Raw genomic sequence first — 72,089 nt, 5'->3', positions numbered from 1 at the left:
CATTAGGAAAACCTCTTATTCTCGACGTCTTTTATGCCAACGTCTTTTTTGATGTCGGGAAAAGCTCGATTTCTTGTAGTGCTATCTACTATCCCAGAAGTGGGTAGGAGTGAATTCCATGTTGCACCCTATGTCCCTAGCTATCCACACGGTCTTACCCCTGAAATGGGAGACTTATTGGGCCAGCTCAACACCTATGTTGATCTAAGATACTACCGAATGAACATACGTTCATAGTTAGCTCAGGATTAAGATCAAGTTACCTAGGTCATCATATATGAAATAGTCAGTTTACAGTTTACGGTGTTATAACTAAAAATGACTATTTCGTGGTTCCAGTCTTATGCAAACCCTACTCTCATGTCTTTATATGAACGATTCAGGATTACATCATTTGTACTTACTATGGAGTAGGCTGCATGCATAGTGTTTATCCAGAATAAGGCACCCAACCTTATTCATACACTTTAGACCATTTGGGCTATTAACTTGAACTTAATCCATGTTTATGTCTCTATATAAAGTTCAAGCATATAAGAAAAACTCAGTAAAATAGCCTCAAGACCTTAAATTTATTGCTTTTAAGATTATAGCATTGAATAATAAATTTTATTGAATCAGATAACAAAGGACGAGTTTTAGGATACAAATTCCAACATCAGCTTCGTAATCCAGAATAATGAAGTCTGTGGGGGAACAATAACTTATCCACCTTTTCTAAAACATTTTCAATCTCACCCTTTAGTTTAGCAATGGATCTGTCAGCAAATTGGAGCTTCGTATGAGTTGGATGGATCTCCCCTATCTCTAATTTCTTGAAGATAGAAAGAGGCATCAAGTTGATGCTTGTCCAAGGGTAGCATACAGCACAACCCAAATCCATTCCGCCTATCGAGCAAGAGACCGTGAAGCTACCAGGGTTTGTCATCTTCTGTGGCACCCCATTCTTGAAAACGTCACTTGTTGCCTGCATTAGAGCTATAGTTTCAAAATCATTAATTCTCCTCTTCTTTGCCAAGATGTCTTTAAGGAACTTGACATAGGAAGACCTTTGCTCTAATGCATCAACAAACAGGATGTTTTGTTGTGTAACTACTACAAAACGTCCAAAAAAAATTAAAAATTTATTGATCGTCGCCCTTTTTCTTCAAGCAACTAGGAAATGGAGAAGGTGAAAAAGGATTGGAGCTCGTCGCCCAATTAGACACTTCACTGCGCTGTTCTTTTTGCCTTGTGCTCTCCACTTCCTTCTTTGGTATATTTTTATTTTGCAAGGAAGAAGTATTGTAGTTAAAGAGAAATGTAAAGGATTAAAATCATTACTTGAGCTACCAATCTTGATAGTAGAAGGAACGTGGAATTTCTACGTTCGAATTTTGGTTCACGGATGGTCAAATTCCTTCCAAGTGCTTCGCCTTTATACTTTCCTTGGCCATCTCATCACTACCGAGCATTTTGCTCTCGATCCCCCAACTGAAATGTGGGTGGTCTCTCCAGCTTGCTTTATACGTATTTGAGTAAGGGTCATTTTTAACATAAGTGATAGTTTCAGTATTCAATGGGCACACGTCAGTGTTGTGGAGGGATCCGCACCCCACGCATCTCATTTCATTCACCTGTTGCATCACCTAAACATAGCTCCCTGCGGCATTAACTTGCGATAATGGCATTGATTTAAGGAGTTTGTTTATTTTAGTGAGTTGGCCTTGTAACACCACCATCACATTTCTATCTATTCCATATTCTATTCTTCCTCTGTTTCATCAGTTATCATTTCGTGATCAAAACCGTATTCTCTCCATTCCAGGCTATTGCTGGCCATAGCGTCCAACGTTTTCTTGATCTTGTTGTATGACAATCTCAACATCCCACCAGTAAACCTAACAACATCAGCAAATTGTTATGTATCCTTGCTCAGCCCAAAGTAGAATTGGTCCATCAAAACGCATTTCAGGATGCAGTGATGCAGACATCTCTTGATCATCCTCTTAGACCTTCTCCACGTGTTGATAAATTCTTGCTATCTTGCTGCTCGAGGGTCATCAAGTCCTACCTTCTTCGCGTGTTTTCAATGGGTGGAAAAAACTTTTTCATAAACTTTTCAATTAAAATATCCCAAGTTGTAACTTCCCCATCCTTCAGGGAGTTTGCCCTTTGCTTTTCTTCGTCCAGTAATGTTAGCAAAAGTAATGCGAAACGTATCTCATCTCGCGATATTCCCGACATGTTGAACTAATCGTAGATAAAATAGAAATTTTTAATATGCTTATTAGGGTCTAGCATGGTTGTCCCCTAAATTGTCCACCATTTTGGATCATTTAGAGCATTACTCGTTTAATTTTGAACCTTGCGTTTTCGCCAAACGCCAGATACGCAATACCCGAATTGAAATCGTAAAGGTTCACAAGGAATACGATCTGATAGAGCAATCCAGATCATGAAAAATAGGTGGGATAACCCAATGACATTATGATTGGCAGGGTTGTTATTGTTATTCTGATTATCCATGTTTGCACGGTTTTGCCCCTGCTTTTGTGTGCGGTTCCTCTGAAAGGTTTGCTCATTCTTAAGGTCAAGTTGAAATTCAAGTTGTTCACCTTGACTCATAAACGTGTTCACGAGATTTTTGGCTAAAGACCACGATTCAGATAAAATTGAACTTCTGCACAATTTAGTGCACAATTGAGTTACATAGATAAAATTGAACTTCTGCACAATTTAGTGCACAATGGTAGGTGCTACCGCCACACACATCATCATCTCAGTGATGTATACAAATGATGAGTTTGGTGATAAAATTATATCACTGCAATCTTCTCGCCACTCGCTTAGCTAAAAATTGGTTCTCACTTGTCAGGCAATTACAATCTCTATCATTGTTCTTCTCTCAAATGTACATTGTTAAGATATCAACGTTTAACTCAGCATAACTCATAGTACATCCATTCTGACTCTCTAAGTATTAAAAACATATTGCATTGTTAGCTAGCTAATCAAACAGATTGAGCATGCAAAGAATATGAAACACGGGATAATGGAAGAATAAATGCATTACTTTGATAAAAATAACTTTAGGCCTCTTGGTCATGGTGTACATCTTACAAAAAAATCCAATAAAAATAGAAATTGGAATAAAAGAAAAGATGTTACGCCACAGAGTCTGATTTCTCATACTTTTTGGCTTTGATTTTTTCCTATTGATGAGAAGAAAGATGAAGGGATAACTCTCTCTCTCTCTTCTTCTAAGGTCTCACCTAAAACTCAAGGAAAAGGAGGAGACGGACGATGTAAGAACCTGCTATCCATCCAACTTTGTTCTGAAGTGACATGCCCTATTTAAAGATGAGAGTTGATGTTGACAGTGCACCATGTGCCATTAATGCCTCAGAAAAGTTGCAATGGCGCTGCACAGACGTCTTTTATCCTTTTCTGACATTCGAGCCAACCAAATTTGTTTGCTAGGGCTTCGTATCGCCTAGCTTGTACTGCTTCTCGCATAAACACGATACGCCGAGCTTTACTCCTTTTTTGCCTAAAATTTTGTGACTAGGGCACTAAAACATAGTAAACCATGGATAAGGTTCTTTTGTATCATGTATTTCATAGATTAATCAAATTGCCTACTTTTTCCTCCGTTTTCTTCTACTTTCAAGACATAAGACTTCACTATTTTACCTAAAAAGTTAAAATAACTTGTATTTCTACAAGTTATCAGTGGCTCGTCGAAAGGAAGAAAAGTTGAGTTCCACTAAAAAGAAGTCGCTTCTCTGTCAACGTTACAAAAGAGAAATCAAGGCTTAAATAAAGACGAAAAAAAAACAAAAAACAAAAGGGCATGGAAGTCTAATGTAACGCCCCGAAAATTCGAGGTAAAATTTTCTCGTTTTATGTAAATTATTCGGAAATCTAAAATGTTGGTGTAAGTTGATATAATAATAATATAATATTAATTATATTATTATTATTAGTATTTATTTTTTTTTATTATAATATTAATAGTATAATTATTATTATTATTTAATATTATAGTAATATTATTATTTTAAAACAATGACATTATTATTACATAATATTAATTTATTATTTATTTAATATTAATATTATTATATATTATTATTAATACTTTATATAATTATTATTATTATTTTATAATATAATTATTAAAAGTATATATATATATATATATATAATAAAACCTTTTTTAAAAAAAAAACCCTAAAGAGACGCGCGCCCCCCCCCCTTTTTTTTTCGTTTTCGGTCTCTTCTCCACCGCAACGCCGCCGCCCATCCATTTTCTCTTCTTCCTCCATCCTTCGCCCGACGCCGCCGCCCCCTTTCATTTTCTCCTTCTCCTTCGTTTCTCCTTCGTCTGTTTCCTTCTCCTTTCCGTCTTGCGCCGCCCGTGTTTCTCCATCCGCATCTCACCGACGGGAAGCCACAGCGACAGCCGTCCCGACCGTTCTTCTTCCGGGTTCCGCGTGCACGGCCAGCCATCGGCCGTCTCTGCCTCGGTGGTGCGGCGTCGGCTGTCGCCATACCAGCATCGACGTAAGGGCAAGCCATTCGGCCTTCGTACCGCCGTCGTTCGCCGGAAGAAAAGACCATCAAAACCGTGGATGCCGTTTTCGTCCAACCCGACCCGGTTCAAAGCTGACCCGACCCGAAACCGCTTCCAGTCCGAGCCGAGTGAGCCGAGCCGCGAGCCGAACTAAGCCGAGCCAAGCCGAGCCGAGCCGAGCCGAGAACCAAGCCGAGCCGAGCCGAGCCGAGCCGAGCCGAGTCCAAGCCGAGCCGAGCCGAGCCACCTAAGCCTTCCTTCCTCCACTTCGGGTCACGGTGAGTCTTCGGTAAGGATTGTTTTGATGAATTCCCTAATGTTACTACATCCAATTCGAGTTTGATTATTGGAATAAGATATGGGCCTACTTTTCTCCCTTGAAGGTAGTAAGGAGTTGACGCTTAAGTTCTCGGGTCCCGCGGCAGGCTTGTTTGGAGGTAGTCCTCCTTTCCTTAGGTAAGTCAACGGGTGTCGTTTCGGACCTTTTAAAGCGACTTCTACTAGAGTCATCAACTAAAACCCTTGTGTTATCGTTCAGGTTGATCCGTTGAGCGTGGATTCGATCGAGGGGCATAACCGAGTATCAGGTAAGGGTTTTCCTACTACTGGACCTGGGGTCGAGGCCGGAAACGTAGTAATCCACAGGGGATTACACGTTAGTGATTATACTGGATAAGTGTATCTATGTTGACTGTTAAGCACTGTTATTATGTTTCTGTCTGATGTAACTGAACCGAAATCGCTAATTGTAGATTGAAATTTTAGATTGATGGATGTTGATCATGGGATTAGACGGGGAAGGACAGTGAGTTCAGTTGGTTATTTAGCTGTTTGAGACTTGGGGGCTTTTCCATAATGGTATACGAATAGTTGACGCGTATAGCAACTGAGGGTGTAATGGTTTAAGCTTATACTACCTGGCCAGTAAAGCCCTTAGGGGAAATGTAAATGATTGATGATTGTGGTATGACTGTGGTAGACGATTGAGTATAGACCGAGGGGTAACGGTTAGCTTCATCTATGGGGTAGTGTGCCTTACTTATATGTGCATCCTTCGGGAGCACTAGACTGATGTGTGCATCCTTCGGGAGCACTAGACTGATATGTGCGTCCTTCGGGAGCACTAGACTGATGTGTGCATCCTTCGGGAGCACTAGACTGATATGTGCATCCTTCGGGAGCACTAGACTGATATGTGCGTCCTTCGGGAGCACTAGACTGATGTGTGCATCCTTCGGGAGCACTAGACTGAGATGTGCATCCTTCGGGAGCACTAGACTGATATGTGCGTCCTACGGGACCACTAGACTGTTATGTAGGGTACCCCCGAATAGGAAGTTAACTGTTGTCCCCTAACGGGCCCAGTAGTGGGTCCCTTACTGGGTATGTTTATACTCACCCTTTTCTCTTTTAAACTTTTCAGGTAAGGGCACAGCGAGGGGCAGACCGACGAGAGGCAGGAAGGACGCGTGAAGGCCATATGGACGCGTCTGGTTTTCTTATCGCTTCCGCTATGTATTTTGTCAGAATATTTGACTTGTGTTTTTGGAACTGATGACTTGAGTTTTTGTTTGAGACTTTTTATGATTTAATTTTTAATAGGGCCCGAAACTGTCTTTTTGTAATGTTTCTAATGCTTTTAATGAATCGTAACTGGTCCGTTTCAAATTTTATGTGAATGGTCGAGTTTTGGTATTTGGTAGTGACCTCAGCTTAGTCCGGAAAGTTGGGTCGTTACAGTTGGTATCAGAGCCTAAGTTTTAGGTTCTGTAGACTGACTTATAATGTGAGTCTGTGTTCTGTGTCCTTATGGCTGAAACGATCCTTGCCGCTCGTCAGGTACGCTCCCATGAAAGTATATGTATAACTCTACATGCATTACCTTACCTAAGTTAAACTGCAAATTCAATTACCATTATGACTAAAGGGATCGTTGGTGGTTGTTAGGGAAATGCAGCCAAGGAGAGGTGCACGTAGGGGTGGCCGAGGAGGCCGAGGAAGGGGAGCAGGACGCGTTCAACCTGAGGTGCAGCCTGTAGCCCAAGCCCCTGACCCGGCTGCGCCAGTTACTCATGCGGACCTAGCCGCCATGGAGCAGAGGTTTAGAGATTTGATTATGCAAATGCGGGAGCAGCAGAAGCCTGCCTCGCCAACTCCGGCGCCAGCTCCAGCGCCAGCTCCAGCACCAGCTCCTGCTCCGGCTCTGGCCCCAGTACCAGTTGCGCCCCAGTTTGTGCCGATCAGTTGTCAGCAGAGGCTAAGCAACTGAGGGATTTCAGGAAGTATAATCCCACGACGTTCGATGGGTCTTTGGAGGACCCCACCAGGGCTCAGATGTGGTTATCGTCCTTGGAGACCATATTCCGTTACATGAAATGCCCTGAGGATCAGAAAGTTCAGTGTGCTGTTTTTATGTTGACTGACAGAGGTACTGCATGGTGGGAGACTACAGAGAGGATGCTAGGTGGTGATGTGAGTCAGATCACGTGGCAGCAGTTTAAGGAGAGTTTCTATGCGAAATTCTTCTCTGCTAGTCTGAGAGACGCCAAGCGGCAGGAGTTCCTGAACTTAGAACAGGGTGACATGACAGTGGAGCAGTACGATGCGGAGTTTGACATGTTGTCCCGCTTCGCTCCCGAGATGATAGCGACCGAGGCGGCCAGAGCTGATAAGTTTGTTAGAGGCCTCCGACTGGACATTCAGGGTTTGGTCCGAGCTTTCCGACCCGCTACTCATGCCGATGCACTGCGCCTGGCAGTGGATCTCAGTTTACAGGAGAGGGCTAACTCGTCTAAGACCGCTGGTAGAGGTTTGACATCGGGACAGAAGAGGAAGGCTGAGCAGCAGCCTGTTCCAGTGCCACAGCGGAATTTCAGATCAGGTGGTGAGTTTCGCCGCTTCCAGCAGAAACCTTTTGAGGCAGGGGAGGCTGCCAGAGGGAAGCCGTTGTGTACCACTTGTGGGAAGCACTATCTGGGCCGTTGCTTATTCGGGACCAGGACTTGCTTTAAGTGCAGGCAAGAGGGTCATACAGCTGATAGATGCCCGTTGAGACTCACGGGGAACGCGCAGAATCAGGGAGCAGGCGCTCCACATCAGGGTAGAGTCTTTGCTACCAACAAGACTGAGGCTGAGAAGGCAGGCACGGTAGTGACAGGTACGCTCCCAGTGTTGGGGCATTATGCCTTAGTTTTGTTTGACTCGGGTTCGTCACATTCTTTTATCTCGTCCACATTTGTGTTGCATGCCCGCTTAGAGGTAGAGCCCTTACACCATGTTCTATCAGTATCTACTTCTTCCGGGGAGTGTATGTTATCGAAGGAAAAGGTGAAAACATGCCAGATTGAGATAGCAGGCCATGTGATTGAGGTAACGCTGTTAGTCCTGGATATGCTCGACTTTGATGTAATCTTGGGTATGGATTGGTTAGCCGCTAACCACGCCAGCATAGATTGTTCCCGTAAGGAGGTAACGTTTAACCCTCCCTCGAGGGCCAGTTTTAAATTTAAGGGAGAAGGGTCAAGGTCGTTGCCTCAGGTAATCTCAGCCATCAGGGCTAGTAAACTGCTCAGTCAGGGTACTTGGGGTATCTTAGCGAGCGTGGTGGATACTAGAGAGGCCGATGTATCCCTGTCATCAGAACCAGTAGTGAGGGACTATCCGGATGTCTTTCCTGAGGAACTTCCAGGGTTACCTCCGCACAGGGAGGTTGAGTTTGCCATAGAGTTGGAGCCGGGCACGGTTCCTATATCCAGGGCCCCTTACAGAATGGCCCCCGCAGAGCTGAAAGAACTGAAGGTGCAGTTGCAAGAATTGCTTGATAAGGGATTCATTCGACCGAGCGTGTCACCTTGGGGTGCGCCAGTTTTATTTGTTAAGAAGAAGGACGGATCGATGCGTCTATGCATTGACTATAGGGAGTTGAACAAGGTAACCGTAAAGAACAGATATCCCTTGCCCAGGATTGACGATCTATTCGACCAGTTACAGGGAGCCACAGTGTTCTCTAAGATTGATCTTCGGTCGGGATATCATCAGCTGAGGATTAAGGATGAGGATGTACCGAAGACAGCATTTCGTTCCAGATACGGACACTACGAGTTTATTGTGATGTCTTTTGGTTTGACGAATGCTCCAGCAGTGTTTATGGACTTGATGAACAGAGTGTTTAGGAAGTTCCTAGATACTTTTGTGATCGTGTTTATCGACGACATCTTGATATACTCCAAGACGGAGGCCGAACACGAGAAGCACTTACGTATGGTTTTGCAAACACTTCGGGATAATAAGTTGTATGCAAAGTTCTCGAAATGTGAGTTTTGGCTGAAGCAGGTGTCCTTTCTGGGTCACGTGGTTTCTAAGGCTGGGGTCTCTGTGGATCCAGCTAAGATAGAGGCAGTCACCGGTTGGACCCGACCTTCCACTGTCAGTGAGGTTCGTAGCTTTCTGGGTTTAGCAGGTTATTATCGACGGTTTGTTGAGAACTTTTCTCGTATAGCTACTCCTCTCACTCAGTTGACCAGGAAGGGAGCTCCTTTTATTTGGAGCAAGGCATGTGAGGACAGTTTCCAGAACCTTAAACAGAAGCTAGTTACCGCACCGGTTCTTACCGTACCTGATGGTTCTGGCAGTTTTGTGATTTATAGTGATGCTTCCAAGAGGGGTTTGGGTTGTGTTTTGATGCAGCAGGGTAAGGTGGTTGCTTATGCGTCTCGTCAGTTGAAGAGTCATGAGCAGAACTACCCTACACATGATCTAGAGTTGGCAGCAGTGGTTTTTGCTTTGAAAATATGGAGGCATTACTTATATGGTGAAAAGATACAGATCTTCACGGACCATAAGAGCCTGAAATACTTCTTTACTCAGAAAGAATTGAATATGAGACAGCGGAGATGGCTTGAGTTAGTGAAGGATTACGATTGTGAGATACTGTATCATCCAGGCAAGGCAAATGTGGTAGCTGATGCTCTTAGTAGGAAGGTATCACATTCAGCAGCACTTATTACCCGACAGGCCCCTTTGCATCGGGATCTCGAGCGGGTTGAGATTGCAGTGTCAGTGGGGGCAGTTACTATGCAGTTAGCCCAGTTGACAGTACAGCCGACTTTGAGGCAAAGGATCATTGATGCTCAGAGTAACGATCCTTATCTGGTTGAGAAACGTGGCCTAGCAGAAGCAGGGCAAGCGGTTGAGTTCTCATTATCCTCTGATGGTGGACTTTTGTTCGAGAGACGCCTCTGTGTGCCGTCGGATAGTGCGGTTAAGAAAGAATTATTATTTGAGGCTCACAGTTCCCCATTTTCCATGCACCCAGGTAGTACGAAGATGTATCAGGACCTGAAGCGGGTTTATTGGTGGCGTAACATGAAGAGGGAAGTAGCAGAATTTGTTAGTAGATGCTTGGTGTGTCAGCAGGTTAAGGCACCAAGGCAGAAACCAGCGGGTTTATTACAACCTTTGAGTATACCGGAATGGAAGTGGGAGAACGTGTCCATGGATTTCATTACAGGACTGTCGAGGACTCTGAGGGGTTTTACAGTGATTTGGGTTGTGGTGGACAGGCTTACCAAGTCAGCACACTTTGTTCCGGGCAAATCCACCAATACTGCTAGTAAGTGGGCACAGTTGTACATGTCCGAGATAGTGAGGTTGCATGGGGTGCCAGTGTCGATTGTTTCTGATAGAGATGCCCGTTTCACTTCTAAATTCTGGAAGGGTTTGCAGACTGCTATGGGCACGAGGTTGGACTTTAGTACGGCTTTCCATCCACAGACTGACGGTCAGACTGAGCGTCTGAACCAGGTTTAAGAGGATATGTTGCGAGCGTGTGCATTGGATTTTCCAGGTAGCTGGGACTCCCACTTACATTTGATGGAATTTGCCTATAATAACAGCTATCAGGCTACCATCGGCATGGCACCATTTGAGGCCTTGTACGGCAAATGTTGTAGATCCCCAGTTTGCTAGGGTGAGGTGGGTGAGCAAAGATTGATGGGTCCTGAGTTAGTTCAGTCTACTAACGAAGCGATACAGAAGATTAGATCACGCATGCATACCGCTCAGAGTAGGCAGAAGAGTTATGCAGATGTGAGGCGGAAGGACCTTGAGTTTGAGGTAGGGGATAAGGTGTTCTTAAAGGTAGCACCTATGAGAGGTGTCGTGCGTTTTGAAAGGAGGGGAAAGCTGAGTCCCCGTTTTGTTGGGCCGTTTGAGATTCTGGAGCGGATTGGCCCCGTAGCCTATCGCTTGGCGTTACCACCATCACTCTCGACAGTTCATGATGTGTTCCATGTCTCCATGTTGAGGAAGTACGTACCAGATCCATCCCATGTAGTGGACTACGAGCCACTGGAGATTGATGAAAACTTGAGCTATGTTGAACAACCCGTTGAGGTGCTTGCTAGAGAGGTGAAGACGTTGAGGAATAAAGAAATTCCCCTGGTTAAAGTCTTATGGCGGAATCACCGGGTAGAAGAGGCTACCTGGGAGCGTGAAGATGACATGAGGTCCCGTTATCCCGAACTGTTCGAGGAATAAAACTTTCGAGGACGAAAGTTCCCTAAGGAGGGAAGAATGTAACGCCCCGAAAATTCGAGGTAAAATTTTCTCGTTTTATGTAAATTATTCGGAAATCTAAAATGTTGGTGTAAGTTGATATAATAATAATATAATATTAATTATATTATTATTATTAATATTTATTTTTTTTATTATAATATTAATATTATAATTATTATTATTATTTAATATTATAGTAATATTATTATTTTAAAACAATGACATTATTATTACAAAATATTAATTTATTATTTATTTAATATTAATATTATTATATATTATTATTAATACTTTATATAATTATTATTATTATTTTATAATATAATTATTAAAAGTATATATATATATATATATATATATATAATAAAACCTTTTTTAAAAAAAAAACCCTAAAGAGACGCGCGCCCCCCCCCCCTTTTTTTTTCGTTTTCGGTCTCTTCTCCACCGCAACGCCGCCGCCCATCCATTTTCTCTTCTTCCTCCATCCTTCGCCCGACGCCGCCGCCCCCTTTCATTTTCTCCTTCTCCTTCGTTTCTCCTTCGTCTGTTTCCTTCTCCTTTCCGTCTTGCGCCGCCCGTGTTTCTCCATCCGCATCTCACCGACGGGAAGCCACAGCGACAGCCGTCCCGACCGTTCTTCTTCCGGGTTCCGCGTGCACGGCCAGCCATCGGCCGTCTCTGCCTCGGTGGTGCGGCGTCGGCTGTCGCCATACCAGCATCGACGTAAGGGCAAGCCATTCGGCCTTCATACCGCCGTCGTTCGCCGGAAGAAAAGACCATCAAAACCGTGGCTGCCGTTTTCGTCCAACCCGACCCGGTTCAAAGCTGACCCGACCCGAAACCGCTTCCAGTCCGAGCCGAGTGAGCCGAGCCGCGAGCCGAACTAAGCCGAGCCAAGCCGAGCCGAGCCGAGCCGAGAACCAAGCCGAGCCGAGCCGAGAACCAAGCCGAGCCGAGCCGAGCCGAGCTGAGCCGAGTCCAAGCCGAGCCGAGCCGAGCCACCTAAGCCTTCCTTCCTCCACTTCGGGTCACGGTGAGTCTTCGGTAAGGATTGTTTTGATGAATTCCCTAATGTTACTACATCCAATTCGAGTTTGAATATTGGAATAAGATGTGGGCCTACTTTTCTCCCTTGAAGGTAGTAAGGAGTTGACGCTTAAGTTCTCGGGTCCCGCGGCAGGCTTGTTTGGAGGTAGTCCTCCTTTCCTTGGGTAAGTCAACGGGTGTCGTTTCGGACCTTTTAAAGCGACTTCTACTAGAGTCATCAACTAAAACCCTTGTGTTATCGTTCAGGTTGATCCGTTGAGCGTGGATTCGATCGAGGGGCATAATCGAGTATCAGGTAAGGGTTTTCCTACTACTGGACCTCGGGTCGAGGCCGGAAACGTAGTAATCCACAGGGGATTACACGTTAGTGATTATACTGGATAAGTGTATCTATGTTGACTGTTAAGCACTGTTATTATGTTTCTGTCTGATGTAACTGAACCGAAATCGCTAATTGTAGATTGAAATTTTAGATTGATGGATGTTGATCATGGGATTAGACGGGGAAGGACAGTGAGTTCAGTTGGTTATTTAGCTGTTTGAGACTTGGGGGCTTTTCCATAATGGTATACGAATAGTTGACGCGTATAGCAACTGAGGGTGTAATGGTTTAAGCTTATACTACCTGGCCAGTAAAGCCCTTAGGGGAAATGTAAATGATTGATGATTGTGGTATGACTGTGGTAGACGATTGAGTATAGACCGAGGGGTAACGGTTAGCTTCATCTATGGGGTAGTGTGCCTTACTTATATGTGCATCCTTCGGGAGCACTAGACTGATGTGTGCATCCTTCGGGAGCACTAGACTGATATGTGCGTCCTTCGGGAGCACTAGACTGATGTGTGCATCCTTCGGGAGCACTAGACTGATATGTGCATCCTTCGGGAGCACTAGACTGATATGTGCGTGTTCGGGAGCACTAGACTGATGTGTGCATCCTTCGGGAGTACTAGACTGAGATGTGCATCCTTCGGGAGCACTAGACTGATATGTGCGTCCTACGGGACCACTAGACTGTTATGTAGGGTACCCCCGAATAGGAAGTTAACTGTTGTCCCCTAACGGGCCCAGTAGTGGGTCCCTTACTGGGTATGTTTATACTCACCCTTTTCTCTTTTAAACTTTTCAGGTAAGGGCACAGCGAGGGGCAGACCGACGAGAGGCAGGAAGGACGCGTGAAGGCCATATGGACGCGTCTGGTTTTCTTATCGCTTCCGCTATGTATTTTGTCAGAATATTTGACTTGTGTTTTTGGAACTGATGACTTGAGTTTTTGTTTGAGACTTTTTATGATTTAATTTTTAATAGGGCCCGAAACTGTCTTTTTGTAATGTTTCTAATGCTTTTAATGAATCGTAACTGGTCCATTTCAAATTTTATGTGAATGGTCGAGTTTTGGTATTTGGTAGTGACCTCAGCTTAGTCCGGAAAGTTGGGTCGTTACATCTAAACTTGTCAAGGAAAAAGACAAGGACTTTCCCCAACCTCGATGATCATTAACTTTGTCAGAATTGCTCCTAAGAAACTTCATCGATGATCATCCAGTAGAAGTATAATAGGTAAGTGTATGTCATGCTATTAGCATAGTGGAAGTCGACATAAATCATATATCTCTTGAAGAAATCGATCATTAAAAAAAATCAAACAAAAAGTTTTTGTCTTTGCTCGTATCAAGCCTTCAACCACTCGATCTTAAGTCTTTCAAAGGATGAGTATGGCCACGAAACAAGAAGAAAATCAATGTCTAAGTCTACCTCCACTTGAACTTTAGCCTTCAAAAGGCTAAGTGTTTGCACATCAAAGAAATATCGACTCTCAACATCTATTTTGAATCGTCTTAAGATGACAACCAATCAACATAAAAAAAAATGAAAACTTTGAAAGCAAAACCACTTCAAGAAGAAAAAACGACAATCAGTACAAGAAAATAAAAGTCTCTCGACGCACAAAGGGTCTCCTAACACACCCTTCATAATCGTCTTATACCACTGAAGTCTGGGTGAAAAAGCGTCGGGAACTCCTTTTTCGACGCATAAATCTGCATCAGGATCGGAGTCGGGGAAAATGAGTCAGGAGAGGATCTCCTAACACACAAAATATAGCGTCGAGAGATCCTCTATTTTTTTTCAAAACTGGGAATGAGATATAAACAAACGAATGGAAAAATTAGCAAAGCTAAGGCAAAATTAGATGTAAGATTTAAGATTTTAGAGCAAAATTTAACTTAAACAAATAAATAACAAGAAGAGATAGGGGCAGTGGTGGCACCGAAAGGGAGGACTAAGAACATAAAGAACAACAACAAAAAAACAATCAACAATAAAAACAAAATTTACATAATCAACAACAAAATAAACGTAGTTTAAACATTATTTATACAAATGCACAAAATAATCACAAGTTTAATTATATTTCTAATACCTAAACGAAAATAAAGAATAAAAAAAAAAAAGAGATTGGCTTACCGTCGGTGAGCGGCAACGGGCGAATGTGAAGACCGAATAATGAAAATTGACGACGAAGACCGGATGGTGGATGGCGACTGAAATCTCTTTCGAAAGTTTGAAATCTCTCTCTCTCTTTCTCATTTTTTGGCTTCCTTTCACATCTGTCAAACAGATCTGAAAAATGGGTTTTAAAGGGGAACTCTCGACGCCGTTATGCATGGCATCGAGAGAAGTTAAATATATTTAAAAAATATTATGAACTTCTCCCAACGCCGTTATATACAGCGTCGGGAGAAGTTCAAAATATTTTAAAAAATTATAACCTCCTCCGACTGATAGTTTTCGACACATCCATGGGGTGTTGGGATAAGTTATTATTCCCGACGCTTTTCACCCAGACGTTGAAAATGTTGTCCTCTTTCCCCGCGACTCTATCATAGCATCGGAAAAAGTTCCTTTATCCGACGTGTAAAAAGTGGCGTCGGAATAAGGCGTATGTCGCGACGTTGTTTCTTCTGACGCCTTTTTGTGCGTCAGGAAAACCTTGATTCCTAGTAGTCAATAAGATTCAAAGTCGTGTTTCGTCAGATACATATTGAAGAGGGAGTTATTTGTTGACATAAATATTGAAGGTTCTATGATGGTAAAATCAAAACTTATTATATTAACAAATCAAACAAAAGAAGGAAGGTGAACAAATCGTTTGGGTAAATATGCAAAGCTCCTAGTGATGCTCCTAGTTCATGTGAGCTTAATTAAAAGATGAATGCCTACGAAAAAAACTTGTAAAAACAATAAACTTCCCATGCAAAGAACCTGTCATTTTACAGCAGGAACATCCACCAAAACGTGTTTATCTCCCTCATTACTTAACCAAATTATCTCAAACTCATTTTCATAAACTCATAAGAAATTTCTTAAGTAACTATCCTAATCAGCTGGCTCTGTTTTACCCGAAAACCTGTACAGATTTTAATTCCTTATTATTCCAGTCATTTTGAGCAATATTTAGCTCTTATATCCATCGTAAAAAATGTAGAGAATACCCTTAACTTACTAACCCCAACATTATAGTTCCTAATTCGTCTTTTACAGCTCAAACCGCTTCAAACATCAGAAACTGCTCCCGATTCGTGAATTACCCAGTCCATTGTCTTCTACCGACCTTTCATCTCTTTTCTTCCTATGTAGCTCAAGAATCCTTCATAAATATCGTTACAAATTAAAATAACTTTCTAACTTTACCAATCTCATCTTCTAACTCCACTTCTACAGCTTAGAATCATCAAAACATCAGACTGTTACTGAAGAATCAGAAATCTACTTTTGTTTGTTGCTATCTTCCACTCTTCTTTCAGCCTTTTGAGCATCAATATTCACAACAGCCCAAATTTATATTCTTCAAACTCTCCCCTCCATTTTTCCTGAAGACAGCAAATTGAAATTTTTTTATGAAACTCGTCCACCGATTGCCTCAAAATAAATGCTCATTTCCTTCTCCCATTTTCGTCTTTTGGTTCCACCTCCTCCCCCCCTTTATTTTGGTGGCCACCAAAAATTTCCACTCAAAACCTATTTAATTTACTTGTAAACTTCAAGTTAATCTTAACATAAATAAAACATAAACCAATTTACCTTGCTTGACAAATTTAAGTAGAACTTAACTTATTTAACTAAACATTTTACTACCATCTTACTTGAGCAAAATTCATAGATGGCCATGGTTGTTCAATAAAAAATTTCCAAAAATGTTCCTTTGCCAACCGACAAATATGTTTAGAAAAACTTCCCCTCAAACAGGTCTCACCTTGGAGTTCATCGTTTAATCTCAACTATGTTTATATATTTTTGAAATACAACGACAAGGCTCGGTTATATTTGAAAATTAGCTTCTTATACACTTAGGTAATAAAAAAAAAAAAACAAAGATCTAGGGTTTACAGCAGTAGAGGCTGGAGTCAGCGTCGGCAATGGTTGATGCGGCTAGAGGGGCGAGAGTGATTGACTTTGGAAGGATTGGAAAAATTGAGGGGAAGGAGAAGGAAAGGAAATTTGGAGAAAAAGAGGAAAAAGAAAAATATAGGGGAGGGGGTGAGGTGTGTGTAAAGGAAAACATAAAGTGAAAAGGAAAGGAATAAGGGGATGAATGAACAACCAGAATGGGGATCATGTAAAGGAAAGAATTATAATAATTGTCTTTCTTTGAAGTAAAAAATAAGTGGAAGGATTACGACGGATTATTTATAATCCATGTTTGAGGGAACTAATAAGTGAGAGGATTACTGGATATTATTTATAAACTTTGTTTGAGTAAGGAATATATACGAAGGAATATGACAATTTTTTTATTATTTTCTTTTTATTTAAATCAATACAAATGTTTTTTTAACTTTCTATTGTAAATTCAATATACAAATATTTGTATTTTATTTACCAAAATTAAATTTTTTTATCGAAAAACATGTTTCATTAGCATTCGTAAATACGATATCAATGTTAAACATTTTGTAAGTAAATTTTTTGTGCCAAAAATTCAATTAATGTGTTAAATATGAAAGAATTACATGTATTTTTTTTAAATTGATGTTGTAAGTATAATATCGGGAAGTTATATATCGTTATTATTATTTATTTTTTAATTCGTACAAATGTATATTTTTTAAATTCGTATTGTAAATCAAATACAGAAATAGTCATATTTTATTGACCAACATTTGAAATTTTTATTGGAAACATGTTTCATTAGCTCTTGTAAATATGATGTTAATTATGAACGTTTTCTAGGCAAGCTTTGTGTGCCAAAAAATTAATTGATGCGCTACATGCGAAAGAAATTTCATATATTTTCTTTAAATTGATGTTGTAAGTGCAATATCAATAAATTGTGTATCGTTATCAATTGATTTTAAAAAAATTATTATTAATTTTTTTTAATTCGTACAAATGTAGTTTTTTAAATTCGTATTGTAAATCCAATATACAAATATTCTTATTTTATTTACCGAAATTTGGATTTTTTATTCAAAAACATGTTTCATTAGCTTTTTTAAATACGATGTTAATATTGAACGTTTTGTATGCAAGCTTTCCATGCCAAAAAACTAATTAATGCATTACGTGCGAAAGAAATTACATGTATTTTCTTTAAATTGATATTGTAAGTACAATATCAAAAAATTACTTATCGTTAACAATCGATTTAAAAATACGACGACTAATGTAATAGCATTGAAACGATATGAGATATGGGAAACAAATGTTTTTCTTTTCGAATGTAATTAAACGACAAACATCAGTTATATCGTACAGCTCTATTTTGAAATAGAGTATTAAAATAATAAAAATATTAATAATAACAATTATAATAATAATAAATTTCTTAATTTAAAATAACAATAATAAATTTCTTTGTTTAAAATAATAATAATAATAATAATAATAATAATTTTCTTAATTGAAAAAAAAATAATAATAATAATAATAATTTTCTTAATTGAAAATAATAATAATAATAATAATAATAATAATAATAATAATAATAATAAATTTCTTAATTTAAAATGATGATGATATTACGAGAAGGAATAAAAGAGGATTGAAAAGAAGAAAGAGAAGGAATAACAACAAATAAGAGAGGATTAACTATATTATTTTCCCTCTCCTTATTCCTTGTCTGAAACATGGAAAGCACAATATAGTCATTTCCTTTCCTTTTCCTTTACTTCTCTCAAACGGTGCCTTGACGTTTAAATTAAAAGATGACAAGAAAACAAATTTAAACTTCTAAATTGGAAAAAATCGAAAATTTTTGCTATACACTACCTTTTCCATTATTCTTGACGGTTTTACACATTTTTCCATAAAAGAGTGAGCTAAGTACATCTAAATTGCAAGTGCTAAGTAAGGTTGCTCTCCTAGTAGTCCAATCAAGGTTAGTATAGCATTGACAAGCACTAAGAAGTAAGAACTATTTCTAAGGTATGTTTATCGATTCTCACTAGTAGAAAAAGGGTCTACAATGACAGTTAAATGCTGGCATTAAAGGTTTTCGTGATAGTTTTTTGGAGTCATTGATGCGGCAGTCATGGAAAGTATTTTATGACAGTTGTACAAAACTGTCACGAAATGTGGTTTCCATAACATATAATAAATGTCACGAATGAAACATTTTATGACAGATTATAACTGTCATTATTTAGTTTCGATGATAGTTAATAACTATCATAGTTTACATTTTATGACAGAGTGTAACTGTCATTATTCATTTTCGATGACAGTAATAACTATCATTGTTTATATTTTATGACAGCTCATAACTGTCATAGTTTACATTTTATGACGGAGGATAACTGTCATTGTTAAGATTCTATGACTGATATTAAATGTCATTATTTATCATTTATGACACTTTTTAACTGTCATCATTTTACTTACCATGACTTTAATTGAATATCAATAAAACTTTTTCGATGACAGTTTTATTTTTCAATTTAAATGTCATATTTCTGTTTTTAGTCACTATTTTCAACAGCCCTCTTTCTTATTGAATCCTGTATTTCTTGTCGCTCTGTCATTACACATACCATTACAGACCAATACAATCACATAAAGAAAAATGGTGAACGCTTTTATAGGCCTAACACACTTTGTAATATTGCTTTAATTGTTGGTACAAATGTGTTTTGGTACGAACAAACTATTTAAATAACTACATTTAAACAAAAAACTTTCCTACCAAACCTACAAAAAAGCCTATACGTCAATGAATTGGCGTAAATATGGCTTCATTGCTCCAATGGATTGTGGCAAAACCTAATAAGATAAGAAAAGGAAAAAAAATGATTCAACAAGACAACACATTGACCCACATAAACACATCACATTCACTTCTTGATGAACAACACACTTCAACAATATAGATACACACTTCAAGAATAATAACTTCTAAGCTTAGCTAAATTCATCCCATAAACTAAGTTAAATTACATACACACTTCAACAACACTTCATGATCAACAAAACACTTTAACAACACTTCGTAATCAACAACACACTTCAACAACACTTTTTTATCAACAACACACTTCAACAACACTTCATGATGAACAACACACTTTAACAACACTTTTTTATCAACAACACACTTGATCAACACTTCATGATCAACAACACACTTCAACAACATAGAGCACATACTTAGCTAAATTACATACACACTTCAACAACACATCAGCGCAAACACTGAATTCAACCCACAAACTTACCTAAATTACATACACACTTCAAGAACACATAATCGCAAACACCAAATTCAGTCCATATACTTAACAAAACTCAAAGCTAAAACTCCTACAAGCATATCAATGGCTAAAAGTAAGAAAATGGATCGAACGATGCACTAGCACAAAGTACAAATGAAGAGAAAACCAACCTTTTGAATGAAAATGGATTATGAAGTGCTGGGATTTGAAGTAGAAGGTTAAGAACAACTTTTAGCGTCTGACAAGTAAAACAGAGTGTCTCATCTTAGCAAAAAATGTATTCAAGTTACAGATACTAAATCAATGGAGATAATTTGATGAACTTCAAAAACTGCATTTAAGTAATTTCTAAGATTACCTTACCTCTTTGATATTGAACATGCCAATTGTATTTTCCTCTAGCACTGTATTTTCGATGGTAGCTTAAACACAAAAATATGTGACAAAATATGTGACAAAGTATATGAAAAAATATGTGACAAAATGTGTGACAAAATATCTTATCCTAAGCACAATGTACATGCTTCCCTACAAACTCAGCCCATTCAGAACTTATACAATCAATGTCATCCTGTGTGTAAGCACGGGGTGAATTTTTCATCTGTAGACAATAAAGTGGTTCTAATGAGTTTCATTTACAAAAGAGTATATATGCACGCTAGTTTTATAACTGTTATGCTTACTATCTGTACGATAGAAGTACTCCTTGATATTATGATGTCACGCATGAACCGCATCACGTAATAACCACATTCTACTACTCCTGATTGCTTAGGACACTGGAGATACACATACAAATGACTTGACCTATGTTAGAAATATGAATTAATTTACAACCCATAGCAACATAGATATTCACGACCCTCCAATTTGGTTTTTTCTTGTTCATTACGTTGAACGACCTACAAAACAATATTGGAGTTTGAACTACTTAAACTATTGTCTCATTAAGAAAAAAGAAAGAAAAGTTAAAAGTAAGTATGACATACCTTTCAACTACTTCGATTACATCTAGGTCAATACGGTTTTTCAAATGGTCTATCCAAAAGGCAGCACCCTTCATAAGGTTTATTACAACCAATGTCCAATTATTCCTAAATATATGTGTGAAACAATAATACTACATCTTAGACTACTATAAGCACAATTTGTATCAATAACTTTAGGTTATGGACATACTCGAAATTGTAAGGAATAAGTAAAAGTTGATCGTAATCTGTTCCAAGTAATCGTGCAGTCAACAATTAGGCTCGTTCTTCATTAGAACTCCAACAACTAATCGACCTAGCGTCAAGGAACTTGTATAGATTCAAAGTTCTTGATGATTCCATTCGTGTGTATAGATACCTGCGAGTGCATTACAAAGACATTGAAATAAGATAAATATCAAACAAACTTATAAAGAGTAACATTGTAATAACATATCTTACATTATGTACGCATCAAGGCAAGTGGTACCTATTGGTCGCATAGATGTGAAATCCTTCAACGACTCTATCATTATGCAACATTTTCTTCGGACCCCAAATACGTCATATGGTATGGTGATTTGAATTGCTGACCCCATATGTTCAACCATTCATAGTAAGAATCGTAGTGCAACTGAAGCATTTTGAATTGGTGTCGGTGTGAATGTGGTCATATCCTTACTAAATTTCCCATAGTCCATCAACAAAAAATATTGCAATTAGGGTTAATACAAAATGCAACATGTATATCCTTCAATGGAAATTTCATTACCTTTATATTGTCAGTATTGAAAAGATCACGTGGCCACAATATGTGTGAACCAACTTCCTGGGACATTTTGTACATCCCTTGCTCTGATGGAATGGGAATTACACAATCCCCATCCACCACGACATCTACTGCGACTTTAACATTGTCACCTTCTACATCTGAATCGATTATAGTCCCCCATGCAACGACATGATCTTTCGTTTCAAAAGCCAACTTGCACGAGGTTCCAACCTATTTAGAAGACTTTGTCAAATATGTATACCTCACAAAAGTTTAATTACTAAATGAAGTTAAACTTTGGATTCACTAACCTTCATTTTCTCTAACGTCACACCTTCCACCTCCTCATCGTCCTTCACTATGTTGACCTTTACGAATCCAAGTCAATTGTAAGGACAGTATACACATAGAACATGTAACCTTATGGAACCTTTATGTCTTCATTCAATTCAACAACATCCTCTATATCTTTTTGTGATTCTAAATCATTTGATAGATCTTCCAAATCGTTCACATTTTCAGCCCCTTCCATGGATGATTTTTCTTTAGAACCCGTACCTGGTTCTTCTTTTAAGTCGCCTACGCAATCATCCTTCTCTTTCATTTTCAACAATTCCTCCTCCAACTCTTTTATTCTTTTCGCCATTCGATCACGTTCTTTAGAAGTGACCTTCTAATCCTCTTTTTCATTTGTTTTTTGTTGTGTTACAGAATGAAAGTACTTTTTCTTTGTGATATACTTCCCCACACCGCGGAGTATTCCAAGACGATCCTTACCACCCAAAGCCCTTGTTAGAATATCCTCTTCACCGAAAGCATTGGTTGTATTTTGGGTGGCTACAAGTTCATCTTACAAAAGTGCGAAGAATGGAAATTAGTACTTGCTTATACAAAAAAAAAGTAGAAAAAAATGCAAGTACTTACTATAAGATTCAGCACTTCCTTCGTCTTTTCATCCGGAATTTGTCCCTTACGATCCATTCTAGCTTGTTTCCAAACTATGAATCGATCAATTTGATTCGATGATGATGCTTCCTATTTATAGTTAAAACACTAAGCGAATGTTAAAGAATGTGGCAAAAGAGTAACTATAACACAATAAGATATTTAGAATTACATATAATCCTACAACAGCTTAAAGAAAATCAGCTTACCAACTCCTCCATAAGATTTGCATACCCCTTTCCTAGAGGTTCTGTGGTTGTACTTATGTTTCTTTCGCTTCTCCTTCCCATTTTCACCCTTTTTCTTTACATTTCATTATACCAATTTAATCAATTAGCATATGAAGCTTATAAAATTGCAATTCAAATTTAAAGAAGGATCGGAAGCGTTATACTTACTTTGAAGTCTTCCTTCAACCGAGATGCAACAAACTCAGTCCAATGTTGTTGATCTATGAAGGAGTACTCATTTGGCGAAAATTTTAGTTATTCAACATCATCCAAAAATGGCAAGACATATGTTGTCGTCAATCTGTACTTGAATTGACGAAAGCATACGCCAACGTTCTGGATGATAGTCTTCTTTGATCGAGGGTCTACCACAAATCAAGCCTACATAATATTCACATAACATGTTACATAGCAAAGTAAATGGATAGTGTACCAAACTTCAAATGTTCATGAAAATTGTTACCTCTATTAGAACAAATATTTTGTCCTTTATTTCATTTGGCACCATAGACCAATCAAAGTATGTAATGGGAACATGGAATCGCATAATCGTTCCTATGAAACTCTTCAGTTTCGTTGCATTTTGACCAATTGCTTGGCCCAACTCGTTATACTGAATCACTAGTTTTTGACCCTCGCTTCTAGCACGAGTTATTTCCTTCATTTCAGTTGGACCAGGTTTTCTTTTTTGTGTACTACTTTCTCCTTTTTCCTTTTGTGTAGCAACATCCTGTGAATTAACCATATCTACGATACTGATGTATTAGTAAAAGAAGAAACGGTTAGTAACAACCATAATTACAGTACTAATGGAATAGTACGAAAAATAATTAGATTCGAAATAGAACACATAGTACTTTAGCAAATTGTTCTTTCAAATGCTAATACCATGATTAACTCATACTAACAATAATAGAACACATAGTACTATAAATATGGAAAATAAAAGACTTAATAATGTTCAAAGTTGTCAAAAAAAGTCTTTGAACATGAAATAAGTTTGCTTCATAACAGTAGGGTTCGTATCTCGAACTGACTTTGTCCTGCAAATACACAACGACGATCATTATCATTAAACATAACCAAAAAGGACATCCAAAGAGACTTTAATTACTTTACATACCTATGAAAGTCAAGTGGTAACCCTTGTGCCTTCACAGTCAAGTCTAGTGTATGCATCCCCACTTTCAACAATGTCACTTGTTGAATTCCATTTTGAGACTGGGGGTAGTGCGAAAACATATCTCCAAGGTCATCATTAGCACATTTGTATGGAAAGTCTTTTTGTGGTGGCATTACAACAACCGACCATCTTGGATCAACAGGATCTGAGATAAAAGATTTGTTTTCCGTGTGTGGCAATAATGAAGGAATCTGAAGAATGTCCAATTCGACTAAGGTCAACCAACGTGAAATGAAGATCGTCTGTTCAAACACCAATCTTATTTTCGACCCATTTGCATTTGAAAATAACAGTATTGAACGTATTGTAACTAACTTCCCAAATGTCTTCAATGATCCCATAGAAAGACATGTCACCAATCAATGGATTTTTGTCCTTCGCACTAGACACCTGCATTGTCGTTGCCACTAACATAATCCCACTATTTTGAACAGTTCGACGGTCATCACGGGACTTAGTGTGGTAAGAACATCTGTTAACCATATACCCTTCATACGTCATTACACCATAATTGGGGCTATGTGCAAGCCATCGTATTGTGTTTGAGACTACCTTTCCTTCATGTAATTCACATAACACCTACATTTTGGGACTGGTAAGCAATAATAATAAGACAACATGGATGATTTGAAGTATTCATTCACCTTATCTCGTATCCATGCACTGAATGATTGCTTATGTTCAACTTGTAGCCACTGTTCATTTTTTGCTCTTCTTGGGTTTTCAATTTTGAGATGGTTCATGTGTTCTCTACAAAATAGGTAATAAATATAAATTATGGGTTGTGAAGGGTAATTTAATGGTGTTAGTGTATGATGATAAGAAAGCATACTTTATATATGGATGTACTTCTTCAGTGTTCTGTAAAATATGAAGATGTGGTTGCTTCAATTGTTGCATATCAGGGCGGATATAAGTTTCCACTGACAGCGGCCTATTGGTTTGTTTGTCTTTCCTTAAATTTAGTGATCCAAGACCAATTGGATCTAATTCAGAAAGGAAGTCCGAACAGAATTGAACAGCCTCTTCACATACTTGTGCTTCTGCAATGCATCCTTCAGGTCGATTTCTATTACGAACAAAACTTTTCAACACTTTCATGTATCTTTCAAATGGGTACATCCACCGCAAATATACAAGACCACAAAGTTTTACTTCTCTCACAAGATGAACAACGAGATGAACCATAATTGTGAAAAAAGAGAGTGGAAAAAACTTCTTAAGATTACATAAAGTCATAATTATATCTTCTTGCAATGCATCAAGCTCTGATACGGAGAAACTTTTAGCACAAATCGCATTGAAGAAAAAACACAGTCTACTTATAGTGTATCTCACATTCTTCGGTAGGATTGAACGTATTGCAATTGGAAGCAATTGTTGCATTAAAACGTGACAGACATGCGATTTAAGGCCATTGAGTTTTAAGTCATTCAAAGAGACAAGACTTCTAATATTTGATGAATATCCTTCTGGAACTTTCATTTCAGATAAAGTTTTACAAAACTGATGTCTCTTCTCTTGACAATGTATAACAAGCTGCAGGTATGTAAGTTCTATTACCTATAACCATTGGTGCTAATTCTGGTCTTATATTCATCTCATTAGATCAAGTCTACTATTCATCCCATCTTTACTTTTGCCTGGTATATCAAGCAATGTTCCTACTATATTCATGCATACATTCTTCTCAATATGCATTACGTCCAAACAATATCGTACATGCAAGTTCTTCCAATATGGTAGTTCGAAGAAGTTTGATCTTCTTTTCCAATAGTCATTGCCACCTTCGTTATTATTCTTGCCACAACTCTTGCTTACCATCAAAATTCTTTTTCTGTAATCTATAAGGATGATGTCTTGGCAAATATTTCCTGTGTCCCATGTATACATTTTTTTTCCATGTTGTAGTCTGATTGAAGTAGTCCCTTCTCCACATATTAGACAAGCCTTAAAACCTTTGACACTAGGAAAATCATTGATAGTCCACAATAAGACGGCTCACAAAGCGAAATATTCTTCTTTATACACATCAAAACACCAAACTCCTTCTTCCCATAAAATTTTGAGATCATCAATTAAAGGTGTTAAATAGGTGTTGATATCATATCCCGGTTGCTTCAGACCTGATATAACATTGTCAACATCAAATGTTTTCTTCTCATAGAAAACCATGGTGGAAGATTGTATATTGTAGTAATAACTGGCCAACAACTATAGTTCGACGATAAATCTCCAAATGAGTTAATTCCATTAGTCGACAAAACTAAACGAAGATTTCTTGGTTCTGACCCAAATGTTGACCACATGTGATCTATCAACCTCCATGATGGAGTGTCAGCTGGATGTCTCATAATACCATCGACTTTTCTTTCCATCGCATGCCAACACAATTTCTTAGCATTCTCTAAGTTCTTAAACATTCTTATAAGTCTTGGAACTATTGGAAAATACCACATCTTCTTGACAGCCCCTCCACTGTTTTCCTTTGTTGAGTTTTTATTGATCTTCCACCTTGACAAACCACACTTAGGACACTTTGTTGAGTTTGCATACTCTTTTTTGCAAACAACAATCATTAGGGCATGCATCAACTTTGTTGACTTCAATCAAGATCGACCACGATTTATTGTTTTGTATCATGGGTAATTAATTAATTTACTGATCTATTTATGTGTGTAATTTTTGTAAGATGGAAAAGCTGAAACTTTTAAAGAACGAGTAGAATTTGATGATGAGAAGTTGACAACCACTCTAACCGGATTGGAAGGACATGTTTTTGAGTACTACAAAACCTTAAAGGCAACATTTCAAGTTGTTCCAAAAGGACTGGAGCGTAGTTTGGCAGTTTTGACTTTGGAGTACGAAAAGCTTAATGATGATTCTCCTTATCCTTACAAGTACCTTGATATCATGATCAACATTACCAAGGACGTTGCATCCTATGTTTAATTACGCTTTGACTCGAGCTTCATTGTCTTTATTATATTGTTATGTGATCGAGTCTGTAGTAACAAAGTTGTGTTTTGCTTTTGTAATATCATCTTTGAAGCTTGATGTGTATATCTTTGTTGTTGCATGTATTATAATTTTCATATGATGTGTGTATTGTGCGCAAAGTGAATAAGAGATATCTCAATGTAATATGGATGAGTTCCGTTGTGTTTGTTAATATATTAAATATTAAATATGTTTAAAGTTTTCCAGAGAATGATAATAACAACCATAGCAATTATATTTACTAATTAACTAATTATTTATAAATTACAAAAAGCGTTTACAAGTAACTAATTATTCTATAACTGAATATTGAACTAAAAGAAAAAAATGTTGCATCATTTTGGGTTAGGACGTTTAGTTGTTTTGTTGTGATGAGTTTTTGTATCTTGCCATGTATTTTTTACATCAGGTTATAACATCTCATTTTCCCTTTAGTAGTATATTACCTTAAAAAAAATGAGATCATCATATGATATGATGTAATGAATAAATACTTGAAGCTTCAACTAAGATATGAATGTATATCGATAATATATTTAACACCCATCAAAATTCTAAGTTTGTAAACAATTTACATGTAACTCCCACCAACCTTCTAAGTGCATCTAAGAATATATGTAATAGCAATCAGCATTCAAATAACAATTATACATTTGAACTATGAGAGAATTTTGGACGACCTTTGATTATTTTATTTGATTTCAAAATTATATAAGAACTAAGGATAAAACATTTTAAGTGTGCCACTACATTCTTGGGTTTGGCAAGATTTGGGATGTAGGAATCTCACGTTGATTATTTTGTAGGAACCTCGGTAGCTCCAACCTTATAAAAAGGAGTCCACGTCCAAGCCTAAACTCTCGTTTGTGTTTTCTAATTTAAGCGTGCAAAATGGTGTGTGTGATTATATCATTTTCATATTGTAGTATATTTCTAGTGGATTTTCTTCGGTTTGGGAGTTTTCGATATAAATTGTTGTGTTTTTACCTTTTATTGATTTTTTTTAACTTCTTTGTCATTTTTCTACTTTTTTATAAGATATAATTATTGGGAGGTTTTGTCGCAACACACTATCTTTTTTTCGTGTGAATGTGTAAATGTATGTAAGAATCAGGAATGAAACTATTCACATGTGTAGATATTATTTACAGATTTTAACTTTGTAAATAACAAAGAAAGAATAAAAATTAAACGTTAATCATTACATTGTCCTATTCTCATATCATACATTTTTTATAAACAAAAATATTTACAAAATATAATAAAATTTTAGGATAGGATTAGATAATTGACAAAATTCAATATAATGTTCACTTTGAACAAATAGCAAAAAATATTTATAATTATAAAATTGGCAAAATGGAAAAATAAAAGAACAAAAGAGAAATGAAATTGTAAAAAATGTTGTTACCTCAAAAAAAAACTCCAATGCAAAATACAAAAAGTCAATAGAATACTCTATAATTAAAACACTCTTTCCTTTGTAGTCAATGCGCTCCCAAAACATCAAATCAACTATCGTCTTCCAAACACCTAACCATACTCACAAACCTAACATAAAATTCTTAATTTCTCTTCCTAAATCCATAATTTCATCTCTTTCTTCCATCACCACCCATAGCCCTTCCTCATCTCCCTGATCTATCTAATCAGAAGTCGGACTCCTCATGACTACGACGCTCCTCAGCAAGTCGGTCTAACTGATCCTCACGACGAAGCCGCTAACTCGATAAGCCGCCGTCAAATTCTTCTACCTGCGCTCGCTCCGCTGGTAGGGTATGTGTTTGTTCTTCCTTCCCAATATACTTTTGCTTTCTAATTGGGTTGGAATACATGACTCATGAGTGACTCAAATTCAAATTCTTCACTAAGGATGTGTTCTTTTCCAAACGATCATACAATAAACATTGCGGAAGATGAGGATGAAGAAAACAATGCTCGTGCACAAATTTGAAAATTGTTCCTCCTAACAAATCAAAATTTCTCTTCAAAATTTGTTTCATTTTCCAATCTCAGCCTAGTTTTTCTCTCAACGTCACCATTTTCTATTCACTTTCCAAATAATCAAATAGTATGTCGCAGAAACCATCTTCAACATCTTCTCTTTTACATCTTCTATATATCGGCTCTGCTCTTTTTCAACCAAAAGAATTATTTCCCTCATTCTTACTATGATATTGAAAAGACTCATCTTTCCTCATAGTTTTTGTTTTTCAACTTACGCAAGAGCCTTTGGGAATATTTAGGTTTAAATCTTAAATTTGTTTAAAATCTTTAAGAGTGTAATGTATTTTGACATTTTTAATTGAGTAGATAATTCAGATAAATATAAAATTAATATTAGATTATTTTGTCGAATGAAGATATGAACCAGAAAAAAAAAAAAAAAGGATTTAAAAATTTGCCATACGGGATAATTTTGACATTTAGTTTAAAATCAGAAAAGACATCTAAAATGTAGGAAAAATCGGTTATAATATTTAAATTTGGGAAGGGAAAATATAGTGGGAGTGTATCTAAACATATTGTTTAGGGTATTATGGGATTAATCATCACAACTAAATAAATGCTAACAATTAATGACTCTTTATGCATTATTATTAGCTGGACACGTACAAAGCAAAATTGATCAGGCTGAACGAAGAAGGGAAGACGAAGGGCATGACCAAAGGAGAAAAATCACGACAAGAGGAAAAGATACGTCCACCCAACACAAATGATGAAAAATCACCTCGAGTATGCTTTCATTTAATATTTATCTTATCCAATCATGAAACTATTCCGATCCTTGAAACTTTCAATTTTAACATGTCTAATTATGTAGTTTTATGAAGTTTAGTTTTGACGTTTAATTTAGTTAAATTAGATGTTTATGAAATTGGTTCTATTTTTTAATTTTAGACAATTACAAATCTAAATCTTTGTTACGTCCCGCTCCAAAAGTTACTTTGTGACCAAGTGAAGACGTAACCGTCTATACATTCCACGCAAACCTCCCCATGAAATAACATGCAGAACGCCTAGTAAGCAGTATGAACAAACGTCAAACTTAATGCGAAATGAGAACTCAATTGGAATAACAAAGACTTCTTTGATAATTGATTAAAAGTACACTTGACAAATACAAGAGTTCATTCAACCAAAAATATACAAGTCTTAAAACAATAGCTTGACTCTACTTGCCTAATTAAGTCTACATTCATGCAAGACGCGATGACAGTCCAATATTAGGATGATGCGATTTGAGTATAGCACAATAGGCGTTTAAGATGGAAAGTCAACCTCTGGTTGTCCTTCGCTACCTGGGAAAAAAATAAAACCAAACTTTTGTAATATTAGACAAAAACGTCTAATAGGGGGGGGGGGGGTTACACCAACATCTATAATAAGTGAATATTTGTCATAACGCAATGCAAGAATAAATTGTTGAGTTCAAGTAAAATCATCTCAATACTTTAGGCAATTTATACAATCCAAATATATCATTCACAATCATTCATAAATCATATGGAAAATAGTTGTTTTCAATCATTCATAATAAGTTCTTTATCGCCTTACCATGTCTCGTGCATAATGCATAATGTAGGTTGTATCGTAGAATCATTTCCTAGGTTACTAGGTTGCAGCAATGTGGAGTGGCCTCAACACAACAACCATTCACCATCAATTCTATTATGCATAATGCATCTTCCAATGCCAGATCACACGACAAGCAAAAGGGCATCTCGTACTAGGTCACACAAGAAGTGTGGGGCATCCTATTCCATATCACACATCAAGAATAAGACATCCTACACCATAACATTCAACAAGTGTGAGACATCTCATCACATAGGATACCAAAGATCACCTTATAAAGTCTCGCCCTGCACGCGTCCTTGAACTCAATCGCTATGCATAACGAAACACAACTTGAGCAGTTTTGACGCCTCAAGTAATCAAAATGCCAAAATACTCACTTAAATCCTTGAACTTATCTTAAATACACAAAACACACTTCACATACAAGAATTTAAAAATGAACTTAAATGCCTTCAATAACTTCCAAACATTAAATACCCTGGCTGCTCGCCTTGCTTTCTTAACCTAGTCTCAACGCCCGATATCCTGGGGAGGAAAGCTTAACACGTAAGTCAAATACTTAGTGAGTGATAGTTTTGAAAATCTTTTGGGGAATACATTTAACCAACAAATTCATTTTCTTAACATAAACAGTCTTTAATGCCTCATTTCATAAAATTACACAAAATACAAATTAGTCTCTACACATTCCTTTCAGCCAAGAACGTGAATCATTCCTAGTATAGATTACTGTGATGACTGCATCATCATTAGCATCTCCTGAGATTTGACTAATTCATTTCTTATTGCTCAGGCCGCTAACACAATCGCATTGGTTACTCTCTTATTGCCATGTGGTTTGGACATCTCATACCTTGGACTCATTATGTGCACATAACAACTAGCTCATTGATAGGAATAAGACTAATGGTCTACTCTCAATCATAGCACATAATCAATAACATGAACTTTAACTTGGAAACATAACATTAAAGATTTCTTCATAAATCATGCTTTTCATAAACATAAACGTGTACTACATGATGCATGAAACATGAGATTTAGAAAGGAAAGCTTTAGAAATCTAGAATCTCTTTAGAAAAAGTGACTCACAATATTAGGTTCCTCTTTTTCTCAAAACACCTTGCAAACCAAAAGTTTCTCTTTGCTGAATAGCTTCTCGGTATCACACCTTTGGTTTTCTTAACAAAATCTCATAATAACACTCATTTTCTTCCATCTTTATCTCTTATTTATACTAATCTTGAAATAGATTAGTCACTTCTTGAGCTCTTAGTAACTCACCAGCTCTTGCTTCCCTAAATTCTAAGTAATTGATGTCATGACATTAAAGAAAGAATTGAAAGATGGAAGAAAATGAGTGTTATTATGAGAATAGGTCATTTGAGGATCGACACCAAATGAACTTGTCAGTGTTGAATGCCTTTGTCAAGTAATCTGCTAGGTTTTCTTTTATATGAATTTTATGCATATCTATTATTCCTTCCTCTACTTTCTCACGAACGAAGTAGTACTGCACTTGAATATGTTTGGTCTTGGCATGGAAAGCTGGATTTCTTGCGAGATACAAGCCACTCTGATTGCCACAAAACAAAGAGATGTTCTTACGTTCATGCCCGAGCTCTTCCAATAGCATTTTTAACCATACTGCTTCTTTACTAGCTTGTGTAGCAGCAACGTATTCTCCTTCTGTTGTTGACATAGCCACAACTGACTGTAGTTTGGAAAACCAGCTTACAACACCGCTAGCAAGAGTAAACACATATCCGGTGGTAGATTTGTTTTTATCAAGATCACCTGTATAATCGGAGTCAACATATCCTCTGATAGTAAAGTATGTTCCTCCATAACACAATGCAACATCCATGGATTCTTTGATGTGTCTAAGGATCCTTTTAACAATATTCTAATGCTCTCGACGAGGATTCGTCATATACCGACTAACTACTCCCACTGCATGTGCAATGTCTTGTTTGGTACATATCATGGCGAACATTAAACTTCCCACTGTTGATGCATACAGTACTCGAGACATCTTCATCCTCTCTACTTCACTGTTAGGGCTCATATTAGAGGATATCTTAAAATTAACAAGAAGAGGGGTAGAAATTGGTTTACAATCTTGCATGTTGAAGTGTCGCAAAACTTTCTTCAAGTAATTTTTCTGAGATAGCCAAATCTTCCTATTATTTCTGTCTCGGTAAATTTACATCCCCATAATCTTGTTTGTTGGTCCCAAGTCCTTCATTTCAAATTCCCTAGCCAAATGAGCCTTCAATTCTTCAATACGATCTTTGTTAGGGCCTGCTACCAACATGTCGTCTACATACAACAGTAAGACAATGAAGTCCTTTTCTCCAGACCTCTTAAGATATGCACAAGGGTCTTCCCTAAATTCCATCTTACACTTCCTCTTCGTTGAAACTTCTCATGTAGGAATGATTACCTCTGTCCAAAGGTGAGAATTATCTAATACCAAAATCCCATATGTCAATGTCACATCCTTATCCTGAATTCAATTGGATGATAAGGTTAAATCAATTGCCTACTTTCTTACATTATAATGATGTCACTACTTGCCGATTAAGGAAGTTCAAATCACATAACAACTCATCGTAGTCTTTCTCATGATGTAGCTTAGCACGCAAAACCCAAGTTATCTTGCAATCTCTCCAACCACTAACTTTCCTTGCCTATAGAAGTCTCATCACATAGTGTAGAACACGATCAACGCCTCACAATCTTTTTATGAAGCGTTTAAGAAACATGTAGACATTTAAACTTTTGCTTCTTGAATATTATAATATATCTTTCTATAAGTCACTCTCATAAACATACTACTTGATTATAAATGTAAGTGTTACAAAATACTTGTTAAAATATTTTCAGTGTTTGTGCACAGGTATTCTATATAATTTATCTTAAACAATGATGAAATATTTTAATAGTCTTAAATATAGAACCTTTTTTGAAATACTCATTTCCATATGAAAATACACTATATTCAAAGGATTCAAGATTGTCGAGAATGTCAAATGGTTACGATGGAATATGGGTGGTTGTGGATAGATTCACTAAGATGACACACTTAAGCCCTATTGAACAAACCTTCCCACTAGACAGATTGGCCCAGTTGTATTTTGATAAAAATTATAAGATAATATGAAACCCAAGTGTCCATAATCTCAGACTGGTATTCGTGGTTCACTTCCACATTTTTTCCAAAATTCCACCCTCATAAGATGGTTAGTCAAAAAGAACCATTCAAACATTAGAAGACATGGTGAGGTTCTACATCATACAATCCAACGGAAGTTGGGAAGAGCATTTACCTTTGATTGAATTTGCGTATAACAACAGTTACCATTCTAGCATTGAAATGACCCCATTTGAAGCCTTATACGAAAGGTGCTGCAGAACGCCTGTTTGATAGGAGGAAGTCAACAAATGAAAATTGTATGGACCAGAATTAGTCTAGGTGACAATTATGAACATATAGGTAATTAAGGAAAATTTGAAAATTGCTCGCGATCGACAAAAGAGTTATGCAGACAACCATTGCAAGTCACTAGAATTTGATGTGGGAGATAAGGTTTCCTTACAACTATCTCTATGGAAGGGAGTAATCAGATTTGAGAGGAAAGGGAAGCTAAGCCCTCGATATATAGAACTATGAAATTTTGGAGAACGTCGGTTTTGTGGCGTATAAATTGAGACCCACAGAATTGTCTATAATACATCATGTCTTCCATGTCTCCATGTTAAGGAAGTATGTTAGGCCCTTATCGTGTACTGCCAATGCATCGAATACCTTGCGGTAAGGATACTCGAACGAAATTCTGATGGAAGTTTACTTTTAATGAAAGAATTAGGCGATGAAAGGCCTCTATGTGAAGAGAATTACGCGGCAAAACAACTGGAGAAGTTGAGTTGCTGCGCACCTAAAAATAGTGATGTAACCCTAAAGTCAGTAGATTGGTGATTGACACGTACAAAACAAATAGTACACAACTTTCTTTTTCATAAAATTTGAGCTTAATTACACCAAATGTTTTTAAAATTTCTGTCATTATTTTAAAAAAAAAAACCATTCTTCTTGAAAATACTCTTTTATACTCCTCTATTTTCAACTAATTAATTTAGAGATAAAAGTCCATATTTAACTAATAATGGCTACCATTCTATTTTGCATGGTATTTAGGAAAAAACAATAATGATAATTCTGAGAACCAAACTGAAAGAGCTATAAGGAATAATAAACTAATATTTTTACAAACTATAGCAATGCGACAAAATATTTATAATGTATAGAAAAATTTTGAAAATGAAAAAATCTCATAAGCCTATAATGAGAAATACAAAAAAATATCTCAGTCAGCACCCAATTATTCTGCCACATGCACATGTGTACTTCTTCTACTAAACAATCATATCATATGTGACCGTGTAGGAAAATGATACCCTAATCGTATAGTTCCTTTTAATGATGGGAAAAATATTTCGTGTCATTTTTCTTCTAACAATCATGATACACGATCATGTAAGACATGATGAACGATCATGTAGGAAATGATAAGCAATCGTGTTGTTCTCTTTAACAACGGAAAAATGCTTCATATATTTCTTTTTCTGAATGATTTTGATATGCGATCACATGTAGGAAATGATACATGATCGTGAATTTCTTTTTAATGATGGAAAAAATGTTTCGCTTAATTCTTTTTCTAAACGATCATGATACATGATTGTGTAGGAAATGATACATGATCATGTAGGCAATTATGCAAGATCCTGTAGACAATTATACATGATCGTGTAACTCTCTTGAACGATCAGAAAAATGCTTTGTATAAATGATCGTGTAGGAAATGATGATACACGACCGTATAGGAAATGATACACGACCATATAGAAAATGATACATGACCATATAGGCAATTATGCAAGATCGTGTAGGCAATTATTTAAATAGAAAGAGAAAGCGTTGAAGAAATATTTGGAAGAGAAGATGAATAAATCGTAACAATGAAAAAAAAAGTGATGAATGGTCTGCAATATCAAGGAAAAATCTAAAATTTATGAGAATTTTCTATCGGCTTCATGAGCTTTCTGATTTTGTTACACGGATTGTATATATCTTGATGTTTTTGTTATATTTACGAAAATTAATCATAATAAAATGAATTGTGGTTACCAACCTGAGAATCAATTTGCACTTCTACAATTAAAATTGAAGGATTAGTTTTCATTCGGTCTATAGTTATTCTAAAAGAAACAATGTTTCATATTGAAAATGCATTGAAACCCTAAAACTTAAATAAACGTTAGGTCCAGTTTATTATAAATATAACCAATACAATGGAATTTGCAAACATATCAACAGTTAAACCCAACGTTTGAAGTCTAACGATAAAAACTTTTATCTCTAATATGAATATATTCTGTTGAAAATTCGAACTGTGATCGAATAGAGTAAGATTGCAACTAAAGGAGATTGAGAACAATAATAATGAAAAAGAAGAAGGGAGAGGATAGAACACAAGGATTTTACGTGGAAAAACCCTAAACAAGTTAGGGTAAAAACCACGGGAAAGGATAGAAGAATTCACTATATAAAATAGGAGTTACAAAAACTTTCTTCCTTATTGAGGGATACAAAGCTCTTTAAGAAGAAACTCTCTCTATTTTTATATTTCATTCAACTTGTTGGAGATTTTTGGGATGGATTGAAAACGATGGGTTTTTACCTATTTATAGCAAAAGATACTTGACCATCAAGCAAATCCAATGGCTCTAATTTGTCCATGATATATGTGTATGATCTAATGGCTCCAAATATTCTAGAGAGATGTGAAAGATCCAATGGTTATAAATTACTCTTCGAGAAAGTGTAAGATCCAATGGTCCAAAATTTGTCTTCAAGAAACTTCTTGAATCTTAAAGATAATTCAAGATAACTATTCAACAATCTCCCACTTGGAGATTTGATTGATGATAAATCACATCTCGACACCATTCTTTCTTCCTTGCCATCTTCATGTTGCTTATGTTTCAGCTAGGTCATTTGAGGATCGACACCAAATGAACTTGTCAGTGTTGAATGCCTTTGTCAAGTAATCTGCTAGGTTTTCTTTTGTATGAATTTTATGCATATCTATTATTCCTTCCTCTACTTTCTCACGAACGAAGTAGTACTGCACTTGAATATGTTTGGTCTTGGCATGGAAAGCTGGATTTCTTGCGAGATACAAGCCACTCTGATTGCCACAAAACAAAGAGATGTTCTTACGTTCATGCCCGAGCTCTTCCAATAGCATTTTTAACCATACTGCTTCTTTACTAGCTTGTGTAGCAGCAACGTATTCTCCTTCTGTTGTTGACATAGCCACAACTGACTGTAGTTTGGAAAACCAGCTTACAACACCGCTAGCAAGAGTAAACACATATCCGGTGGTAGATTTGTTTTTATCAAGATCACCTGTATAATCGGAGTCAACATATCCTCTGATAGTAAAGTATGTTCCTCCATAACACAATGCAACATCCATGGATTCTTTGATGTGTCTAAGGATCCTTTTAACAATATTCTAATGCTCTCGACGAGGATTCGTCATATACCGACTAACTACTCCCACTGCATGTGCAATGTCTTGTTTGGTACATATCATGGCGAACATTAAACTTCCCACTGTTGATGCATACAGTACTCGAGACATCTTCATCCTCTCTACTTCACTGTTAGGGCTCATATTAGAGGATATCTTAAAATTAACAAGAAGAGGGGTAGAAATTGGTTTACAATCTTGCATGTTGAAGTGTCACAAAACTTTCTTCAAGTAATTTTTCTGAGATAGCCAAATCTTCCTATTATTTCTGTCTCGGTAAATTTACATCCCCATAATCTTGTTTGTTGGTCCCAAGTCCTTCATTTCAAATTCCCTAGCCAAATGAGCCTTCAATTCTTCAATACGATCTTTGTTAGGGCCTGCTACCAACATGTCGTCTACATACAACAGTAAGACAATGAAGTCCTTTTCTCCAGACCTCTTAAGATATGCACAAGGGTCTGCATTTAGCATGTTGTATCCAAGACTCACAATGAAGTAATAAAATCTCTTGTACCAACACCTCGGCGCCTGTTTGAGACCGTATAGAGACTTGTTTAACCTGCAAACCAAGTTCTTTTTTCCTTGGAGCATATATATTTCTTCTTCAAGATCTCCATGGAGAAACGCAGTTTTTACATCTAACTGCTCCAAGTGTAAGTCAAATGTAGCACACATTGCTAAAACTATTCTAACAGTAGTAAGTCGAACTACTGGAGAAAATATCTCATTAAAGTCAATACTTTCTTTCTGAGCATATCCCTTTACCACCAATCTTGCACGGTATTGCTCTACTTGGTCATCATTATTACGCTTTATCTTATAAACCCACTTGTTTCCAATGGGCTTTCTCCCTTGTGGTAGTGTTACGAGTTCCCAAGTCTTGTTCTTATGAAGAGCTTCTATTTCTTCTTGCATTGTTGTCATCCACTAACCAGCATCTGAACTGGTCATTGCCTCTTAGAGTTAATGGCTCTCCATCCTCGATTAGAAGACAATATGCAACATTGCTCTCATAATATACTTAAATTGCCAACCTTGGGGTCTTGTTGTTCGACCAGATCGACGAATTTCTAGTACTTGTTGCTCAACTTGTTCTTGGATCTCGTGCATTGGCTCAACTTCAAAAGAGTCATCTACAGATTCTTTCTCCATATGTACTATTGCAGTCTCTGAGCTTTCATCTACGGTGCTATCATCTGCTACTTGTTTCTTATCTTCCATAAAGATTACATCCCTGCTGATGATAACCTTATGGGCCGTGGGATCCCACAGGCAGTACCCCTTCACCCCATCAGCATATCCCAAGAATAGTCATCTTCTGGATTTTGGATCCAACTTTGTAGTTTCTTGCGTATTGTACATTACATATACTGGACTTCCAAATATATGGAGGTTTGAATAATCAGCTGGCTTGCCAGTCCTTATCTGCATTGGTGTCTTTAACTCAATTGCAGTTGATGGAGAACGATTCACTATATAACAAGCGGTATTAACAGCTTCAGTCCAGAAAGATTTCTTTAAGCCTACAGCTCACAACATTGCTCTTGTTCTTTCTAGCAAAGTTCTGTTCATCCGCTCTGCCACTCCATTTTGTTGAGGAGTGTAAGCAGTAGTGAATTGTCTTTTAATACCTTCCTGATTATAAAATTTCGCAAACTCATTGCTTATATATTCTCCTCCATTATCTGTTCGTAAGCACTTGATCTTTTTACTAGATTGAAGTTCCACTTGCGCTTTGAATACTTTGAAGATGGAACATACATCTGCCTTCCTCTTAATATGATACACCCAACACCTTCTGGAGTAATCATCCATAAAGGACACAAAGTACCTTGCTCCTCCTAGAGATGTACCCGGTGATTGTCATACATCAAAATGAACCAGTTCTAGAATCACTTTACTTCTAGAACTTGATGTATTGAACTTCAATCTATGCTGCTTACTTGTAACACAATGCTCACAAAAGGGTAGAGACACCTTAGTGAGCCCTGGGAGTAGATTTTGCTCTACAAGAACTTTTAATCCTTGTTCAGACATGTGGCCTAATTTGCAATGCCACATCATCGAGAGATTTTCACCTGAACTACTTGAAGCAACAGATGCTTCTCCTTCCTGCAAAGTTTCTCCCTCTAACATGTACAAGTTTGCATCCATCTTTCTTCCTTTTATAAGTACTAGCGCACCTTGGATTACCTTCATAAGTCTTTTCTTAACTACAACTTTTCAATCAAGATCATCAAGTTGACCTAGTGAGAGCAAGTTCTTTTTCAGGCCTTCTACATGTCGCACTTATTGAATCGTGCAAACAGTATTATCATGGAGCTTCAACTTGATAGTTCCAATGCCGACAATCTTCAAGGCATGATCATTACAACTGAACACAGATCCTCCATAGATAGGTTCGTAATTATGGAACCATTCTCGACGAGAGGTCATGTGATAAGTGGCTCCTAAGTCGAAGAACCATCCATCAACCATTCTTTTTTTGCCTTCCATAGTTGTCACTGCTTCACAAGATAAGGCACCACCTTCGTTTATGGTGCTTGCTACATTTCCTTGAGGATTGGAATCTTTCTTGTTTAGATTCTAACAATCCTTCTTCAGATGTCCCTTCTTTCCACAATTGTAGCACTTCATGTTCTTCTTACTTCTTGACTTTGACCTTCCTTGATTTTTACTCCCACTTGAGTTGCATTTTGATGATCTGCCTCTTGTCACTACTAAGGCTTCTGCTTGTTGTGAGCTTACCAACTTATCTTCTTTGTTCTTGCGTCGGTTTTCCTCTTCTAGGGCAGCAGAAGTAACGTCATCAAAGCTTAGATAGTCAGTTAGAATATTATTTGTTAGATTGATGACAAGTTGATCATACGAATCAGGAAGACTTTGAAGTAGAAGTTCTGCACGTTCATTTGGCTCTATTTTATAAGCCAATTATAATGTTAGTTGAGAAAATAAAGTATTCAATATATTCATGTGCTCTGTCATTGATGTGGATTCAGACATCCGAAGAGTGTACAACTTCCTCTTAAGGAAAATTTTGTTGTGAAGTGATTTAGCCTTATACAGTTTAGTGAGATGGTCCCAAATCTCCTTTGCAGTTTTCTTCTCCTCGATGCTTGACAACACATTATCAGCTAATGCTAGATGAATGTTTGCCATAGCATTTCCATCCATCTCGTTCCACTTGCTGACATCTATAATCTCCGCTGGCCTCTTATCGACGACTTCAAGGCAATTATCTTTTCTCAAGACAGCCTTCATCTTCAACTTCCATAACGAGAAATTAGTTTCGTTGAACTTCTCAATCTCAAAATGTACAGCCATTACTTCTATCACGAACTATAAATAATCCTCAATCGTGTTGTTTAATAAAGGTGAAAAATATCTTACTTATTTTCTGATGTGGAGGATCCACCTATTAGTGGCAACCACAGAGCATACGGTAAGTAGATATTAACACCTAAAATTAAACTAGGCTCTGATACCACTTGTTGGAAATTCGAACTGTGATCGAATAGAGTAAGATTGCAACTAAAGGAGATTGAGAACAATAATAATGAAGAGGGAGATGATAGAACACAAGGATTTTACGTGGAAAACCCTTAAACAAGTTAGGGTAAAAACCACGGCCAAAGATAGAAGAATTCACTATATAAAATAGGAGTTACAAAAAAGTTCTTTCTTATCGAGGGATACAAAGCACTTTAAGAAGAAACTCTCTCTATTTTATATTTCATTCAATTTGTTGGAGATTTTTGGGATGGATTGGCAACCATGGGTTTTTATCTATTTATAGCCAAAAGATACTTGGTCATCAAGCAAATCCAATGGCTCTAATTTGTCATTGATATATGTGTATGATCTAATGGCTCAAAATATTGTAAAATATCCAATGGCTATAAATTATTGGAGAAAGTATAAGATCCAATGGTCCAAAATTTGTCTCCAAGAAACTTCTTGAATCTTAAAGATAATTCAAGTTAATTATTCAACATATCAAACCACAAAAGGTATCAGTAATATTTTTTTTATATATTTGTGATTATTTAAAAATGTCATTTAAAATGCCCCAATAATTGCTGATTAGAAGCAATTTAAATCCATCGGTTCAAGTGATTTATTTGAGAAAGTGGATCGATCAAAACGAACCATTTGTGGGAGAGTTATCCAAACAAGTACAAGGCTTTTGTGTGTTTCATTTACGTTATATAAGACAAGAATTATGGAGCTGTTAAGACGAAATACATTTTCCAACCAACAGAAAGTGGTTTCAAATGTTTCAAGTTTTACGTCTTCCACCAGTGTGGACATTCTATTATTTTTTTATTTTTATCTAATAGTCCTCAAAATAATTTTAATACTAAAAATTCAACTGAAATGTATACGTGTCTTGAAATTAGATTTTCAAATTTGCAATATAATTTTAGAAATTAGACATCCAGATGAGATTTTGATATTTCATGTTGAAGTCATTCTAACCCACGTAAGGGCTATAAATGATAGATTGAGAAGTTAGATAAATGAGATTAGATTTCGGTAAAATCTTATCCTAAAAGAGGTTGAGCAAAAAGAGAGGACGACGCAAGACATTTAAAGTTTCCTATCACACAAACGAACATAAAATATGTGAATAATTGATGTAGTAATTGTGGCCATATTGTATTTCATTTACCGTTGGAATTAATTAAAATACAAACTTCTAATACCTGATATGGTCAAAAATTAATAAATAAATACACAATTGTTTGACACTTCTGACATTGTGGATCAATTCTATCTTTTGTAAAAATTAAGTTGTTCTTTTTTTTTTTTTCTTATGATGTTTGATAGAAAAACTTAAAGTAACAAACATATACTATAAAATTTTATACTTTAAAACCAACCACCTATCAAATTTTTTGTCCTTCCTACTTACTTAATAAAAAGTTTATCCTATATTTTAAAGGTCATTTTCTATAATTATAACAACTAAACTTCCTATAATAAACTAAGCTCATTACTTTAATCCAAAAACACTTTAAAATCCAACCAAAACTAATCAAAAGGAAACTTCCATTCACAAGAGACCAAATCAACTAGTTAAAATACAAAAGATTATAAAATTTGTTTCAACAGATGAACTTAAAAAAAAAAAAGTTAGTTCTAGCCCTATTTCAAATAAATATGAAAATACAAAAGTGTTTGTGTTTTAAGTCAAAATAAAACATATAGTAGTTCTAAACATAAAACTCATTGCAATTATCAAAACTCGGAAACAAGTAATAAACGTTAAGAGAAACCATTTGAAAGGTTCCCATATGGCATTCACAAATCCTTCTTGTCCCTCACCGGTCTACCTCTCATATTACCGTTGCTTGAAAAAGTTAAACATGAAAAAGGTGAGTATAAAATTATACCCAATAAGTGACCCCTAATGGTCCCGTTAGGTGTAAAAACTGTTAACTTCCTATTATGATGTACCCCGCACCATAAAAGTCTTGTGATCCCGTAGGATACACGTTAAACAATCTAGTGATCCCATAGAATTCACCTAATAAATCTAGTGATCCCATAGGACTCATCTAATAAATCTAGTGATCCAGTAGGATTCACCTAACCAATCTAGTGATTCTGTAGGATGCACCCAATCAGCTTAGTGATCTCGTAGGATGTACCTGATCAAGATTGTAATTCAATAGGAACACCATATGTGGTAATGCCTTAGGACAACGTGCCTGTAAGGTACATTATTGACAAGGCAAAGATGATACATATGAGATTATGTATCGGTAAGATCGTTCGAATCAAGCACTAATATGTTTAAAAATGAAATGTAACTTGCTAAGGGTAGGATGCTTACCAAGATTTGCCTCGACAAAAAGTATTTTTAAATTTACCCTTACTTTTTACCGTATCTAGGTTGTAAGTAAGGGTGTCGAACCCAAGGGAATTGTTGCAAAGAAAATTTCTTGAAATCATGTTTGAAATAAATGTTGTTATTAGCAAAAGGAAAGCATTAAAGAAAGTAAGAGCACATCAAATCGAACCAAGAATCAAAAGAATTTGAGATGTAAACTCAATTCACAAGAAAAAAGTAGAAATTAAACTTTTATGAGAAAAAACGAGGTGATTGGCAATGATCATCGTCATTCAGTTCTTATCACTAAATTAAAAGAAGTATGAAATGATTTTTAAGGAGATTCTTGATCAAGGTTCTTACAAGATCAACTTGCTTGATTCTTGTAAGAACCTTGATTAAGATTAATTTCAAGAAAAGAGATAACCACTACAAGCATTTATTGTATTCTTGCAATAAGAACTAATGCCTAATTCTTGCTCTTAAAGATAATATCAAAGTATATTTCATACTTTTTAGAAACAAATTACAACCATGATTTAATTGAATTTAATTGTGGACATAAAATTGATGAAATTAAATCAGAAATTATCATGAACAAGGTGATTTTCCTAAGCATTAATCAATTTCAAGATTTCACATATCTGATATGCAAGAAATAAATTGAGTTTTTGTATAGACAAGGATAGTCAAATCAATCTTTCATTAATTTTTTAAAGGAGTATCTTGCATACAAATTGATGCATCAAGAACAAATTCAGAAATTAATTTGTAAAGAACACTTAAAATTGAAAGAAGAAAATGTTCTTGGTACAAGAAAAATTATAGATTTCAACAAAAACAACAAGAAATTCACACTAGAAGAAATTTGGCTTTTAATGTCGATCGGCAACCGACATTTTTGCTAGTGTTATTAAAGGCCTTTAATGTCAATAGGGCTTTAATGTCGGTTTAAAAACGACATTAAAGGCCTCTTTAATGTCGGTTTAAAATCGACATTAAAGGCCTTTAATGTCAGTTTTCAATCGGCATATTTGATAGTGTTATTGAAGCCCTTTAATGTCGATTGGGTTTTGATGTCCGTTTAAGACCGACATTAAAGAGGCCAACAATGTTGGTTTATAACCGACATTATAGATCCCCAATAATGTCAATTTAAAACCGATATTAAAGCCTAGTTTTTTGGTCCATTTTTACAAATTTATTTTATTTATTTATTCCATTATTATTCATTTTTTATAAACCGACATTGGGTTCGTGTAGATAAATATTTTTTTCTCACCCCAACGAATCAATAAAATTAATATTATTTTAGAAATTATAATACTTGTCCTTAACATTTGTATACATAAAATGAAATCTTAATATTGTGTTTATATATAGATTCTACAATAGTACATGAAAAAAGATCCTAATACAAGACTTAAATAATTAGAAATCCTAAATGCCTCCTCAGTTTTCAACCTTCAACGGTCTTCTGGCCATCTACACAATTGCTTAGCTTTTAACCCGATATGACTTCAATCATTCTACAACAATATCCAAATAAACCATTTAATCTTTAGAATTCTAACAAAGCAACTTTAAAAAAACAGTGGCATCTTTATACCCTTGAATCGCAATTAATGCACATCAGGAACCTTAATAAGCAATTCCCTACTGGCTTGTTCATCAAATTTTGACCTGTAAAAGAAAAAGAGCGTGAAAGTTTAATTGAGTCATGCTTAAACTTCAATTATTTTTTGTTTGTTAATTATCACACTTGTCATTATAAAACTAATAACTAGAAAGGTCCATTCCTCTCAATGATATCCTAAAAACTACTTTTAAGTCATTCTCGATCTTATTAATATAATAATATATTTTAGTGTTTATATAAAAGTTTACCTACATTTTCCTTTGCACACCTCACAATAAAAGTTCGGCCTCATACTTAAGCCTTGAATAACTTTGGTGCTTTCAAACAACTCACATTTTCAAATCTATGTACATAGGGAATAAAGTTTCATCAACCCATTCAAAAACTTCCATAAGTTCCCAATTCCAAGATTTTTGGAGTGGAATTTCCATAGCAGCTCCAGAGATGTTAACATTTCCGTAGATTGACTCTTACTTTTACAAATAGACTTGTAACGACCCAACTTTTCCGGACTAAGCTGAGGTCACTACCAAATACCAAAACTCGACCATTCAACATAAAATTTAAAACGGACCAGATACGATTCATTAAAACATTAGAAACCTTACAAAAGACAGTTTCGGGCCCTATTTTAAATAATTCAAAAAGTCACAAAATAAAATGTCAAGTCACCAGTCCAAAATCACAGTCAAAATATTCTGACAAAATACATAGCGGAAGCGAAAAGAAAACCAGACGCGTCCATATGGCCTTCACGCATCCTTCCTGCCTCTCGTCGGTCTGCCCCTCGCTGTACCCCTACCTGAAAAGTTAAAGAAGAGAAAGGGTGAGTATAAACATACCCAGTAAGGGACCCACTACTGGGCCCGTTAGGGAACAACAGCTAACTTCCTATTCGGGGGTACCCTACATAACAGTCTAGTGGTTCCGTGGAACGCACATATCAGTCTAGTGCTCCCGAAGGATGCACATATCAGTCTAGTGCTCCCGAAGGATGCACATATCAGTCTAGTGCTCCCGAAGGATGCACATATCAGTCTAGTGCTCCCGAAGGATGCACATCTCAGTCTAGTGCTCCCGAAGGATGCACATATCAGTCTAGTGCGCCCGAAGGACGCACATATCCGTAAGGCACACTACCCCATAGATGAAGCTAACCGTTACCCCTCAGTCCAAACTAAACTGTCTACATCAGTCACATCCCAACGGCATTCATATCACAGTCCCGCCATAGGCTTGTCAGTCAGATAGTATAGGTTTAGACATCTACACTCTCAGTTGCTATATGTATTACCAACTCGCACACCATTAGGGAAAACCCTAGATCCAATCGACTAACCAACCAAAGACCGGACTCACTGTCCTTCCTCGTCCAAACTCCATGAACCACATCCAGACCAGTGTTTTACTACATACTGAACCGTAACTTTAGGGTCCATCAACATAAAATCTCGATCCACAAATAACAGTCACAGTATATTTACATCAGACAAAATATAATATCAGTACTTAACAGTCAACACGCATACAGATATTCAGTACAGACACTAACGTGTAATCCCCTGTGGATTACTACGGTTTTAGCCTGGACTCAGGGTCCAGTAGTAGGAAAAGCCCTTACCTGATACTCGGTTATGCCCCTCGATCGAAAACTACGCTCGACAGATCCACCTAACGAAACACGAAAGTTTTAGTTGATGACCTTAGTAGCAGTTGTTTTAAAAGGTCATCCGTTGACTTACCCAAGGAAAGGAAGCTATCTCCAACCAGGCCTGCCGCGGAACCCGAGAACTTAAGCGTCAACTCTGTACCACCTTCAAGGGAGAAAAGTAGGGCCATATCATAATCCAACATTCAAACTCGAATCGGACGAGGTAACATTAGGGAATTCATCAAAACAATCCTTACCGAAGACTCACCGTGAACCGAAGTGGAGGAAAGAAGGCTTAGGTGGCTCGGCTCGGCTCGGCTCGGCTCGGCTTGGTTCGGCTCGCGGCTCGGCTCACTCGGCTCGCGGCTCGGCTTGGTTCGGCTCGCGGCTCGGCTCACTCGGCTCGCGGCTCGGCTTGGTCCGGCTCGCGGCTCGGCTCACTCGGCTCGCGGCTCGGCTTGGTCCGGCTGGCGGCTCGGCCCACTCGGCTCGCGGCTCGGCTCAGCTCGCTCGGCTCCAGCACGCGGCTTGCTTGAATCGGATCCGTGGCTCGGGTCTGGTTTCACGACCACCTTGGCTGCGCGCGACGATGGACAACTTCAACACGGCGATGGCGGCGACGGCGCTCCCCTCTGTGTTCTGCCGGCGTCGGAAACAAGAGATGAGAACGGAGAGGCTGCCGGCGGTTGGAAGCGAGTCGGGATTGGATGGAGGCCGCGGCGGAATCCGCTTCGACGTTCGTGGACGGAGGCGGAGATGAAGACGGAAGAGAAAAACGGAGACGGAGAGGAAGAGATGGTGGCGCTGCGGTCGGAAGGAGAAGAGATGAAGAAGAAGGAGAAACGGATGGCTCGGACGGCTGCGGCGCGGTGGAGAAGAAAAGGAAAATGGAGGGGGGGGGGGGTCCTCGCGCCTTTAGGGTTCCCTTTTTTTTTAAAATTAAAAAAAATTATTATTTTATTACATATATATATATATATATATATATATATATATATATATATAAAACCAAAACAAATAATTAATGTTAAAATATAAATCTTAAATAATTAAAATAAATAATAATATATAAAAAAAAATAATAACAATAATAATTATAATAATAAATAAAACATTAATACTAATTATTTATAATAATATTACATAATAATACTAATATTTATTTTAAGTAAATAGTAAAAGGAAAAAGATAAAAAATATTAACATTAAAATTGAAATAACAAGAATACCAAATACTAATAATATAATTAATATTATATTATTAAAATTCACTTAAAATGCGAAGATTTTTACCTCGAGCTTCGGGCGTTACAAGACTTTACCAAATGAATGAAAGAAAATTTAACTTTCTAAACAAACAAATGGGCGAATGGCTAGTAGAAAAAAATTCATATAGTAAATGAGAAATGAATATTGAAAATATGAAATCATAGTATCACCATCTTCTGTATCTAATTGACAGATTATTAAATTACATGTATCTCATTAGCTATTAATACCAAACACTTAATTTTCCAATGAATAAACGTTAAATCCTTACCAAGCTAAACTCAAAAACCTTGATACAATGTGAGACACCGGCCGTAGCAAAAAACTTTACGTTGAGACAAGAATATCATGATTATCATTTCTGAAATTTTACAACTGAGGACAAATCCAAAAAATAATGGACATTCACTTATCTCAAACTCTCAGTGAATGACAAAATGGTGATTGAAGAAGGCTCAAAGTACAGCTTGAAGAAACTTTGCATTGCATCCTATGTAAAATTTCTCTCTAAAGTAATCTTGCAAGTTAAAGATGAAGAAACATCAATGAAATAAATAAACCTTTATTTAATTTCCTTTCTCACGTAACAGAATAATTACTTTGAACAGGTCTAACAAAATTAGGATCTTGAGGCAAATTGTAAGAATTCTTCACCTTCCCACACATATCATAGTATCTATAAAACAAAGATAAAAAAAAAGTAAATAAATAAATAAAAGAAGCCAACAAACAAAATATAATGAAGCAAAGTAAGCATCTTCATGTCATAAAACAATGTGAGAGAATATTCAGGTCCTTTACTAGTTGCCTGTGAGTAAATTCAACAAGATGGCATTACAGACCTTGTCAGATACTTTCTTGCTTGCAACAGGTATGATCGTTGGATAAAGACTTTCTTTAACAGTCAATCTTTGGCTGCAAAATTTCAAGAAAAATACAAATTTCACTAGAAGAAATCTGGCCATTAATGTCACTTGGCGACCGACATCTTTGCAAGCGTTATTCTTTAATGTCGGTTGGGCTATAACCGACATTAAAGAACACTTTATACCAACATTAAAGGCCTTTAATGTCAGTGAAGAACCGACATTAAAGATATCTTTAATGTCATTTTTACACCGACATTAAAGATGTCTTTAATTTTATTTTAAATCAACATTAAAGATGTCTTTAATGTCATTTTTAAACCGACATTTTTTTAACTTAATTCAAGCCAAATAATGTCGGTTTTGCTGTCATAAAAATTAGTTTAAATCCGACATTAAATGTATCTTTAATGTCGGATTTAAACTAGTTTTTATGATGGCAAAACCGACATTATTTGGCATGAATTACGTCCGGAAATGTTCTTCATCGTATATTGTAAAAAATAAAAAAAACAATTGCTTGCACGCTGACTATAGAAATGCCTACTACTCAATGGCCAATCTTATAACTATTTCACTTGCAATGCACACAAGAATACCTGAAATTCCAGCATACACTTCCATATAGAACTACAACAAATACACATCATCCAACGCCTAAATATAATCACATATCAATAAACACAACCATATTTAACACCAAAAGACCAACTACTCAAAATCTTCCAATGTATCTATCTAAAAATAATCACATATCAAACAATGCATGTTGTCCTCCATGGCAACCAATAATAAACACATACAATGCACAAGATTAAACAACTAAAATTTCAGTATACACTTTTCCACACTTCCATATAAAACGTACTACAACAAATATGCATCATCCAACACCTACATATAATCACATATCAATAAACACAACTATATTCAACATCATAAGACCAACTACTCCAAATCTTCCAATACGTCCTCCTACATATAATCACATATCAATAACACACAACTATGTTCAACACCATAAGTCCAACTAATCTAAATCTTCCAATATATCCACATACGTACATACATACATACATACATACATACACACACACACACACACACACACACACACATATATATATAATCACACATATCAAACATCGCATGCTGCCCTTCATGGCAAACTAATAATAAACACCTACAATGTACAAGATCCAACACCTAAAATACCAGCACACTTTTCCACACTTCCATATAGTACTACAGCAAATATGATCATCCAACACCTAAAATATCAGCACACCTTTCCACACTTCTATATAGTACTACCATAAATACAATCATCCAACTCCTATATATAATCACATATTTGAATAAACACACCAACAACTGTAAGTGAAAACTTAAAATATAAAGATAATATATAAGATCGTGATTAATAACCAATGTATATGTACAACAGAAAGTTGCTTCACTAACTAAAGTATACATACAAACTATATAATAAACAACAATTAGTACGGGACCGCTTGCCCTTTCAAAAATTATAGGACTGCCCGTCCCTACAAAAACTTAATTAAAAACTTCAAGCGAAAAAACCCAAAGCTCGAAGTATTTACAAAAATCAACTACTAACTTAACTCGAACAAAAGAGGGCATTTAAAAGCTTACACAAATCTGCTAACAAAAGTTGCCCATTTGGTTCGAATCTCGTCAATCTCCTCTTGCCTATATGCACTTTTGGTATTGAACTACACACAAAGAGAAACATATGGAAAGTATGAGTTTAGATCATAAATTATAATATGTAAAAAGTGAAAGTAGAAACTTACAAGGCTAGTAATAGAAGTACTAGAATTATGCACTTTCTCATGTATGTACTTTTGCACGTAGTACCCACACCCTACAGAATCCAATTGACGAGGGCATTGTATGTATATAAATCGAATACAAATTAATCTTATGTTTCATCGGAAATAATTACGTGTAAATACAAATTACGTTTACAGGTCTCCATTTTGGAGTTGACCGATAGCGTTGTAGATCTTGTTTCGCTTGCCATGTCTTCAACCCTCTAAATATTTTGAAACATTAGAAGACAATAAAGTGAAATAAGAAGTAATAAATTGAATACACTTACACATTTATGAATCCATGAATGTCTTCATTGACTTTACTCATAAGAGAGTCCAAGACATAAACGCAATTTTTACGAAGATCGATGACATGCAACTTCCAAATGAAAACTACAGTAAGCAACATCTTCAATGCGAGTACACATTTAAGCTCAATGGAAAAAATTAATGTGTTCCTCTTCTTTATTTACCCGGTATTATATGGAATTAGCACTTTTTGTTCCAAGTTAGATACTTCTAGCTAGTTGGCTAAATTTCTGGATCGAAGATCAAGATCCTTGATTTGTGACGATATTTTTTATTGGTCAATGATAAAAAATTTCCTTGCACAGTCACATTCATCCCAAAGATATCTAAGTAAAAGCAACCATAGTTAAAATATCAGCAAACTAACTACAACGGTGGTATTGGAGATAAAGATGAGTAAAAGTTATCTTATTCTTACGTAAGATATGCTAGTATACACATATAGTCGATTTCAACCTTGCCGCAGCAATGCAACAAATCTTCACGACTAAATAAACAAGTTTGTCACTTCCAGCTCATTCATTGGGATGCAAATCATTTCTACATCCTTCATGTTGTTCACGACATGTCTATTTAAAAGCTTAATAGTTTTGTTAACGTCAGTATAATTTGAATAGTACACGACATCCTTCCTGGTTGAATGCTTCTACCACAACTATGGTTCTAAATTCAAAATACACACAAATAAAATCAAGACTTAAATAGTAAAAAAAGATACACACTTGTTTGTCATTGATCGTAGAAACAAGCCGACGAGGTCATTCTATAATGTTACCCAATGCTTGATTTAAGGTCTCTATTTTTCCCTTCACTGGATTGGGTATAGTCAAATTTTTCTCGTAACCACGTGTACTAAAACTTTAACATTGGGACAACCATGGCTACTGCAACGATATTATTAATGGATCCTATAGACAACTGGAAGGGTGTTACCTTTACAAATATTAAAAGCATCGTTAAGAACAATTGATCCTATATCGTTAAAAAATTAAAACTGACAACAAATTCAATTACCTCCACTCTTTTATTGCTAGGTATGTTGACCAGATCCTCATCGGCCTCAAGATTTATGTTAATACTTCCAAGGAGGATCTCGAGTGATCACTTCTCTTCTTGTCACTTTTGCATCTCGAGTCATCCTCATCTTTATGACATATTTCAACTTGAGGAGTTATCATTTTCTCCTTCCCTTTTACTGTGTTGAAATATTGTGATTGAGAGACGAAACCACCCACGCCTCTTGCACGTCCATTGTGCTCCTTGGAACCCAATGCGTCAGTCAAGATGTCCTCATTTTTATGTGTTGCAACTAATTCATCCTATAAAACAATACAAGTATTTTCATCATTAGTTAGGTTAATAAAAGATTATGTATTGTAATCATAAGTATACTTACAATCTGAGAGGCAAAATCTCAAGTAGCATCATCAAAATAATCATTATTTCTTCCTTTCTGTGCTTCTTTCCAAAGAGTTGAACGTTAGGAAACATCATTCGTTATTCTCTACAACCAAAGATACATATCTAACTAACAACAACATATTAAGATAAATTCTTTAATTTAACTACAAATACTCACTAGTTCATCGGCAACATTAGCATATCCCTTACGAGACATGTGGTGATTGTATACGCATTTCGACCTTCTTTCCCTTTGAATACAACTATAATCCTGTACAACGCATTAGTTTGTAGGTAGATACCAAAATAATATTAAAGTGAACATGTAATCAAAATTATTTACCTCCCACTCTTCACTTAGTCTAGCATCCAGAAACGATTCTCAATCTTCTTGATTTATATGAGAATAGATTTTAGGAGGAAATTGCAAGAGTGATGGTTGATACTTCTGAGTTTAAAACTTTCTTAATGCAAACATAAGTATAGAATGTTTAGCATTGGGTTGTAAATCGAACGACATCTACACAATAAAAAAAAAGCGTAGTTGGACCTAGAGAGTAAAGCAAAATACATTATATGAAAAACATAATAATAGAATTCATATCGATATACAATCATAGATTTTATCTTTCAGCTCATTCAAAACTTCTTACCAAGAGTTGCATGTGATAGGAATCTGCTGTCGAATGCACACAATAATGTAACTTTGCATTTTCTTAGACGTGGCTCCAACAGGTTGCCCGTGCTCATTAAAATGAATGGACAACTTTTGTCCAAAATTTCTTAATGATACCAACTCAGACATAGTAGTTCGCTTATGTGGAACAAATGATTTCTTTCTTACTTCTGGAAGCATTTCTCTTTCATTCTCACTGATATCCTCCATCTATGAATCTACAAAAAACGGGCATACATTAGTAAGCAAAGTCAATATGCCATAAGCATAATAATTATGTTACGAACTTAAACATAAATACATTATAAAGCAAAGTAATGACATACCATAATATAGCAATTATATTACGAACTCTAAACATAAATACTATAAAGCAAAGTAATGACATACCATAAGCATATCAATTATATTACGAACTCTAAACACAAATACATTTTAAAGCAAAGTAATGACATACCCTTCTCTACCAATCTACCCTCACAATCACGTCTAATATAAGTTGAAGTTGTATCATCAGTCTCGTTAGGTGTATCAACATTGGACATCCTTTGAATGGTTCCATAATCACACTCTTGAAGCATATCTTCCATTTCATCTTCAAAGAAATCTTCTTCAATAATTCTTTGTGGAGATGTTAAAACCATTGACCATTCAGGATTTGAAGAATCTTCAACATAGAATACTTGTTTTGCTTGGGTGGCTAAAATAAATGAGTTTGATTTATGCCCAATACATTTGAGATCCACGATGGTAAAACAAAGCTTGTCCACTTTGACTCCACTTCTATTGTCAACCCAAACACACTTAAATAAAATAAAAGATAATTGACGGTAATCAATCTTCCATATCTCTTGTATTACACCATAGAATGTCATATCTGACATGATAGGGCTTTTGTCCTTAGAACTAGACACTTGCATCGTAGTAGTGGTTATACTAACTCCACTATTTTGAACTCTCCTAATATCAGCACACCTTTTTGTGTGATAGTAATAACCATTAATCATGTAACCAGAATAAGTAGCCACATATAGAGAATGTCCGTGAGCTATCCATCTTAAAGAAGGCGTGATGGAATTTTTAGGTACTTCGAGAGCAAGTGCAACCTACACAATATATTGGATTTAGTTAGATCCAAAACAAACATGAAAGAGTATGATTCTAGTGATTACCCATGTGGACAGCCACCGACTGAATGAGCGATTATGCTCTTCTTGAATCCACTTTTTACTTCGAGCTTTACCAAAGTTAAGCTTACGCAAACTCTCCATATGTTGTCTGTCATACATGACAAGTTATTATGTAATTACATAACCAGCTTGTAACGCTCCGAAATTTTTAAGGTAAAATTTTTCTCGTTTTATTTAAAGTGCAAATTGATATAATAATGATATAATATTGATTTTATTATTATTATTAATATTTATTTTAATTGTTATAATATTAATATTATAAATATTATTATAAATTAATATTATAGAAATAGTGATATTTCTAAAACAATAAAATAAATTATTATTGATTTAATATTAATATTATAAATATATTATTATTATTACTTTATTATTATTATTATTATTTATATTTTTATATATATATTATTATTTAATTTAAATTATTAATATTATATATTTATTAAGATTTGTATATATATATATATATATAATAAATTTTTTTAAAAAAAAAAAAAAATCAAAACCCTAAAACCGCGCGCACGCCCCCTTCCCCTCCGTTTTCGCGTTCTCCCTTGCGCCGCCGCCCGACGCCCGAGCCCCCCTTTTCGCCTTCTTCTTCGTTCGTCTGCCGCGCGCCGCCATCCATTCCTTCTTCTTCCTCCGTTCTTCGCCAGGCAGTCCGTCTGCCTTCACGAAGCCGACGCCGCCACCATCTCCTTTCCTCTCCCTCCGTTTTCGTTTTCTCTCCACCGCGCGCCGCCATCCATAACTCCCTCTCTTTCTTCGTTTCTAGCACCGCCGGCTTACTCTCCGTCATCAGCTCGTGTCCCCAACGCCGACAGAGCACGGAGGAAGCGCCGTCGTTCGCCGGAAAGAAAAGAAGCCGCGGAATCGTGCTGCCCGTTTCGCCCGACCCGACCCGGTTCCAACTGACCCGAGCCCGTTTCCGATCCGAGCCACACAATCCGGGTGAGCCGAGCTGAGTAAGCCGAGCCGAGCGAGCCGCGAGCCGAGCCCCAAGCCGAGCGAGCCGCGAGCCGAGTAAGCCGAGCCGAGCCGAGTCCAAGCCGAGCCGAGCCGAGACCAAGCCGAGCCGAGCCACAAGCCGAGCCGAGACAAAGCCGAGCCGAGCCGAGGTGGAGCCGAGCCGAGCCGAAACCAAGCCGAGCCGAGCCGAGTCGAGCTCCTTGTTTCGCCAAGCCACCTAAGCCTTCCTCCGCTCCGGGTCACGGTGAGTCTTCGGTAAGGATTGTTTTCGATGAATTCTCTAATGTTGCTACATCCGATTAGAGTTTGAATATTGGAATAAGATATGGCCCTACTTTTCTCCCTTGAAGGTAGTACAGAGTTGACGCTTAAGTTCTCGGGTTCCGCGGCAGGCCTGGTTAGAGATAGATTCCTTTCCTTGGGTAAGTCAACGGCTATCGCTTCTGACCTTTTTAAAACGGCTTCTACTAAAGTCAGCTACTAAAACTTTCGTGTTTCGTTTAGGTGGATCTGTTGAGCGTGGTTTCGATCTAGGGGCATAACCGAGTTTCAGGTAAGGGTTTTCCTACTACTGGACCCCGAGTCCAGGCTAAAGCCGTAGTAATCCACAGGGGATTACACGTTAGTGACTGTACTGAATATCTGTATGCGTGTTGACTGTTAAGTACTGATATTATATTTTTGTCTGATGAAAATATACTGTGACTGCTATTTGTGGATTGAAATTATATGTTGATGGACCTTAAAGTTACGGTTTAGTATGTACTAAACACTGGTCTGGATGTGGTTCATGGAGTTCGGACGGGGAAGGACAGTGAGTCCGGTTTTGGTTGGTTAGTCGATTGGACCTAGGGTTTCCCTATTGGTGTGCGAATCGGTAATGCACAAAGCAACTGTGGGCGTAGACGTTTAATCCTATACTATCTGACTGACAAAGCCTATGGCGGGACTGTAATATGAATGTCGTTGAGATGTGACTGATGTAGACAGTTTAATTTGGACTGAGGGGTAACGGTTAGCTTCATCTATGGGGTAGTGTGCCTTACGGATATGTGCGTCCTTCGGGAGCACTAGACTGATATGTGCATCCTTCGGGAGCACTAGACTGATATGTGCATCCTTCGGGAGCACTAGACTGATATGTGCATCCTTCGGGAGCACTAGACTGATATGTGCATCCTTCGGGAGCACTAGACTGATATGTGCATCCTTCGGGAGCACTAGACTGATATGTGCATCCTTCGGGAGCACTAGACTGATATGTGCGTTCTACGGAACCACTAGACTGTTATGTAGGGTACCCCCGAATAGGAAGTTAACTGTTGTTCCCTAATGGGCCCAGTAGTGGGTCCCTTACTGGGTATGTTTATACTCACCCTTTCTTTTCTTCAACTTTTCAGGTAGGGGCACAGCGAGGGGCAGACCGACGAGAGGCAGGAAGGATGCGTGAAGGCCATATGGACGCGTCTGACTTTCTTTCGCTTCCGCTATGTATTTTGTCAGAATATTTTGACTTGTGATTTTTGGACTGGTGACTTAACATTTTATTTTGGGATATTTTTTTTTTGAATTATTTAAAATAGGGCCCGAAACTGTCTTTTGTAAGGTTTATATTGTTTTAATGAATCGTATCTGGTTCGTTTTAAATTTTACGTTGAATGGTCGAGTTTTGGTATTTGGTAGTGACCTCAGCTTAGTCCGGAAAAGTTGGGTCGTTACAGTTGGTATCAGAGCTTAAGTTTTAGGTTCTGTAGACTGACTTATAATGTGAGTCTGTGTTTTGTGTCCTTATGGCTGAAACGACCCTTGCCGCTCGTCAGGTACGCTCTCATGAAAGTATATGTATAACTCTACATGCATTACCTTACCTAAGTTAAACTGCAAATCCAATTACCATTGTGACTAAAGGAAATCGTTGGTGGTTGTTAGGGAAATGCCACCAAGGAGAGGTGCACGAAGGGGTGGCCGAGGAGGCCGAGGAAGGGGAGCAGGACGCGTTCAGCCTGAGGTGCAGCCTGTAGCCCAAGCCCCTGACCCGGCTGCGCCAGTTACTCATGCGGACCTAGCCGCCATGGAGCAGAGGTTTAGAGATATGATTATGCAAATGCGGGAGCAGCAGAAGCCTGCCTCGCCAACTCCGGCGCCAGCTCCAGCGCCAGCTCCAGCACCAGTTCCTGCTCCAGCTCCGGCTCCGGTACCAGTTGCACCCCAGTTTTTGCCGGATCAGTTGTCAGCAGAGGCTAAGCATCTGAGGGATTTCAGGAAGTATAATCCCACGACGTTCGATGGGTCTTTGGAGGACCCCACCAGAGCTCAGATGTGGCTATCGTCCTTGGAGACCATATTCCGTTACATGAAATGCCCTGAGGATCAGAAAGTTCAGTGTGCTGTCTTTATGTTGACTGACAGAGGTACTGCATGGTGGGAGACTACAGAGAGGATGCTAGGTGGTGATGTGAGTCAGATCACGTGGCAGCAGTTCAAGGAGAGTTTCTATGCGAAATTCTTCTCTGCCAGTTTGAGAGATGCCAAGCGGCAGGAGTTTCTGAACTTAGAGCAGGGTGACATGACAGTGGAGCAGTATGATGCGGAGTTTGACATGTTATCCCGCTTCGCTCCCGAGATGATAGCGACCGAGGCGGCCAGAGCTGACAAGTTTGTTAGAGGCCTCAGACTGGACATTCAGGGTTTGGTCCGAGCTTTCAGACCCGCTACTCATGCCGATGCACTGCGCCTGGCAGTGGATCTCAGTTTACCGGAGAGGGCCAACTCGTCTAAGACCGCTGGTAGAGGCTCGACGTCTGGACAGAAGAGGAAGGCTGAGCAGCAGCCTGTTCCAGTGCCACAGCGGAATTTCAGACCAGGTGGTGAGTTTCGCAGCTTCCAGCAGAAACCTTTTGAGGCAGGGGAGGCTGCCAGAGGAAAGCCGTTGTGTACCACTTGTGGGAAGCACCATCTGGGCCGTTGCTTATTCGGGACCAGGACCTGCTTTAAGTGCAGGCAAGAGGGTCATACAGCTGATAGATGCCCGTTGAGAGTCACGGGAATCGCGCAGAATCAGGGAGCAGGTGCTCCACATCAGGGTAGAGTCTTTGCTACCAACAGGACTGAGGCCGAGAAGGCAGGCACAGTAGTGACAGGTACGCTCCCAGTGTTGGGGCATTACGCCTTAGTTTTGTTTGATTCGGGCTCGTCACATTCTTTTATCTCTTCCGCATTTGTGTCGCATGCCCGCTTAGAGGTAGAGCCCTTACATTATGTTCTGTCAGTATCTACTCCTTCCGGGGAATGTATGTTGTCGAAGGAAAAGGTGAAGGCATGTCAGATTGAGATAGTAGGCCATGTGATTGAAGTAACGCTGATAGTTCTGGATATGCTGGACTTTGATGTAATCCTGGGGATGGATTGGCTGGCCGCTAACCACGCCAGCATAGATTGTTCACGTAAGGAGGTAACGTTTAACCCTCCCTCGATGGCCAGTTTTAAATTTAAGGGAGGAGGGTCAAAGTCGTTGCCTCAGGTAATCTCAGCCATCAAGGCCAGTAAACTGCTCAGTCAGGGTACTTGGGGTATCTTAGCGAGTGTGGTGGATACTAGAGAGGCGGATGTATCCCTGTCGTCAGAACCAGTAGTGAGGGACTATCCGGACGTTTTTCCTGAGGAACTTCCAGGGTTACCTCCGCACAGAGAGGTTGAGTTTGCCATAGAGTTGGAGCCGGGCACGGTTCCTATATCCAGGGCCCCTTACAGAATGGCCCCCGCAGAACTGAAAGAACTGAAGATACAGTTACAGGAATTGCTTGATAAGGGATTCATTCGACCGAGCGTGTCACCTTGGGGTGCGCCAGTCTTATTCGTTAAGAAGAAGGACGGATCGATGCGTCTGTGCATTGACTATAGGGAGTTGAACAAAGTAACCGTAAAGAACAGATATCCCTTGCCCAGGATTGACGATCTATTTGACCAGTTACAGGGAGTCACAGTGTTCTCTAAGATTGATCTTCGGTCGGGATACCATCAGCTGAGAATTAAGGATGAGGATGTACCGAAGACAGCATTTCGTTCCAGATATGGACACTACGAGTTTATTGTGATGTCTTTTGGTTTGACGAATGCTCCGGCAGTGTTTATGGACTTGATGAACAGAGTGTTTAGGGAGTTCCTAGATACTTTTGTGATTGTGTTTATCGACGATATCTTGATATACTCCAAGACGGAGGCCGAACACGAGGAGCATTTACGTATGGTTTTGCAAACACTTCGGGATAATAAGTTGTATGCAAAGTTCTCGAAGTGCGAGTTTTGGCTGAAGCAGGTGTCCTTTCTGGGCCACGTGGTTTCTAAGGATGGAGTCTCTGTAGATCCAGCTAAGATAGAAGCAGTCACCGGTTGGACCCGACCTTCCACAGTCAGTGAGGTTCGTAGTTTTCTGGGTTTAGCAGGCTATTATCGACGGTTTGTGGAGAACTTTTCTCGTATAGCTACTCCTCTTACTCAGTTGACCAGAAAGGGAGCTCCTTTTGTTTGGAGCAAGGCATGTGAGGACAGTTTCCAGACCCTTAAACAGAAGCTAGTTACCGCGCCGGTTCTTACTGTACCTGATGGTTCTGGCAGTTTCGTGATTTATAGTGATGCTTCCAAGAAGGGTCTGGGTTGTGTTTTGATGCAGCAGGGTAAGGTGGTCGCTTATGCGTCTCGTCAGTTGAAGAGTCATGAGCAGAACTACCCCACACATGATCTAGAGTTGGCAGCAGTGGTTTTTGCTTTGAAAATATGGAGGCATTATTTATATGGTGAAAAGATACAGATATTCACAGATCATAAGAGTTTGAAATACTTCTTTACTCAGAAAGAATTGAACATGAGACAGCGAAGGTGGCTTGAGTTGGTGAAGGATTACGATTGTGAGATACTGTATCATCCGGGTAAGGCAAATGTGGTAGCTGATGCTCTTAGTAGAAAGGTATCACATTCGGCAGCACTTATTACCCGACAGGCCCCATTGTATCGGGATCTCGAGCGGGCTGAGATTGCAGTGTCAGTGGGGGCAGTTACTATGCAGTTAGCCCAGTGACGGTACAGCCGACTTTGAGGCAGAGGATCATTGATGCTCAGAGTAACGATCCTTATCTGGTTGAGAAACGTGGCCTAGCAGAGGCAGGGCAAACGACTGAGTTCTCGTTATCCTCTGATGGTGGACTGTTGTTTGAGAGACGCCTCTGTGTTCCGTCAGATAGTGCGATTAAGACAGAATTATTAACTGAGGCTCACAGTTCCCCATTTTCCATGCACCCAGGTAGTACGAAGATGTATCAGGACCTGAAGCGGGTTTATTGGTGGCGTAACATGAAGAGAGAAGTAGCAGAATTTGTTAGTAAATGCTTGGTGTGTCACCAGGTTAAAGCACCAAGGCAGAAACCAGCGGGTTTATTACAACCCTTGAGCATACCGGAATGGAAGTGGGAGAACGTGTCCATGGATTTTATTACAGGGCTACCGAGGACTCTGAGGGGTTTTACAGTGATTTGGGTTGTGGTGGACAGACTTACTAAATCAGCGCACTTCGTTCCGGGTAAATCCACCTATACTGCTAGTAAGTGGGCACAGTTGTACATGTCTGAGATAGTGAGATTACATGGAGTGCCAGTGTCGATTGTTTCTGATAGAGATGCCCGTTTCACTTCCAAATTTTGGAAGGGTTTGCAGACTGCTATGGGCACGAGGTTGGACTTTAGTACGGCTTTCCATCCACAGACTGACGGTCAGACTGAGCGTCTGAACCAGGTTTTAGAGGATATGTTGCGAGCGTGTGCATTGGAATTTCCAGGTAGCTGGGACTCCCACTTACATTTGATGGAATTTGCTTATAATAACAGTTATCAGGCTACTATTGGCATGGCACCGTTTGAGGCCCTGTACGGCAGATGTTGTAGATCCCCGGTTTGCTGGGGTGAGGTAGGTGAGCAGAGATTGATGGGTCCTGAGTTAGTTCAGTCTACTAACGAAGCGATTCAGAAGATTAGATCACGCATGCATACCGCTCAGAGTAGACAGAAGAGTTATGCAGATGTGAGGCGGAAGGACCTTGAGTTTGAGGTAGGGGATAAAGTATTCTTAAAGGTAGCACCTATGAGAGGTGTCGTGCGTTTTGAAAGGAGGGGAAAGTTGAGTCCCCGTTTTGTTGGGCCATTTGAGATTCTGGAGCGGATTGGCCCTGTAGCTTACCGCTTGGCGTTGCCTCCATCACTCTCGACAGTCCATGATGTGTTTCATGTTTCTATGTTGAGGAAGTACGTGCCAGATCCATCCCATGTAGTGGATTACGAGCCACTAGAGATTGATGAAAACTTGAGTTATGTCGAACAACCTGTTGAGGTGCTTGCTAGAGAGGTGAAGACGTTGAGAAATAAACAAATTCCCCTAGTTAAAGTCTTATGGCGGAATAACCGGGTAGAAGAGGCTACATGGGAGCGTGAAGACGACATGAGATCCCGTTATCCCGAACTGTTCGAGGAATAAAACTTTCGAGGACGAAAGTTCCCTAAGGAGGGAAGAATGTAACGCTCCGAAATTTTTAAGGTAAAATTTTTCTCGTTTTATTTAAAGTGCAAATTGATATAATAATGATATAATATTGATTTTATTATTATTATTAATATTTATTTTAATTGTTATAATATTAATATTATAAATATATTATTATTATTACTTTATTATTATTATTATTATTTATATTTTTATATATATATTATTATTTAATTTAAATTATTAATATTATATATTTATTAAGATTTGTATATATATATATATATATAATAAATTTTTTTTAAAAAAAAAAATCAAAACCCTAAAACCGCGCGCACGCCCCCTTCCCCTCCGTTTTCGCGTTCTCCCTTGCGCCGCCGCCCGACGCCCGAGCCCCCCTTTTCGCCTTCTTCTTCGTTCGTCTGCCGCGCGCCGCCATCCATTCCTTCTTCTTCCTCCGTTCTTCGCCAGGCAGTCCGTCTGCCTTCACGAAGCCGACGCCGCCACCATCTCCTTTCCTCTCCCTCCGTTTTCGTTTTCTCTCCACCGCGCGCCGCCATCCATAACTCCCTCTCTTTTTTCGTTTCTAGCACCGCCGGCTTACTCTCCGTCATCAGCTCATGTCCCCAACGCCGACAGAGCACGGAGGAAGCGCCGTCGTTCGCCGGAAAGAAAAGAAGCCGCGGAATCGTGCTGCCCGTTTCGCCCGACCCGACCCGGTTCCAACTGACCCGAGCCCGTTTCCGATCCGAGCCACACAATCCGGGTGAGCCGAGCTGAGTAAGCCGAGCCGAGCGAGCCGCGAGCCGAGCCCCAAGCCGAGCGAGCCGCGAGCCGAGCCCGAAGCCGAGCGAGCCGCGAGCCGAGCCGCGAGCCGAGTAAGCCGAGCCGAGCCGAGACCAAGCCGAGCCGAGCCGAGACCAAGCCGAGCCGAGCCGAGCCGAGCCACAAGCCGAGCCGAGCCGAGACAAAGCCGAGCCGAGCCGAGGTGGAGCCGAGCCGAGCCGAAACCAAGCCGAGCCGAGCCGAGTCGAGCTCCTTGTTTCGCCAAGCCACCTAAGCCTTCCTCCGCTCCGGGTCACGGTGAGTCTTCGGTAAGGATTGTTTTCGATGAATTCTCTAATGTTGCTACATCCGATTAGAGTTTGAATATTGGAATAAGATATGGCCCTACTTTTCTCCCTTGAAGGTAGTACAGAGTTGACGCTTAAGTTCTCGGGTTCCGCGGCAGGCCTGGTTAGAGATAGATTCCTTTCCTTGGGTAAGTCAACGGCTATCGCTTCTGACCTTTTTAAAACGGCTTCTACTAAAGTCAGCTACTAAAACTTTCGTGTTTCGTTTAGGTGGACTGTTGAGCGTGGTTTCGATCTAGGGGCATAACCGAGTTTCAGGTAAGGGTTTTCCTACTACTGGACCCCGAGTCCAGGCTAAAGCCGTAGTAATCCACAGGGGATTACACGTTAGTGACTGTACTGAATATCTGTATGCGTGTTGACTGTTAAGTACTGATATTATATTTTTGTCTGATGAAAATATACTGTGACTGCTATCTGTGGATTGAAATTATATGTTGATGGACCTTAAAGTTACGGTTTAGTATGTACTAAACACTGGTCTGGATGTGGTTCATGGAGTTCGGACGGGGAAGGACAGTGAGTCCGGTTTTGGTTGGTTAGTCGATTGGACCTAGGGTTTCCCTATTGGTGTGCGAATCGGTAATGCACAAAGCAACTGTGGGCGTAGACGTTTAATCCTATACTATCTGACTGACAAAGCCTATGGCGGGACTGTAATATGAATGCCGTTGAGATGTGACTGATGTAGACAGTTTAATTTGGACTGAGGGGTAACGGTTAGCTTCATCTATGGGGTAGTGTGCCTTACGGATATGTGCGTCCTTCGGGAGCACTAGACTGATATGTGCATCCTTCGGGAGCACTAGACTGATATGTGCATCCTTCGGGAGCACTAGACTGATATGTGCATCCTTCGGGAGCACTAGACTGATATGTGCATCCTTCGGGAGCACTAGACTGATATGTGCGTTCTACGGAACCACTAGACTGTTATGTAGGGTACCCACGAATAGGAAGTTAACTGTTGTTCCCTAATGGGCCCAGTAGTGGGTCCCTTACTGGGTATGTTTATACTCACCCTTTCTTTTCTTCAACTTTTCAGGTAGGGGCACAGCGAGGGCCAGACCGACGAGAGGCAGGAAGGATGCGTGAAGGCCATATGGACGCGTCTGACTTTCTTTCGCTTCCGCTATGTATTTTGTCAGAATATTTTGACTTGTCATTTTTGGACTGGTGACTTAACATTTTATTTTGGGATATTTTTTTTTTTGAATTATTTAAAATAGGGCCCGAAACTGTCTTTTGTAAGGTTTATATTGTTTTAATGAATCGTATCTGGTCCGTTTTAAATTTTACGTTGAATGGTCGAGTTTTGGTATTTGGTAGTGACCTCAGCTTAGTCCGGAAAAGTTGGGTCGTTACACAGCTTATGTAGAATGAGAATATATAGTGTTTAGCATGTACTCGACATATGGTAGAACATCATTTACATTCTCAATGATGTAAAGATGAGCTTGATCTAACTGCTCCTTACTCGGTCTAATAAAAGAAGAAGCTAATAATGCTCTATCCACGTTTGAATCCCTTTTTATTACAAATGAGTTAAGCCCAATAGAACTAACTCCAGCAACAAATTCATAACAGAACTCTATAGCCTCTTCAATAATATAATTTTCTACCATATATCCTTCTGGTCAATTTCTGTTTTGTACATAAGTTTTCAGGACTTTCATATATCGTCCAAAAGGATACATCCACTTAGATGAATAGGTTCACAAAACTCAATTTCTCTTATGAGATGCACTACAAGGTGTACCATTAGTGAAAAATGATGGTGGAAAATACTTCTCCAATAGACATAAAGTGACAACTATGTCTTCTTGCATTCCTTTCAAATGTGATGTATCAATTGTCTTCTTACATATAACATTAAAGAAGAAGCATAGCCAAATAATTGCAAGTCTTACATGTTTCGCTAGAATACCATGAAATGTCATAGGTTGGAATTGTTGCATAAGAACGTGATGGTCATGCGACTTAAGTCCATACAGTTTTAAATCTGTGAGTCACACTAAACTTTGAATGTTCGATGAATGGCCTTCTAGTACTTTAAATTCAGATAGTCTTACAAAAACTCAGCTTCTCTGTCGAGATAATGTACAACATGATAGGGCTAAAAAAATCTTTTTCTCCCCTACTTAAGGGGTTAACTTTGATCTAATGTTCATTTTAACCAAATCTAATCGACTTTCTACTCTATCTTTCGTTTTACCGAGAATATTAAGCAATGTGCCAATGAGATTTGCATACACATTCTTTTCAATGTGCATTACTTCTAAACAATGTCACACATCAAGGTACTTCCAATATTCTAACTAAAAAAAAAATAGATTTTTCTTCCAATAAGTTCCTGAAGAACTCATTTCACTATTCTTTTCGTTGATAGTTCTCTTACCAAATGAGTGTTCGTACTTACTTGTTTATACAAGAATTTCTTCCACACTCAATGGTTTTGGAGCCAATTCTAATTCATGTGCACCATTGAAAACTTTCTTCTATTTCCTATATAGATGATGACGTGGTAGAAACTTGTGATGCCCAATATATGCCATATTCCTTCCGTTTGGCAAATAAATGGATGAAGTTTACTCCTCATAAATTGGACATGCATGACATCCTTTAACCATACAACCACACAAGTTTCCATAGGCAAGAAAATCATTAATGGTTCATAATAAAATAGCTTTTAGCCTAAAACATTGATCTTGATATGCATCGTAACATTCCACCCCATCATGCCAGAGTTTTTTCAAATCATCAACTAACGGAGCTAAATAAACATCTATTTCATTTCCTAGTTATTTGGGACTAGATATTAGTGCAGTCAACATAAAAAAAATTTGCTTCATACACAACCGTGGAGGTAGATTGAATGTCACTAACATTACTGGCCAACAGCTATATCTACTGCTAAGATCTCCATGCGGATTTACACCATATGTGGAAAGAGCAAGACGTAGATTTCAAGGTTCCGACCCAAACTTTGGCCACAAATTGTCTATTTTTTCCCATGATAATGTATCTTTTTTATGTTGTAATAGATCATTCACTTCTCTTTTTTTCTGGCATGCCACGTCAATAATCTTGGTGTTTCTTTGCTTCGAAACATTCTTTAAAATCTTGGGATTGAGGACAAATACCACATGACTTTCACTAGAACATTCTTAACCTCCTTTGAATTTTTAGGAATCTTCCATCTTTACATACAACAAGAGGGGCATACATTTGCATCATACAGTTCTTTCTTAAACAAGAAACAACCATTCCTACACGCATGAATGTTCTGGTACTTCATTCCAAGAGTACACAAAATCTTTTTTGCTTCATAAGTAGAAGTAGGCATTTATTGGGAGTAGGTAAGATGTCACAAATTAATTGTAACAACTCTATAAACTCTTATCACTCCATCCAATTTGAGCTTTCAAATTATATAACTTTATCAACGTAGATATTTTATTAAAATCCGTACAATTAGGATATAATGGTTTCTTGGCATCATCTACTAGGTCCTCAAAATTTTCTGACTTGTCATTAAAATAATTATGCACAACCTCATACATTCCAATTGTGTCATCAACATCATCCTCGTCAATTTCTTCTCTTAAACTACTAAAGACACTTTTATTGTTTCTCTTTATTGGTAGTGATTCATTATGAAAAATTCATTCTTGATGACTTAGATCGATGCCATTAAAAAATAAGTGATCTCTAATTGTATTCACATCTAAAGTTTTTTCATTCACGTACTTTAAATAAGGATAGGCCATGACGTTTGACGTCTTTGAATGTTCTAACCCATTTTTAATAAACACCTCAACCCCAAAAGCATACTCAGTTGACATTTTATTCTTTTTCATCCACGACTTATCCATATTATATAAGATGCAATTTAATCTACAAAAAAAAGTCAAAAAAACAACAAAATTAAGTAAACTTAAACTCTTACCCACATTCCAAAAACTAACAAGTTCGATATAACTCAAACCAAAAGGTTCTGTATTATACACTTAAACAAGTACAAAACTCGCAATTGTATCACTCTATCAACTAACAAACAAATCTCAAATTAAAACCATCCACAAAAACCAAGCACAAACTCCGTTTGAGTCATGAAGAAGAGTTTGTGAGTCCGAATCATGAACTTGCTCATTGAAATTGTGGTAAAGTTTTGATCGGAGTCTCACTACCTATAAATATCACACCATAACCATAAGCTAGCTTTTACCCTTCTTCTTCTTCGTTTTCTTTGTTTTTAAAATTCTATTTGTTTTTATTAATTATTTCGTATTTTTTAAATGTATAATTCTTAAGACCCCTATTTCTATTGATTTAGGTTTAGATTTTAATTGATGTTAAATTTACTATACTTTTGTTACTTAATTTGATGGACTTTGGCTCTTGGTTTAGGCTTAGATTGAAGATTTTCTTCTATTTATTATGTTTCTTCATTCTGTTTCTAACTAAAAAAATTCTGCTTAACTTCTATTAATTAAAGCCTGCATGGGAGAAGAATGATAAATTTGCTTCTTTTATATGCTTAGCTTTTGATTGAACTTCATTCAAAGTGCAATAAGTCATGCATTTATATAGAATAGTAAGGGAAGAAAAAGAGTATGTGAATAAAAACTCAACTATGGGATCGATACAATATAATGCATAGAGTCTGAGACAATATATATAAGAACTTCATGGAACCACATCCCACCACTTGCCATGCACACATGATAATAAATTCCTAAAAACACTACACAAAACCAATGAATTAGGAAACATAACCTAAAAACACTAAAAGAAAACTTTATAATAAACATGAACATTACACAAAACCAAAAGAAAAACTTACATTTAACTTCTTTTTTCTACCAACACGAAACCACAAAGAAATATCTTGTGATGTTTCTTCCTTGATAGCCAAAAAGAAAATTCCCCAAAAATTGCTTCACACTCTAACAGAGGAAAAATTTGAAGGAATTAAGCCCAACAAACAATTCAATGATGTGATGAAGAAAATAGAACAAAAAAAAAAGAACAAAAAGATCTGAAGGAATAAAAAAAGAAAAAAAACTTCTTTTTCTAAAACTTATCAAACCAATAAACAATTCAATGAAACAAAACAACTTTACATCCCAAACACAAACATATGACTTTCCCAAACATATGACGAACTCCACATGCATATGAACTTCTGACATCCTATCTCAACTCAACACTTCAAACAATCTCTAAATCTCTTTAATAATATATCAGAAACAACAAAGGATGATGAACAAACATATGTCACAAAAACTCGCAACCTAAATATTCAAAAAAAGTTTATATCAAAATGTCATAGTTCCCTTTGAATTTCCCTTTAAACCCAAAATTTAAGAACATTATGATTTACATATCTCTTTTAAGTACAAATGAAAAAACAAATTCTACCTTTTTAAACATTAAAGCAAGAACTCTTGAAAATTGCATACATTATGGATGAGGAGTAACATATACTTGTAATCAAGATACAAAATTGAAATCTACAAATTATTACTATGAATGAATATAAAATGGAAAAAGGAAGAGAATATTTAACATTATATAATAATTTAAACAAAAATGTAAATTTTAATCTAAAAAAGAAGTAAGATGCAATTTAATCTACAAAAAAAGGTCGAGAAAACAACGAAATTGAGTAAACTTAAACTCTTACGCACATTCCAGAAACTAACAAGTTCTATATAACCCAAACTAAAAAGTTCTATATTATACACTCGTACTTCTCATTTTTAGCTAGTTTAGGAGCCTCTTTTGCATTCTTCTTTAAAATTGGAATGGTACTGAGGTTCCATATCCTTAAAGAGTCAACTAATTCTTTTAAAAGGGGGAAGCAAATATGAGCTGCTAAAGCCTGCCTCTGTTCTTATCAGTGGGGGCTGCTTATGAGATAACACTGTAGGTATAAATCCCAACACAAGAGAAGGAGCAAGCAAAGAACAATACCTTCTTGAAAATGAATATTTCCCAATCCCCATAATTTCTTCCCATTTCATATTAACCAAGAGCTCAACACAGAAGAAGACAGCTCAACTAGTTTGAAAGTCAAACACATCTAAAAGCCTAGCTAACCACTTGATCTTTTCCAAGAATGCTACCACTTCTATACGATACTAAACTTCCAAGATAGACTTCAACAACCACCAAATCAATCCATTCAATCATTTCTCTATTGAAAAAATAACAAGCATTAGAGTAGAACACAACAACTGAAAAAACCCCAACACTCCAATTAACAAGATGTATCCCCACGTCCAAAAAACAACAGGAAACAGTGAATCATAGTCCAAAAACTAAGAGCGAACAAATTTTAAAGTGTGTTTGGGGAACTGTGAGTAGGTTACTATATATACATGTGAGGTATAATAAAAGTTTGTAGGTTATAATAGACGTTTATGTTTTGAGGTACATACAACTTTTGTCTATATAGAAAATAACATCCATTGTAATAAAATTGAAAAGAGATGATAGTAAGACAAAGTAAACCATGTAATAAATAGTAACACGCAAATTAACAAACAGATTTCTAAAGTCAATAATATTATAACTAATTGTATGTTATCTTATTATATATGTATAACCGAAAACACATAATAGTATAATCAGAACCTCAAATATATAGGAGTAGATGGGACTATATAATAGTCCGCTATCACTACGCAAAAACTAGATTCAAACACCAAGCAAAAATTATATTTTAACCTATGAGAAGAAGACAACTTAATTAGGCTCAACTATGTTAAAAACCTCAACACTTTAATTAACAAGATGATTCTATGAAGCAACTTCATATATATACCTCGTCAATGACATTCTTTTTTAGAGGTGCGCGACCATATGATTGCTTCAGTTATTGTTATTTGAATATTATAATTTCTTGGTTTGGTGCATTCAACTTGCTAAAGTTCTTGATGTTGCTGAATACTGCTTATAGTTTTATTTTCTAAAACAACTAACTGCTCCTGAAGTGAGGGATGTTCTCTCCTATCTAGCTTTTTAAATAGAATTAGATCAGGCGACGAGTTTTTTAGAAGCTCTATTCAATAAATTATTTTTTGTGTTAACCAACTAATCTGATAGTAATACAACAATATAATAATTCGAGGTGTATTAGTTTTTCCTCATTAATTTTGTTTCCAAAATTTTCAGCATGATGCAAAGAATCAATTGAAAGGACCTTGACAACGAAGCTCTAGCATTCTAACCAGTTTTAGGTTCCATGCTTGCAAGAGTATATCACAACCCTCAAATGAAGGAGGAAAGCCAATTGAAATTACAGAAGTTGATACAGTTCTAGGCATCTAAGGAGATTTATGATAAGGATATTCAACACTTCAATAATCAAGATGTATCCTCACGTCCAAAAAACAACAAGAAACAGTGAATCACAATCTAAAAACTAGATTAATCTACACCCAAATAATAATCACATGAAGAAGAATAATGAATTTTAATCATAAAAAATAATGTCTACTTGTTTCACCAAGTTTAAGTTGTACCATCATTAATGTCTAAACTATTTGTAATTTCAAATCCAAGTAAAGATTATGAATTAAAATTCATTTCACCAGATATAAACTCCGAATCTTTGTTGATCATTGCAAAAAGAAATAACATAATTTCCAAAAGGAATTTTCGAATAATGCACCCAAAGAGAGAAACCATGCTAAAATACATAAAATTTCAAATCTCTTCCTACAAAGAAAATCCTATTTACATCTGATGTTCTTTCCTATTTTTTTTCACAACCAAATATTCCAAAGAGCGCAAAACCAATGCGCCCTACCCAAGAAAGCTTACTCCATCATATATATGTTCAAGCAATGAACTAAAGATATGCCAAATGTCTACCAAAATAGAAGGATTAATGTGAGAAATCAAAGGTACCCACAAAAAGCTTGCTCCATTATCATATATGTTTGAACAAGAAAGCAATGAGGTATAATTGAACAAGGTACCAGAAAGAGGTTGAAAATTATTGTTTGCATAATTACCTCTGGTCCACTTGCTCCCAGTCAATCAAATCCAAAGTCAAGAACCTAAAAGATGCAAGGAAATATTAAAAAGCTACAACCTTATATTCTCCAAGTTCATATAAGTATACACGGGTATGCACTGACTCCATTATTCATTCTCCTAATATTTTTTTTACATTTCTTCTCTTTCTCACCTATGATTATCTTTGAGTTACAATGAACTTAACAAGTTCAGACAATGCATTTAGTTCATACATGTAGGTCGTAATTTTCCTTTTCATTCAATGAGGGACCTCTTAAATGAAAGTGTTTATTTTATACGTCAGTTGAATTAAATTGAAATTAACAAGGATAGTATTATTATTGCTTCAGACCACATGAGCTAGATCTAGTTTTGTTTATTTTATTAATGAACATAGTAGCTCTCTGTTTTTTATTTTATGAAATTTACCCAAACTTTCTTCCTTTCTCTCAAACCAAATGCTTTAAGCTTAGAAAGCGGTGTGATTATGACAAATCTTGTCCCTAGCTTAACTTGAACAATCTAACTCTTATGCACAAGTTTACTGATTATCATAATCATGGTGACTAATTTCTACTTACAACATACTTTATAGATTTAACAAGTTACTAGTACAAAACTATGAACTGATACTAAAACAAACCTTATGAACATTTCAAACTAGTTTTATGAATCCCTTCAACAAAACAACCCAACCAACTGAAATCGGGTGAGAATGTGAGGGAGAAGCGGGCAAGTTTGTTTAAAAGGACCGAAATGTGGGTGAGTTTGTTTAGAAGGTGTGGGTGAGCACAACGGCAATGGTGGCGGCGATGGTTATTCGGAGAAGAAAGGGAAAGATTGAGTGACAATATTGAGAGGAGAAGAACTATTCGGGACCAGATTGAGAAAGAGTAAAGTATGAGAGAGAAAGAGTTATTTTTTTACAAAATAAAAAATATTTAAATTAAAATTAAAATGGAGCAATGATGTCAGCTTTCAAAAGGGAGGCTGTTTAATATCGTTTTAAACCGACATTAAAGCTCTCTCTTTAATATCGGTGGAAAACTGACATTGAACATCCACCTTTTCAAAACTGACATTAATGTTTATTTTCCATTTTTCCCAACCGACATTAAAGTCCATATTTCTTCTAGTGTTTTAATCATGAACCCCGGACTACAAGCAAGCAATAGAAGAATTTTCTTAATCCTTTCTGGACAAAATTCTAATCACATAAACTAATTAAGAATCAAGACCTTATAGATATGTGTTAGAGGCTATATATGTGTTAGTTCAATCTTGTTACTTTAAACTATAACTATTGCCACTAATCTCATCAAATTCGCCGCCATATACGTCTCTCGAGTTCAACAATAAAACAATTTAGATCAGCACAGTCTTTGACGACAGAGAATAGATATTTGTTACATATGTTGTTCATTCCTCATACAATTCTACTAGGTTTCCTTGTAAGGGTAGACACATCATATATAGTATTGGAACTCTCAAAGAAGAAAACTGTACAAAAAGCCAAAAAGTACAAAATCTATAGAACAGATCATTTTAAGTAAGTTGTCAAGGAAAAGGCAATGTTTCTCCAGACAAGTTTGA

At 37.3% G+C, this 72,089-nt stretch overlaps 1 long non-coding RNA gene across 2 annotated transcripts; it reads left to right on the top strand.

Moving 5' to 3' along the window:
- Positions 1 to 28,365: 28,365 nt before the first annotated feature.
- Positions 28,366 to 56,313, top strand: LOC107991066 (uncharacterized). 2 transcript variants are annotated; one of them, XR_007823999.1, is made up of 3 exons: positions 28,449 to 28,746; positions 29,575 to 29,706; positions 56,208 to 56,313. It is a non-coding gene; the product is annotated as an uncharacterized LOC107991066 (long non-coding RNA). The 2 variants fall into 2 exon arrangements; XR_001762937.2 differs by lacking the exon at positions 56,208 to 56,313 and having other exon boundaries at positions 28,366 to 28,746; positions 29,575 to 29,848.
- The last annotated feature ends 15,776 nt before the right edge of the window (positions 56,314 to 72,089 follow it).

The sequence above is a fragment of the Cucumis melo genome, chromosome 10 (genome assembly GCF_025177605.1).
Source record: "Cucumis melo cultivar AY chromosome 10, USDA_Cmelo_AY_1.0, whole genome shotgun sequence".
NCBI lineage: Eukaryota > Viridiplantae > Streptophyta > Magnoliopsida > Cucurbitales > Cucurbitaceae > Cucumis > Cucumis melo.
This window is presented reverse-complemented; position numbering and strand designations above follow the sequence as displayed.